The sequence below is a fragment of the Triticum urartu genome, chromosome 6 (genome assembly GCF_003073215.2).
Source record: "Triticum urartu cultivar G1812 chromosome 6, Tu2.1, whole genome shotgun sequence".
In the NCBI taxonomy this organism is placed as follows: Eukaryota; Viridiplantae; Streptophyta; class Magnoliopsida; order Poales; family Poaceae; genus Triticum; species Triticum urartu.
Window position 1 is genome coordinate 369,812,806 of NC_053027.1, and position 72,089 is coordinate 369,884,894.

The window sequence follows — 72,089 nt, forward strand, 5'->3', positions numbered from 1 at the left end:
GGAGGAGTTTTATTCAAGGCGAACTGTCAAGGGGTTCCCATTATAACCCAACCGCGTAAGGAACGCAAAATCCGGGAACATAACACCGATATGACGGAAACTAGGGCGGCAAGAGTGGAACAAAACACCAGGCATAAGGCCGAGCCTTCCACCCTTTACCAAGTGTATAGATGCATTAATTAAATAAGAGATACTGTGATATCCCAACAAAATAACCATGTTCCAAACATGGAACAAGCTCCAATCTTCACCTGCAACTAACAACGCTATAAGAAGGGCTGAGCTAAGCGGTAACAAAGCCAAACAACGGTTTGCTAGGACAAGGTGGGTTAGAGGCTTGGCTTAACAATATGGGAGGCATGATAAGCAAGTGGTAGGTATCGCATTATAGGCATAGAAAAAGAGCGAGCAACTAGCAAGCAAAGATAGAAGTGATTTCAAGGGTATGGTCATCTTGCCTGAGATCCCGCAAGGAAGAAGAACGAGTCCATGAAGAAGACAAACGGGCGTAGCCAATGGATCCTCACAAATGCAACGTTACCGGATTACCGAGAAGAAGTACACCGGAAAGAAAGCAAACAACATAGTAAACAAACATCACATAAGCATGGCACGATGTGCAAACAAGTATGATGCATGTCCGGTTTAATGATACATGGCATGGCAAAGTACACAAACAATCCTACAAATTAAGTGGAGTTCAATATGCAACGAGTTGCATATTTGCGAAACACCACCACGAGTTATTTAGTTCGTTCTCGTTTATGTACCCAACAATACTAAATGTTGATTAACATGGCAAGGGGTGAAGCACAGCAAAACTACCTATCTAGTCAAGTTTAAATGAGGTCGGAAGCAACAAACAACAATTCCGGTAAATCCCCATATGCATATATTAGGTTTGGTACTGTTCTGCCCTAAACATAATTTTAGAGTTGTTAAACATGCTAGATGAGTGCATCATGTTAAACTAGGCATTTTTCCACCCCATTTACATATAAAGTTTGTTAAAATCCGAGCTACGGTTATTTAGTTATGAAATAAATCATTTTAGCATGGCATAGAAGAAAATATAACCAAACATCATTTTAAACATTTCAAACATGCACAAAAGTTGAATATTATGAATCTAGATGCAAATCTAAGCATTTTTCATATTTGGAGTTTATACATATGATGCATAGATCATGAGTTATAAAATGCATGAAGACTAGGGACTAAACTGTAAACTGGCAGTCTCCTGGATAAATGGAAAAAATCGCTAAGCGGAAAAAATACAAGACCCGGGCCGAATCTTAGGCGGCCCAACAGTGCATAGGAGGGGCTGGGGGGGTCTCTCACCATGGGCCCCGGCCCAGCTGGTGGAGAGGTAGGTCGGATCTAGGCCTGGAGGCTGCTGGGCTAGAGGCGATCGAGGCCTGGTCTGTGCGGCACGGTCAACGCAAGGCAAGCGGAGGCGCGGGCTGCGTGCGTCTTCGATTCAGAGGAAAACAGGGCGCGGCGCTGGTCTCGAACGACGGCGGCGGCAACAGGAACTCCAGTGGCCATGGGGGGCCATGAACATGGCAGGAGAGAGAGAGGTTAGAGGGAGGAGGAGAGGGAGATGGCCAGGGAAAAGAGCAGTGCGGCGGGGTACTGGCCTGGTCGGTTTGTCCGACAACGGCGCTCGCCGGCGACGAGCTAAGGAGGAGGAGGAGGTTCGGCCAGCGCGGGGACGCACCAGATCGAGCGGGAGGAGCTCGATACAGCGTACGGGCGATGCGGCGTTGTTCGGTTCCTGCAGGGGAGGCGAGGTGATGGTGACTCCGGCAGTGCAGCTTCTACGGGTTGGAGCTAGGACCTCCACGGCGGCGCTACGAGACAACAGAGAGAGAGAGAGAGTAGCGTGAGAGAGAGAGAGAAAAGAGAGAGCAGGTGGGGAATGAAGGGAGCAGGGCACAACGAGGAACTCATCTCCGGCGAGGTCCGATCTATAGCGGGGATGAGAAGGCGTCGGGGTCCTCTCCCGCTTGGGATCGAGCGAGGAGGCAGAGGAGGCCCTCATGGCTGTTGGATGGATGGATTTGTGGATATGGAGGTGAGCGCTAGTGGTTGGCTTGCTGGTGATCCCGAGGGAAATGGAGAGGGTGCCGGCGGCGTGGGAAATTGGAGGAGAAGGTGGACGAGGGGATCAGGGAGGATCCCGATGTGGGATTTGGTGGAGTGTGGCGGCGGCTGAAAGGGGACAAAAGACCTAGATTTTAGGGTTGCTGCCTAGGGGATAGGTCTATATATAGCGCTGGATTTTTGGGTAGGGGCTAATCCGTCCCTCCGATCATAATCGGACGGTCAGGAAAAATAGGCTAGGGAGCCCAAATAAGAAACGGAGACGTTTTGTAGACGTTTGGGGATGATCCGGACACAACGGTGACGACTGCTCGGGTCGGGTCCGGGACAACTTTTCGGACGCGCGCGCGAGGAGGGCCGTGGGCTGACGAGAGAGGTTAGGTTGGGCCTGGCGGTAGGTAGTGGACTGTGCAGAAGGCCTCAGACTGAGAGAAGAGAAAAGAGAGAGACCCGGCGACTGTTTCCGGAGACCGAAAACGTCCGACGTTAGACCGACTATACTGCCGCTATAGATTATCCGTTGGGGCGTCAAACGAACTCTGAATGCGATGAAACTTTGCAGGCGGCCTACCTACTCTAAAATAAGACCGCACGCCAACTCTCATCCCATTCCGAGAACATTTTCCGGCCACTTATAAAATAATATTTCGGACGAGCCGCGGGCGCGTGCAAGTGTGTCTGGGCTCGGAACGGACAACAGAGAGAACTGGGAGAACCCGGGCGAATGCAATTTACGAAAACATGATGATGCAATGCACATGATGACATGACAATATGCGACACGCAAGCAAATGACATGGCAACGACAGCGAATAACTGGAAGACACCTGGCGCAACGGTCTCGGGGCGTTACAACACTCCACCACTACGAGAGGATATCGTCCCGAGATCTAAAATGGCACCGGAGGGAAAAACGAAAGAGAAAGAGAAGAGGTAAAACTAAGTTGCTCCTTTGACAAATGAGTGAAACCAAAGAACCTTGCAAAGGTTAAGCCATTTCGAGAAAAGAATACAACAGAGATGACGAAGCTGAAAACACTCCGTTAGAAAAGAGGAACAAGGGATAACAACTTCGGGCAGCACTCCGATTGACAAGAAAAGGAATTGAATAAGAGCTTGATAAGATGAGGGAATTGGAATGAAAACACGACACTCCGGTTGAATGAATAAGCAAAGGAAAGAACATGATCTTTGACAAAACGAGATGAAGGTTTGAAGAGAGCAACATCACAATGCCTCCAGAAGAAGTGAGAGAATGGAATGGAATGAATGGAGGGGAAAAAACAAGGTCTTGAGAGCACGCTTACAACAAAAACTAGAACGGAGTTGTTGGGTTATCAACAACGAAAAGAACAGGCTTGTTGAGGGCTTATGGAAAACATCTCAAAAACTTGAGGTGAAAACCTGCCACAAACAAAAACAATTGGTTGCTTGCGAGCGACGGAGAGATGAAAACATCTTTCATCGCGAGAATAGGAGGAAACTTGGATCATCGATAAACACCATAAACAACAACATTCCCAATGGAAGGCTTTCGGTGAAATCTAAACCAAGATAACTCCAATGACGAGATTGATGGATTTAAAATATCTCATTCTTGATAACTTGTGAATCATGAAACATGAAGGAAAATTATCAAGAATGACATAAGACCACCTCCAATGATACAGTAGAAAGAACTGCACTTTGGAATGCAAGATGAAGAATGCTTGAGCTCCTCTGAAAAGAATCTTGATGAACCCTTCGAGAAGGAATTAAATCCTTGAAGAACCATCATGTAGAACCTCCATGAAGAACTCCGTTAAACAAAAGAATGATCAAACGGAAAGAAAGGGTAGTTGAAAACACAAGGTGGAACCTTGTAAGGATTTAGATAGATCTCCGTGATTACATAATTGCGAGAGCTTGGAACTCCGGGAAAGAAAGATGAGCACTTGAAACCAAGAATATGTATGATGAACCACTCCAGAATAAGGAATTGAATCATTTGGATGAAACAAGAATAAGAATTACATTATGCTTATCCTTCACCAATTAAATTGATGACAATCAACGGATTTGGCACACTACTTATTCTCGTAGCAAGGATTAAGATAGACATCGCGCCAACTTGATAAGGTCTTCAACGAAACACCGGTGGAATCGAAACAACGAATGAATTGATATGATAACGAAAGAAGAGGAATCTTGCATGAACCACCGTAAGAATTAAAATGACCGAAGGGAAGATAAATGAACACTGGGAAGAACTATGAAATGAGCGAAGATACTTGAGAGAATTTAGATACAAGAGGACGAATAGATCACGAACTTAATAGAGGATATTTGAATGATGCAGCGATAAGATTGGAGAACGAGACCTGAAAGCTGAGAATGAATAATTTTGAGATGATGGACTCCGGATAATCAAACTGAGAAGGCTCTTGAACTGCTCCGGATAGGTGAAAAGAATTCTCACAATCCAAAAACAACTATGAAAGGATGGCAACAAGCTAGAATGACGAATCTTTGAGAGAACGGATAAGATATGGAGGAAAAACTCTTCTTCGGTCTTCAAAATCTGAGAATGACGACAAGAAACAACACCATGAATTGTTGAGATACTCCGGATGACGAATTTAAAGGTTGAGCCAATGGTGATAAGAATTTGACAGATCTTGGAGAAAAGCATTAGACTGATGATAACTCATTCTTACGTCAAACTTTGAAAAGAATTTAGGATAACTCCAGAAAATTAGAAGAGTCAGGTAAGATCCTGGAAAAAGACCTGTGGGTTAGGGCCCACTCAAAAGAAACACCGTTGAAGGATTGCTTGAAAAGAAGATTGCACCGGTTGAATTAAATGGCTTGAATGAGATAACATCCTCAAAATAACTTGAACGGATTGAGAATGAAAACGAATCTTCTGGGAATCTTCAGCACTCCGGATCAAAAGAATAGTGAGAAGGGAATGATAAAGAGGTGAAATGGCATGGGAAAACATTTGAACGAGGAAAAGATATGATCAACAAAGCTTGAATTGGATCCACCAGAGAAGAAAAAGAATGAATATTGAAGAACTTGAAGCTCCGTTACAATCTTCATGAGAAACACCGGGTAGAATATTGACGGAAAAGAATGGAGAGACTTCACAAGAATAAAAGGATACTTGATTGATATATATGATTCCTCGGAGAAAAGTAAGGGAGGGAGGGAGGGTGGGAAAAACAAAGGCAACTTGGAGATGGATGAAACAAACACCGTTCAGAAGAAAACTGATACTTGATCTTGCGAATGTTGAAGTGATCGGATCCACTTGAAGAGAAAACACGCCGGTTGGAAAGAAATTGAAATGACAAACTCGATGATCAAGAAGGATTGGTATTCACATCGGAGTATGAGAACACCATTTGGGGAAGGTATGGAACCAACACTTGACATTGAAGCAACTCGAATACCACAACTCAAAACAAAACAAAGGATTGGCTTGCCGAATAAACTTGAACAAACATATGATAGAGATTTCGTCCGAAGTTTTCGTGGTGGGGCCTACACGGGCTCGACTCATGTACAAGGCAGTGCACATGACATACGAAGCGTCCCCGAGTCGGCATAGCCAAGGACTCTTTAAGACACAACGAGACCACTATAAAACCAACTGTGGATAGGCGGACCACTAGACGTCGAACCCCAATTTCATATCATACATCTGACGGAAAGATATCCTAGGAGCTACTTGAATTCCCACTTATAAACTCCAGAAACTTTCTGGTTATGCAATTAGGTGTTGGGGATACAGGGGAAGCATAATATCTCACCCAAAACTAGCAAATCCTACATCCACCTGTATCCATCCTTCAACACATAACCAAGTAACCTTCGGAAATCATTTACCTCAACCTTCGAAAAGCATCCGTTATACGAGTTATGGCAATACTCCCAAACTCCCGCCCCAGTACTGGGTGGCGTCGAGGTTATCTCACCAACAACTGCATAAAAGAGATTTTCGATGTCGGCGAAATTAATCTCAGGTATTCCAAAACTGCAACGATAAAATTGTGACAACAACACCTCGGAGCTCAACTCCCTGGGACACTGCCACAACCCCTAAATGTCAGGAGGCACCAAGAACAATGTTCTCGTCAAAAACCATCGGAACGATTCCAAGATACTCGCGTGATCCTAAATTTTTTTAGTGAAATTTGAGAAGAGAAGAGTCAAAACTCTATGTCAGGATGCCTCACCAGAGTGATGAAGGGACTTGGGAGTAAAAAGAATTCCTAACTCTCTGATATATATAATCCTAAATGACTCAAAACATTTTTCTAGACTCAACAACGCCAGCGATACGATCAAGCAGGGGGCTCCTAAGGTTGGGGAAGGCTCTGATACCAACTTTTCTCTTCTCAAATTTCAATAATCTTTTTTAGGATCACGCGGGTATCTTGGAATCGTTCCGATGGTTTTGTGATGAGAACATTGTTCTTGGTGCCTCCTGACATTTAGGGGTTGTGGTAGTGTCTCGGGGAGTTGAGCTCCGAGGTGTTGTCGTCACAATTTTATCGTTGCAGTTCTGGAATACCTGAGTTTCACCGACATTGAAAATCTCTTTTATGCAGTTGTTGGTGAGATAACCTCGATGCCACCTAGTACTGGGGCGGGAGTTCAGGAGTATTGCCATAACTCGTATAATGGATGCTTTTCGAAGGTTGAGGTAAATGATTTCCGAAGGTTTCTTGGTTATGTGTTGAAGGATGGATACAGCTGGATGTAGGATTTGCTAGTTTTGGGTGAGATATTATGCTTCCCCTGTATCCCCAACACCTGATTGCATAACCGGAAAGTTTCGGGAGTTGATAAGTGGGAATTCAAGTAGCTCGTAGGATATCTTTCCAATAGACACATGATACGATATGGTATCTATCATATGTTTGTTTCTGGCTTATTTTCCAAGGCAATCGTTTATTTTTGTTTTGAGTTTGTGGTATTCGAGTTGCTTCAATGTCAAATTTTGATTCCATACCTTTCCTAAGCAGTCTTCTCATATTCCTATGTGAATACAAATCCTTCTTGATCTTCGAGTTTGCCATCTCAATTTATTATGAACCGATGTGTCTCTCTTTAAGTGGATCCGATCTTTTTCAACATCCGCAAGATCAACTCAAGTCTTCTCAACATTGTTTGGTTCATCCGTCCCAAGATGCGTTTGTTTTCCCACCCTCCCACCCTTTTTCTTCAAGGACCCAGATTTCTTAATCAAGTATCCATCTTATGGATGTGAAGTCTCTTCATTCTTTTCTTTCAATGTTCTTATCCGGTGATTCTAACAAAGATACTAACGGAGCTTCAAGTTCATCATTCTCCATTCTCTTTCTTCGCCGGTGGATTCAAGCCAAACTTTGTCGATCATATCCTTCTCTCGTTTCATATGCTTCCTCTTGTAGGTGCACCTCATAATCATCCACTTCTCGCTATTCAATTGTTCCGGAGTAATCAAGATATCTCGAAGATTCGTGTTTCCACTCTGCATTCGTTCAAGCTCTTTCGATATTGTTATCTCATTCTACCCATTTAATTCAACCGGTGCAACCTCTCTTTTCAAGCAATCATTTCAACGGTGTTTCTCTTGTGTGGGCCCTAACCCATAGGTCTTTTCCCAGGATCTTACCTGACTATTCTAATATTCCCAGAGTTATTCTGAAATGCATTTCAAAGTTTGACGTAAGAATGAATTTGCATCAGTCAATTGCTTTCTCCAATATCGCTTTCAAAATCTTTTCATCTTTGGCTCAACCTTTCCTCTTTTAATCATTCTGGAGTGTCTCAACAAATCTTGACGATGTTTCTCGTCATCTTTCTCAACATTTGAAGATCGAAGAAGAGCTTATCTGCAATCATATATGTTCTCTTGAAGATTCAGGGTTCTAGCTTGATGCCATCCTCTCATAATTGTTTTTGATTCTGACAATTCTTGTCACCCATCCGGAGCAATTCAAGAGTCTTTTCAGTTTGATTCTCCAAAGACCATCATTTCGGGTTTATTCATTCTAGCTTTCAGCTATTGTTCTCCAAATCATACCGGTGCATCATTTAAGTATTATATAATCAGCTCGTGATCTCTTCGTTCTCTTGTATCTAAATTCCCTCAAGTATCTTCATTCATTATTAATTCTTCCTGATGAATTGTGCGTTTGCTACTTTCTTGTTCAATTCTTATGGTGGTTCGTTCAAGATTTCTTTTCCTTCGTTATCATATCAATTTATCCGTTGTTTCAATCCTACCAGTGGTTCGTTTAAGATTTTCCCAAGTTGGCGCTATATCTATCTTAATCCTTTTTCAACGAGAATAAGTAGTATGCCAAATCCATTGGTTGCCATCAATTTAATTGGTGAAGGATGAGCATAATGTAATTCTTATTCTTGTTTCATTGAGCAAATTCAATTCCTTATTCCAGAGGTTCATCAAAAATTCTCGTTTTTTGTTTCATCTTCTCTTTTTCCCGGAGTTCCAAGCTCTCATCATCACGAAGATCCATCTAATTATTGCAAGGCTTCAACCTTATTCTCTTCATCCTTCATTCCATTTGATCATCCTTTTATTACCGTAGTTCTTCATGGAGGCTCTACATGATGGTTCATCATGGATCTAATTCCTTCTCGAAGTGTTCATTGAGATTCTTTTCATAGGAGCTCAAGTATTCTTCATCTTGCATTCCGAAGTGCAATTCTTTCTACCTTATCTTTTGAGATGGTGTTATGTCATTCTTGACAATTTCCTTCGTGTTTCATGGTTCGCAAGTTGTCAAATATGAGATATTTTAAATCCATCAATCTCGTCATTGGAGTTATCTTGGGTTATATTTCACCTAAAGCCTTCCCTAAGAAATGTTGCTATTGTGGTGCTTCTCAATGACCCAAGCTTGCTCTTTATCCTCTTGGTGGAACAAGTTTTCATCTCTTCGTTGATCTCTAGCAAGCAATTGTTTTTCGTTAGTGGCAGAAGTTCACCTCAAGTTTTGAGATGTCTCAATAAGTCCACGAGGATCATATCTTTTCGTTGTTGTTTTTCCAACAACTCCGCTCTAACCTTCTTGCAAGGATGATTTCCAAATTAAATTGTGGTACAAGTTGCCATTCCTTCTCCATTCTCTTATTCCGACGATCTAGCTTCTATTCGTTCGTTCCGGAGGCATTGTGATGTTGCTCTCTTCAACCAATCATCTTGTTTTTTTCCAAGATCATGTTCTTTCCTTTGCTTATCCATTTAACCGGAGTGTTGTGCCCTTTGCTCAAGTTCTTTTCGCCTTACCAAGTCTTGCATCTCTTTTCAACCGGAGTGCTGTCCGAATTTGTTCGTCCTTGTTCCTCTTTCCTCATGGAGTGTTTTCAACTTTGTTCATCTTCGTTGTATTCTTTCTTTCATTTTGTTCAACCTCTCAAGGTTCTTTGGTTTCACTCGTTTGTCAAAGAAGCAACTTAGTTTTACCTCTTCTCTTCCTCGTCCTTTTCCCTCCGATGCCATCCTAGATCTCGGGCCAAGATCCTCTTGTAGTGGTGGAGTGTTGTGACGCCCCAAGACCGGAGCTTCAGATGCCTTCCATGATTTTCCGAGTTTCGTCGTGTGATTTGTTTGGTTTGTTGCATTCATTTTTGCATCATGTCATCTTGCAACTTTTTCTCTGAAAACTCAACTAAATAAATGGCATGGATCTTTGATCCATTTAAATCGAGGGAGTTCACATGGTAAAATTCTCTTTATAACATATAAAAGTCTCCTACTATTATTAGGGAGCTATATTATAAATATTCCATTAATTTGAAATCACCAAAACACACTTGCAAGTAATTCCCCAGGCCTTTGTTATCTCACATCTTGACCTCAAATGTTGTCCATAAATTCTTTCATCACTTTTCCAATATCCACCAAAAATTCCCGACATTTTGTACTTCTCAAACACCCCATTCCTATTCAAATCCATTTGAATTAAATTCAAATGAATTTGAATTCAATTCTTGCAATCTTGCCACTTCATTTTTTTCTGGGATCAGACAATTTTTGTGAGTCCGGGAAAATTATCCGCATGTCCAACTTCTTCCCCTAACACCTCCTTCCTTTTTCTTCTCTCTCCTTTCTTTATTTGTTTTTTCCTGTTATTGCAATAGTTTTTAAGAGAGAGAGAGAGAGAGAAGGGAGCCCAGCAGGCCATTTAGGCCCAGCCGCACCTAAACCTAGCCGGCCCAAGGGGCATGCCCGATCCAATCTCATCCTCTCCCTCTCGTCCTCCCACACCGCCGCCACTCACACGCATCGCACTCGAGAGGAGTGCCCGCGCCTGATCCCCTCAACCCCCGCACCTCTCTGTCGCCCCAGCTTCGTCTCTCCGTCGCCATGGCCTGGCGCCCGTGCTTCTGCTGCTTCGTCGCCCGCAACCGCCGACCTCCCGCGCTCGTCTCCTTGCTCGGGCTGCCACCTCGCCGCAAGGAGAGCGTCGTCCTCCGCCGCCGCCTCCGTTCGCCGGTGCCCGTCACCGCGGGAACTTCCATCGCGCCACCGGCCTCTGCTTCCTTGCTCCAGGCCACGCCGCCACCTTCTGCAACCCCGGCCTCCTCCTCATCATCGCCCGAGGACCGGCGTCGCCTCCAGCGCCCACAGGTCTTGCGCCATGCCCCGCTTCCAGCCTTCGACCGCGACGTTTGAACCCCTGCATCACCTCCTGGCCCCTCCTCATTCATATCCACCATGGCCACTTTGGCCTTGCTCACTATTTTGCTCGGTCGCATCAGCCGCAGTCGCCGCCATGTTTTGTTCCTTGCGGGTAGAAGATCCATGCCCTTCGATCGCAACATGCCTTCGCTGGGTTGTCTCCGAAAGTCCCCTTTACGAATCACTGCCAAGGCCAAGACCATCTCCAGGCACGAAGCCTCAAGTCCGAGGACTATCGCATTCGTGGATCCCGTTCGCCAAGTACCACGACCGGTGAAGACCGAGACAGAGACCTCCTTGAGCAGGAGCGTTTTTGGGATCGTCAAGACCATCTCAAGTTCGACTATGTTTTGCCGCCCCGACTGAGACCGACAAGTACCACTACGACCATCCCTCTCCAAGACTGACCCCGAAAGGCTCGGATTCGTCACGTGTGCAACGGCCCATGTACAACTACGCGGAATCGCCAAGTACCACTTCATGTCGGCAAGACCCGCAAGTCGGACCCCGAACGATCGACGACTCGTGGACCATGTTCAACTTCAGGTGCCGAACACCCGGGTAACACAAATGCCAAGTACCCCTAGATACCACTTGGACATCAAGTACCGTCGACCCTCAAAGACTCCGTGGATGTCAAGTTCCTTGCAGTGACCCTGAACATCTACGAAACTTGTGCGCCTAAGAACGTGAATGACTACCGCCGCCAAGATCGCTAAGTACCAGTACCATCGCCGAGGACCGATAGTACCATTACTTCCACTACGACTGTTCCGTGAACATCTACTTCCTCTGCATTGCACCCTCCCGAACCGCATGCTTCAAAGGTATAACCCCGAGACGACCGTCCGAGAACGAATGCTTGTGTTGCATGAGATGCACCATTTCTCTGCACCGTGTCCGATTTGTCACTCGTTTCCATGCCACTAACCCATGGGAACCCGGTAGTCGCGAGCACCCCACCATCTTGCTCAACTCGCTCACGCCCTATCGTTTTCTCCGGCATCTCAATCGAGTTACTGGAACCGTTATGTTGCCGTGGCATCATTTTTCGGATTCGTTGCCGTGGCACCCCTTTCGTTTCCGCCACGATGACAAATGCTTCATATCTTGTTCATGGCAACATTTTCATAAAACTGCATAAAACTTGCACATGTCATTCGCATCAATAACATTTAAATGTTTAAAATTGTTGTTGCACCAAATTGATAAATGCATATGGGGATTTACCAGAATTATTGTTTGTTATTTACGGCCTCATTTAAACTTTCCTAAATGTTTAGTTTACTTATACTCCACCTCTTGCCATGCTTAACAACATTTAATATTGTTGGGTACATAAACGGGAGAGAACTAAATAAGCCATGTGGTGTTTCGTCAATATGCAACTTGTTGCATATTGAGCTCCACTTAACTTGTAGTTTTGCTTGTGCACTTTGCCATGCCATGAATCATTAAACCGGACATGCATCATACTTGGTTGTGCATCATGCCATGTTTATGTGATGGTTGTTTACTATGTTGTTTGCTCCTTTCTGGTGTTGCTTCTTCGGGTTGGTTCCGATAACGTCGCGTTTGTGAGGATTCGTTCGACTACGTCCGTTTGTATTCTTCATGGACTCGTTCTTCTTCCTTGCACGATCTCAGACAAGATGACCATACCCTCGAAATCACTTCTATCTTTGCTTGCTAGTTGCTCGCTCAATTGCTATGTTGCGATACCTACCACTTGCTATTTCATACCTCCCATATTGCCATTTCAAGCCTCTAACCCACCTTACCCAGCAAACCGTTGTTTGGCTATGTTTCCGCTTTGCTCAGCCCCTCTTATAGCGTTGCTAGTTGCAGGTGAAGATGGAGTTTGTTCCATGTTTTGGAACATGGATATGTTGGGATATCACAATATCTCTTATTTTAATTAATGCATCTATATACTTGGTAAAGGGTGGAAGGCTCGGCCTTATGCCTGGTGTTTTGTTCCACTCTTGCCACCCTAGTTTCCGTCATACCGGTGTTATGTTCCTTGATTTTGTGTTCCTTACACGGTTGGGTGTTATGGGGACCCCTTAACAGTTCGCCTTGAATAAAACTCCTCTAGCAAGGCCCAAGCTTGGTTTTACATTTGCCTAACAACCTAAACTTTTCCCTTCGGAGTAATTAACCCGAGGGTCATCTTATTTTAACCCCTCCAGGCCAGTGCTTCTCTAAGTGTTGGTCCGAACCTAGTAGACTGCGGGGCCAGCTCGGGGAAACTTGAGGTTTGGTTTTACTCATAGAATGTCTCCTCCGGTGTGCCCTGAGAACGAGATATGTGCAGCTCCTATCGGGATTTGTCGGCACATTCGGGCGGCTTTGCTGGTCTTGTTTTACCATTGTCGAAATGTCTTGTAACCGGGATTCCAAATCTGATCGGGTCTTCCTGGGAGAAGGAATATCCTTCATTGACCGTGAGAGCTTGTGATGGGCTAAGTTGGGACACCCCTGCAGAGTTTTGAACTTTCGAAAGCCGTGCCCGCGGTTATGGGTAGATGGGAATTTGTTAATATCCGGTTGTAGAAAACTTGACACTTAACTTAATTAAAATGCATCAACCGCGTGTGTAGCAGTGATGGTCTCTTTTCGGCGGAGTCCGGGAAGAGAACACGGTCTCGTGTTATACTTGAACATAAGCAGTTTCAAGATCACTTCTTGATCACTTCTAGTTCACGACCGTTGCATTGCTTCTCTTCTCGCTCTTATTTGCGTAAGTCAGCCACCATATATGCTAGTGCTTGCTGCAGCTCCACCTTACTACCCTTTCCTACCCATAAGCTTAAATAGTCTTGATCTCGCGGGTGTGAGATTGTTGAGTCCCCATGGCTCACAGATACTTCCAAACAGTTGCAGGTGCCGATGATACCAGTGCAAGTGACGCAACCCAGCTCAAGTGGGAGCTCGATGAAGATCGTGTTTGTTGTGTTGTTTCGTTTCCAGTTGATCAGTAGTGGAGCCCAGTTGGGGCGATTGGGGATCTAGCATTTGGGGTTGCCTTTCTTTATTTTGGTTCCGTAGTCGGACCTTGATTGTATTCTGGATGATGTAATGCCATATTTATGTATTGTGTGAAGTGGCGATTGTAAGCCAACTCTTTATCCCTTTCTTATTCAGTACATGGGATGTGTAAAGATTACCCCTCTTGTGACATGCCTACTATTTGGCTATGCCTCTAAGTCGTGCTCTGACACGTGGGAGATATAGCTGCATCGTGGGTGTTACACGCGTCCACTCCAGCAGCAGCAGCCCTTGGGAGTCCAGCAGTTCTCCTGAGCTCTACGAGACTCCGGAGACGAGCAACGACAGCTACGTCCCCCGAGCTCTCGCCATGCTCGAAGCAGGGCTGCGGCGTGTGGCCGCCGCCACCACTGATCTGGATAGGGTTGGTGCAGGCCTCCCGTGGCCCACTATTGATGATGGCGTCCACCACGGGAGCATGTAGATAGGACCCCCTTTAGCATCAGCTTTTGTTTCCTACGAAGAATCATGAATCACCCCGTGGGGGCATGTAAGGATATGCAATGCCTTTGTACTTATCTTCCTTGTTATGAAGATTTGATGAACGCGTGTCCCGTTAAGGCTCGGTTCCCCCATTCTTTCCTCGCGAGAGCTTGTTGCTCTACGCTGACAGGTCCCGGTCCCAAGGCGGCTACAACCATCGCTGGTATGCCAGGTCGTGATGCCGTGGTCAAGGCCAGGAGGTGCATGGCCCGAAGTCCAGTAAGAGCCCCTGAGGCACGATGCCCAGGAGGTCCCCCTTAGCGCCCAAGCGGCCATGATAAGGAAAGAAAGGAAGATGACTTGGCCGCAACTGGGTTGCGGCATGGTGTGAGCGGCTACTAGGCCCAAATATTTAGCCGATCCGAGGGCGAGACTTATCTTGCTGACTTCGCGGTGATTCCTGATGTTGCGCTAGGGCTGCGTGCCAACTTACGCGACATAGCTAGGCCGGTCCGTATGAGTTTTCCTTCTCCCGAGCTCTTCTTAGTGCCCTACGTCCTTAGGTCCCAGCCCTCGAGCGAGCTCAGCCACCACTGGTATGCCAGGTCGCAATGCCGTGGTCAAGGCCAGGGGGGTGAGGGCCGGAGAGCCAGTAAGAGCTCCTGAGTCGCGATGCTCAGGAGCCCCCCTTTTAACGCGCAAGCGAATCGCACGAGAGAAAAGGAGACTCGCGGTGCCGCCTGCTATCCTTCCCGCGGGGTCCCTGTGGTCAGGCACAAGAAGAAGCATGGTCTGCCGTTACTGCCGCCTGCCTGCCACTGGTTGGTCCGGATGAAGTGAAGGCACTGAGGGCCTGGTGAGGTGACGTGCACGGCGCGTGCCGCGAGCCAGAGCTTGACCACTCAGATTTGTCGGTCGTGGCAGGGACGGACCCATGCACCAGCGTCGTGCCTGTGTAGAGGCCCCAAGGAAGGCGATGATCAAGCAGGTGATAGCAGTTGGCAGGTTAAGCATGAAGAGCAGATCGACTTAGGTAAATGCAGGAAGATACATGCCACCGGGTCCGGCCCGAGCGGCGTGGGGATGATGCAGCCCGAGGGGCGCCCCAACAAGGTAAGCTAGAGACATAAGTAAAAGGGATACATGCCACAGGGACGGACCCGTGTGGCCTGGGAATAGTGCAGCCCGAGTGGCGCTCCCAGCTTAAATGAACTTGCAAGATGTCACCTGGTTCTGTAGGCGAAGTAGAGTTGGTGTAGCTGAAGCCACGCATTGAAGGAATGACTCCTCATGAGCCACCGAGACCCTGAGCCTCGGGAGGCTCTGGGGGCTTAGGAGGTTCCCTGAAGGCTGCCCCCATCTCCTCCAGAATAGCGTGGAACCTGGCCTCCTGAGCTGCCAGGACTTGCCGCACGTTGCACTGATAGGCCGATGCCACGCTCGGCGAGCCGAAGGGCATGCGAACGTAGCTGTGTGGTGGACCCTCATAGCGGCCCGCACGTGATGGCCAGAAGAGTTCCTAAGATGCGGCCCTGTTGATCCCTGGGATGTCGATGCAGACGCGCAGCTCAGCACCCTCGCCTGGATGGTGAACCACACTCCGTGAGCGGCTGTCGCGGCGCATGGCTCTTGCATCTTGTAGCTCTTGGGTAGTCTTGGTGATGAACTCCTGGGTGGTGGGCACTCCTTGCCCTGTGCTCTCCTGAGGAAAGCATGGCGTGAAGCACGCTTCCAAGTGGTGCCGAAACACCTCCCTCGTGAGGTTGGCAAGGTCCGAGGCTCTCCAGGAGAGAGCCCCCGAGTCCTGCCTGAGGAGGGTGCCGGGCGCACTTTCCTATGCGGTGGAGGGAGGCGCCCCTAGAGCAGGCGCTGATCCTGACGAGGCTCCTGACGCGATGCCATCTTCTTGGGGTCCTGCGCGGCGCGACAGCTTCTTCATGGGGATGGTCTCCCGAGGGCCTTCACTTCTGCTGTCAGGGTTGTCGATTGCTGCGGCTTGGAAGGCGCGCTCAAGGGAGTACACCGCATCCCTTTCTTCACATGGGACCGCGATGATTCCCCCGCTTCCTGGCATCTTGAGAATGTTGTAGCCGTGGTGAGTGACTGCAATGAACTTGGCCAGGGCTGGATACCCGAGGATGGCATTGTACAACAGGCGGATGTGCGCGACGACGAAGTCGATGAGCTCGGTGCAGTAGTTCTTGCGCTCCCCGAAGGTGACAGGCAGGTGGACTTACCCTATCGGTGTGGTGGAACCGTCAGTCACTCCTGAGAAGGGCTTGGTCGGCTAGAGCTGCTCATAGGGCACTTGGAGGTTGTCGAACGTGTCGACGGATAGGACATTGAGCCCTGCCCGCCGTCGATGAGAGTCTTGGTGACTTGCACATTGTTGATGACTGGGGAGCACACAATAGGGAGTGTGCCAGCGGTGGCTGCGCACTTGAGTTGGTCAGCCGAGTTGAAGTGATGGCGCATTGGGACCACTTGAGTGGGCGCGTGGCCTCGAGCTTGGGGAGCACCGCGTTCACCTCGCGAGCGAACTATTTGAAGATGCGCTGAGAGGCAGGGGCCTGGGCACCGCCCAAGATGCAAGCAACCGCACGCGGCTCCTGGAAGCCCCCAGCCCCCTCGTCCTGGTGATGGTCGTCGTTCCTTCTCGGTGGCGACAACGGGGGAAGACCGGCGTTGCCCTGGGGGCGATCCTCACAAGGCGGGTCCCTCCGGGCGCCCTCGCGAGGTTGGTCCTGCCAGCGGTCCTCACGAGGCCGGTCACGCCACTCCTGGCGTGGGCCACGGTCGTCCCAGCGTCCGCCTCCGCGGCCGTAGCCCCGGTCGTTGCGCTCGGGGCGTCGACCGAAGCGTCCTTCCCGTATGGCTCTGAGCTCTTGACAGTCGCTGGTGTTGTGGGTGTTTAGGTTGTGGAAGGCGCAGAACGGACGGCCGTTCTTGGATGACTCGGGCTGATCTCTGCCTCGCTTGGTGTCGGGCTCCGCTGCGAGCACTACTGCCTCTTTGCGCTTCACGTCCTTGGCCTTGGCCTTCTTCTCCTCCACTCCTGTAGCTGGCAGCTCAAGGAGAGAGTGGCGCCCCTCCTCAGCTCTCGCGCACTTGGTCGCCAGGTTGAACAGCTCTTGAGATGTGCAAAGCTCCTCATGGATAGCCAGCTCTTCCTTCATCTTGACGCCATGGACGCCGTCTGAGAACGCGGAGATGATGGCTTCGTCCGTGACCTTGGGGATCTTGAGGGGGGTGTTGTTGAAGCGCTGGATGTACTTCTGGAGGGTCTCTCCTGGCTGTTGCTTGATGCGGCGTAGATCGCCCGCGGCCGGTGGGCGGTCGCGAGTGCCCTGGAAGTTGGCGACGAAGCGGTCGCGCATCTCGTCCCAGGAGGAGATCGAGCCATGCTGCAGGTTCAGGAGCCAGGAGTGGGCCCCATCCTTGAGAGCCATGGGAAACCAGTTCGCCATGACTTTTTCGTCGCCGTTGTCTGCTTCGATGCTCAACTCATAGAGCTGCAGGAACTCCGCGGGGTCAGCGGTGCCGTCGTATCGAGGAGGTAGATCTGGCTTGAACTTGCCTGGCCAGGCGACGCTAGGCAGTTCAGGGGTGAAGGCACACCAGCTAGCCGTGGTAGCCAGAGCCCGCTTCTGAGGCGGAGCTTGGTCTTGGCAAGGTCCGTGCTGCGCCACTTCAGGCGGCTCACGGTCTTGGAGAGGTGGTGCGGGGAGCGCCGACGCACCTTCTCGCGGCCGCAGGATTTCTTGGCAGCTTCTTTCTTCACGCGCGGGCGCCGGGCGCGGTGGATCATGTCGCGGAGGCACGCGCCTTGGTGCTAAGGCACCGTCTTAGGGTCGAGGCGGTGGAGGCACGCCATTAGCCCCGTCGCCCACGACTGGTTGAGGGGGAGGCAGAGAGTGGGGAGGCGTCAGAGAGCCCCTTGCGGCACGGACGAGCTCGGCGACGCGGTTGAGCCACTCCTCATAGAGGTCGTCGACGGGGCGGTAACGCAGGAGCTCGTTCGTCGCGATGAGCACGACCCGTGCCTCCATGGGAGCGCGGTGCGCGTGGGACGAAGAACCAGCAGGGGTGAGTGATGGAGTAGCGGTGCGGCCATCCCGCCGCACCGAAGGATGCTATGAGGACGCCTGCAGCTCGTTCCCCACCGGGACGGTGGCAGCGTTGGCGGCGGGAGACGGAGAACGACGAGGCGGCCCGCCGACGGGGGCCGTCTGAGCGACGTGGGCGGCGAGGGCAGCCCGACGCTCAGCTCAAGCACGGAGAGCGTCTGCCATGGAGACGACGGAGCGACGGAGCAACGAACCAACGGAAGGGAAACTATGGCGCACCCCTACCTGGCGCGCCAAATGTCGGGCATGGGGCTCTGGCTAACCCTTAAGGTTCGAACACTGGGATGCGCGCGCAGTCCTTCCTTCCTACTGATCTACGCTCTAGCTCGCTAAGATCTTGCGGACGAACTCGACGAACTCACAACACAGAAAGACACAGGGTTTATACTGGTTCGGGCCACCGTTGTGGTGTAATACCCTACTCCAGTGTGGTGGTGGTGGATTGCCTCTTGGGCTGATGATGAACCATACAAGGGGAAGAACAACCTCCTGAGGTTGAGGTGTTCTTGTGCTTTCGGACTTGTGTGTATCTCTTGGGTCTGATGAGCTCTCGATCTGATGATGTCTCTCTCTCTCTACTATGGTGGCTAGTCCTATTTATAGAGGCCCTGGTCCTCTTCCCAAATATCGAGCGGGAAGGGAGCCAACAATGGCAGGCTAATTCGAAGGGGACAGCTAGTACAAGCTATCCTGACAAAAGCGGTCTTCGCCCGCACAAAGCTCTGGTGGTGACACCGTCTTGGGCTCCACGATGACCTCTGTCTTGCAGTCCATGGTCTTGGTCTCGTTGCACCGAAATGGCAACCTTTGCCTGATGCCTCGGTACTCCGCGGCTGCGCTTGCCTCCTTTGCACCAAAGAGGAAACAAGGACGCTGCACGCGCTAGCGCCCGCCTGGTGTCGATCATCATGGCTCACGTCATGAGAGCCTCGTGAGGTTTGCCTCGCCTTGATATCTCCGCCTCTCGCGAGCCTACCTGACTAGGCCGCTCGAGAGGAGGTCTTGCGTCGTTCGCCTCGCGAGGCTTGGACCCTTGCGAGGGTCTTGGATGCTTTGTTGATGAAGATGGGCCGTACGACCTGTTGGCTTGGCCACGCCGTGGCCGCAGGCAGGCAGGTCTGGGGACCCCCATTCCCAGAACGCCGACAGTAACCTAATGCTTTCATGGACATCATCTTATGTGAACATCACTCTATGTCCATGGATATCCTTGTGTGTTCCTTGTGGGACTAACCCGTGTAGGTATTGAAAGTGCAACTCACTCCAATGGATTGCTCCAAATGATCTACATCAACATTGAGCATCCACATCTTCAACACCTACATGAAGTCATCATCGAGAAAACCCAAGGTTAGTTCATCCCTCTTAGGGGGGATATCACATCTAGGGGGAGCTTTACTCTAACATTTGAGCTAAAGCAACTCTCATGGTGTGAACACAACAGTGCTTTATGTAAAAGTGGTAACCCCACTTGTGCTTAAACGATGAGTATGACCTATGATCAAATGTTCTCATTTGACTCCTAAGTCAATATACTCATATATAGATGACCTAGTCATCGCCAATTCCTTGATAGATGCTAGAGTGTTTGTCCATGCTTTGTCACATATTTCATTTGCCATTTTATTGTGTGAGCATGTTGATTGCATATTTTACTAATTCGAGGACATCCACTTGTTGTTTTGTGCTACCTCTTGAGCACTGCGTTGGTTTTCCCTTGAAGAGGAAAGGGTGATGCAGCAAAGTAGTGTAAATATTTCCTTCAGTTTTTGAGAACTAAGGTATCAATCCAGTAGGAGATCACGCTCAAGTCCCACGCACCTACACAAACAAATAAGAACCTCGCAACCAACGCGATAAAGGGGTTGTCAAGCCCTTCACGGTCACTTACGAGAGTGAGATCTGATAGATATGACAAGATAATATTTTTGGTATTTTTATGATAAAGAGAAATAAAGATGCAAAGTAAAATAAACATCAAAGGAAATAACTAAGTGTTGGAAGATTAATATGATGAAAGATAGACCCGGGGGCCATAGGTTTCACTAGTGGCTTCTCTCAAGAGTATAAGTATTACGGTGGGTAAACGAATTACTGTCGAGCAATTGATAGAATTGAGCATAGTTATGAGAATATCTAGGTATGATCATGTATATAGGCATCACGTCCGCGACAAGTAGACCGAAACGATTCTGCAATCTACTACTATTACTCCACACATCGACCGCTATCTAGCATGCATCTAGAGTATTAAGTTCATAAGAACAGAGTAATGCTTTAAGGAAGATGACATGATGTAGAGGGATAAACTCATGAAATATGATATAAACCCCATCTTTTTATCCTCGATGGCAACAATACAATACGTGTCGTTTCCCTTTCTGTCTCTGGGATCGAGCACCGCAAGATTGAACCCAAAGCTAAGCACTTCTCCCATTGCAAGAAAGATCAATCTAGTTGGCCAAACTAAACTGATAATTTGAAGAGACTTGCAAAGATAAACCAATCATACATAAAATAATTCAGAGGAGAATCAAATATTGTTCATAGATAATCTGGATCATAAATCCATAATTCATCGGATCTCGACAAACACATCGCAAAAGAAGATTACATCGAATAGATCTCCAAGAAGATCGAGGCGAACTTTGTATTGAGGTCCAAAGAGAGAGAAGAAGCCAGCTAGCTAATAACTATGGACCCGTAGGTCTGAAGTAAACCACTCACACATCACCGGAGAGGCCATGGAGTTCATGTAGATGCCCTCTGTCGGTGTCAAAACCGGCGGATCTCGGGTAGGGGGCCCCGAACTGTGCGTCTAAGGCGGATGGTAATAGGAGGCAGAGGACACGATGTTTTACCCAGGTTCGGGCCCTCTTGATGGAGGTAAAACCCTACGTCCTGCTTGATTGTTCTTGATAATATGAGTAGTACAAGAGTTGATCTACCACGAGATCGGAGAGGCTAAACCCTAGAAGCTAGCCTATGGTATGATTGTATGTTGTCCTATGGACTAAAACCCTCCAGTTTATATAGACACCGGAGGGGGCTAGGGTTACACAGAGTCGGTTACAAGGAAGGAGATCTACACATCTGTATTACCAAGCTTGCCTTCCACGCCAAGGAGAGTCCCATCCGAACACGGGACGAAGTCTTCAATCTTGTATCTTCATAGTCCAACAGTCTGGCCAAAGGATATAATCCGGATTTCCGGATACCCCCTAATCCAGGACTCCCTCAGTAGCCCCTGAACCAGTCTTCAATGACGATGAGTCCGGCGCGTAGATTTTTTTCGGCATTGCAAGGCGGGTTCCTCCTACGAATACTTCATAGAAGATTTTGAACACGAGGATCGTGTCTGGCTCTGCAAAATAAGTTCCACATACCACGCAGAGGGAATAATATTTACACAAATCTAATCTGCTGACGTACCCCATAGTGTGACATCACACCACAGCCAAGTCTTTATTCGAATCGTTTTTCATGACTTATCTCAGCGTGTTTCGCGAGGCGGTTTCCTTGGCACGTCTTGTCAAAGCAGAGATCGTGTCCCCTTATTACGGGATTCCCATTAATACGGACGTGGGTAACCCAACTGCGCCTATTAGTAGGACTCCTAAATCTTAGGCAAGTCCCAAATGGCCACGATGAGGACGCTTGATATTCGCCCTCTTTATAAAGGGGACAAGGCCTTTTCCTCTCGATCTTAATCGAATTCACCTCTCGCATCGAGTTCCAACACCCAAAGCTCATGTTTAGGCACTTCGGACCTTCAACTATGTCCGGATCCAACCTTCAAGGTCAGTGGATGCCTTCCTCCGTCACAGAGAAGGACATCAAGAAGTTGAGAGAGGCCAGATATCTGACTGCCGAAATTTCGCATCGGCTGCCCGCCCGAGGGTAGGTCGTCCCTACTCCCGAACCCAACGAGAGCGTCGTGTTCGTCTCCCACTTCCTCCGAGGACTAGGCCTCACTCTGGATCCCTTTGTTAGGGGTCTTATGTTCTATTACGGGCTAGATTTTCACGATCTGGCCCCAGATTCCCTTCTTCACATCTCGACATTTATTTTCGTATGTGAGGCCTTCCTCCGCATTACCCCTCACTTCGGCATGTGGCTCAAGACCTTCAATGTGAAGCCAAAGATGATCGAGGGGCAGCACGCAGCGTGCGGAGGCGCTTCAATAAGCATAATTGCTGACGCTCCATGGCCTGAGGGTTACTTCCCATAGGTGTCCGGATTGTGGCAGCGGGAGTGGTTATACATCACAGCTCCCCGAAGTGCTAGGCCCCCACCACAACTGATGTCATGGATCAGCAGGGGGCTAAGCTGGGGTCCAGCCAAGGACGTGCCAATACTGCAAAGCCGCATCCGAGATCTCTTCGAGAGATATCAGTTTGGTTATGGTAGTGCAAGTTATGCTAGTCCGTCAAGTCCAGCCTTGCAAACGCAGGCCCCTTCGCATGTGGGAATTCAACCCGGAAGGACCGCGAGCTATCCAACATTTCCTCAGCATGACGCACGAAGAGATGTACAAATTGTTCTTCGGACCACAAATAATGTGTCCGGACATCACTGAGGATGCAGGTCTGAGCTGCAATCACCCGGATACCCAAGTAAGTAGCCCCGCATCCGAACACACCGTCTGTTTTATTTATAGCAACGTTGCCCTAAAAAAGAAAAACCGCTCTTGGTACAAGATTGGATAGCGAAGGCAAAGTTGATCAGGTGTTCGGCCCCCCTCCCTGAGACCTCACCAAATCCCGTGCTAACCAGGATGCTGGAGATCGCGCCTTATCAAGCACCCTCAGGAGAGGAAAAAGGGGGGAACAAGGAGGCTAGCGCCTCCACGAAGGAGATTAGAGGAGGAACTGACTTCCTCTCCCCAGGGAAGGAAGAGAACCGCCTCTGAGGACCCAGAGACAATGGTCTCCAAACAGGGGAAGAAATCTCCACCGGAGGGTCCTGCCTTGGGGGATACCTTGGCCGTACTATGCCCTCAAGGGGACCAGCCCTCCACCGAGCTGTAAGTAAAAGGGTACTTAATAACGAAAATATCTTGCTCTACTTCTGAGGAAAATAATCGAAGCATTTATCTTGTATTTTGGATCTTAGCCCTTCTCAGCAGAGCTCGTCTTTGGGGGATCTTCTTCCGGAGATGATGGAGAGCGAAATGGCCCCCCCTGCCACACCGCCTCACGAAGCGGGCGACCCCGAGGTGTCGTCGCAGAGGGTTTCTCCTGATCCGGCAAGGCCAGAAGGTAATCCTATGGCCACCCGAAGTCCTCAGTATCCGGCTCTCGAAGAGAGCAATCAAAAGAGTTCGGCACCGTCTGGTATGCGGTCAGACGTACTAAGGGATTTGCTGGAGCAAGCGGCTATTTCAGAAGAGCACCGCACTTTGATGGGTACGGTTATTGAGAGAATTTCGTCCGCCGAAAGTGGGTTGCATGAAGCCTTTATGAGTCTACTGACGGGTTTTGAGGTATGTGAAATGATGTACAGTTTTTATGGTACCGCACATTTTTAGATGTGCCCTGTGTAGATAGTAGCCCCTGAGACTCTGGTTGTCGTCGAAAACGGCAACAAACAGAGGATCATAGTCCCAGGTAATAACCAGACTGCCTTTATGTGCAGGTGGTGGAAGCTCCGATGGCTGGCCGGACTGATGGGTTTGCCGAACTAAAGCGGCAGCTGGATGCGGCAGATGCCGACATCGTGCTTGTCAACAAGCGGCTTGACGAGGCACAAGGTCAGTGATTTTTCTGGTGATTGTCACATAGTAAGAGCAGCATGATGCCAGTATCTTTAATATGGTGTGACCGCAGATGGAGCTGCCACCATGGAGACCCTTTGGGCGGAACTTGCCCGAGCCAAGGAGCACGCAAGGAGCAGCGATGCGGCCGCTTTAAAGGCGGCCGAGGGTTTAAGGGCCGAACATGCCGCACATTGCGAGAGCAAAGAGAAAATTGCTAAGATGGCCGTGGAGTTAAAAGATGCTGATGACCGATACCGGCTTCTTGAAGAAGAAAACCGGGCGAAGGCGACGGACCTAGAGAAGGCCCGGGTGGCTGCCATGGAAGCCCGCTCCAAAATTAGAGCGACGAAGGAGGAGCTGAATCAAGCTGCGGATATCGTTTCTGGGAAGCCCTTCTTGTTACGGACTAAGTTCGGAGATCCAAAATATGATCCTCTAGACCGGCTATGGAGTTCTGCGGATGAGTACATGGATTTGGCTGCAAGTGCTGCTGATGCGGCCGAGTACTTCAAGGATCAGAAAGGTCCTGAAGTGGAGAACTATTCTGGTCACAGTTTCACGCTCCAGTCTATCCGCTGTTGCTGAATGAGCGATTGACCGGTTGGGCCGAGCTCGATAGATTATCCGGACTTGCCATGAAGTCCATTGTGGATCATCTGTGGCTAGGAGGGCCAAGGACGAATAGCTACTTTAGCTTAGTGCAACAATTCCTTGGTGCTGTGCCACGCATCGATGCTGTAAAGAGGTCGGCGTGCATAGAGGGCTCGCAGATGGCCCTTGCCCGTGTCAAAACATACTGGGCGGAGATGGATGCCACCACTATTGCGGCACAGGGTTCGGCCATAGGCCGAGTGGCCGCCGAGCACTACTTTGAAGAAGTTCTTGAAGGCACTCATTTGATAGAGGCTCAGTGCTCGAAGAATATTATGTTTAAGTGACATGTATTCCCATTGTAAGAACAATGTTTTATTTAATTTATCAAGGCTGTATTTATACTTTTGCCCAAAAGTACTATGATGCCTCCTGTGCGGCCGTTTATGTATATATGTATATAACCTGAAATATGGCAGTCGTCGGCTTCAGCCCCCACGCATATAATGCGGGGGTGTTCGCAGAAGACGCATGTTCACACTTGATCCAACGTCTTGGTCCATTAAGGAGGTGATAGCGCAGCGAACTAGGCAATGGGACTATAATGCTTTAACACTTTCACTTAGCCAGAGGAGTTTGAAAATGGGGCAACTATATAGCCCCTAGTGGCTCCGCGCTCATCCGGATTCGGGGCGCGTACATGCCTGGCCGGGAAACGACCCTTTGTTAAGGCGGAGGAATCCCAAAGATTCCGCTAGGTCATCGAGTGGTTGACTAGTCTCACGCTATATCATGACAGTCAGTTTTCGGCTTTCTCTACTGAGGTGCTCGTCCGGATGAACTAGGGCACAATCGCAGTAGTTCTCCTGGTGCCGCCTTAGCCGATAGAGCGGAACATAAGGCAGCAAAACACAGGAGCCGGGCAAACCCAACATTTGACCAAAGACATGATTCGGAGCTGATGCATATAAGGCCAAACTCGTGACGCTGAACACTCCCTAAGGTATTCAGTCTTTATGATGTAAACCGGGCCTAAACAGTGCCCTTTGTAATAAGCCCCTGGTGTCCAGGTACGTGCAATATTCTGACGTGGCCACATGCCAATACGTCAGCATCCTTCTCAATTGTACTAAGAATCCGAGGGATGCATATCAACAAGAGACAATAGAAAAGGTTTACGCAGGGTCTTAATCTAAAAAGAATCCTTGGAATGGGTCCCTGCTGCACATGTGCGCCTGTGTCTCCGTTGTGCCGTATTCTTGACGGGTGTAGCACGATGGTCATCTGAAAAAGAGAGGAGCTTAGTTGAAAAGTTGTCGTGCAAAAGGTAGGTTATACTAAATAAACCATGTACAGTTCGAAATGAGTAAAGTTGAGCCTAATTGACACTTTTTTGCGCGTGTTGAGCCCCTTGTATTGTAATAGGGGTATAGCCATCAAACCCGTATCAATTACATATAGCTGCATCGGACTCGTCCAATCGCGTCCGTGGTCTTAACGACCTGTCAGATGCTTTAGTTGGTGAGGCCGTTTAGTGTGCGGCTGCCAAGGCAGCCGCATGGTCTTCCGCGCGCAAGGAGCGCTCAATATTTCCATTTATTGTAATGATGCCACGTGGACTGGGCATCTTAAGCATGAGAGAAGCATAATGCGGTATTGCGTTAAAGCGAGCGAAAGCTTCGCGTCCGAGTAGTGCTTGATAGCCACTTTGGAACGGAGCGATGTGGAAGGTTAAATTTTCGCTGCGGAAGTTATCGGGAAAGCCGAATATAATCTCTAGTAGCAGGGAGCCCGTGCAGTGGGCTTCTGGGCCTGGCGTTACTCCTTTAAAGGTAGTATTGCAATGGCTAATTTTTGTTGGGTCTATCCCCATTTTGCGGACTGTGTCCTGATATATCAGGTTTAAACTACTGCCGCCGTCCATCAGGACTCGTGTGAAGTGTTATCCGTCAATTATCGGGTCTAACACCAAGGCAGCCCATCCTGCATGCCGGATACTTGCCGAGTAATCCTGATCGTCAAAGGTGATCGGTTGGGACAACCAGTGGTAGAACTCCGCGGTGATAGGCCCTGGGGCATGTGTCTCTAGGAGTGCCGCTTTGTTTCTCCCCTTTGTCACGTGTAACAAGTTTACTATTTTGACTTCTGTTGGGAATTTCTTTTGTTCCCCAGTGCTTTGCTTGCGAGGCTCGTCCTCGTCTTCGCTTGGTGTATCCTACCGCTTATGTTCGGCGTTGAGCTTGCCGGACTGCTTGAAGACCCAACATTCTATATGGGTATGGTTTGCAGGTTTATCGGGGGTGCTGTGGATCTGATATATTTTATCCAGAATCTTGTTTAGGCTGGACAGTTCGTCTCTGTTGCTTTTGGAGGGCAGCTTTTGCTGACTTGGCCGAGAGCTTCTGAATCCGGCGTTTACCACTGTGCTCTTCGGGCTGTCTTCTTTATTCAGGCGCTTGTTTTTGCTGCGTCGTGGTTTCCCGTTTCCGTCCCTGACTTCTGATGTACTTGGGTCGCTGGTGCTGCATCGGGCTAACCAGCTGTCCTCGCCCGCGCAAAAGCGGGTCATGAGGCTTGTTAATGCTACCATTGTTCTCGGCTTTTCTTGGCCGAGGTGTCTGGCAAGCCATTCATCTCAAACGCTGTGCTTGAAAGCTGCTAAGGCTTCGGCGTCTGGACAGTCGACTATTTGGTTCTTTTTAGTGAGAAACCTATTCCAAAGCTTTCGGGCTGACTCTCCGGGCTGTTGAGTTATATGACTTAAATCGTCTGCATCCAGAGGTCGGACATAGGTCCCTTGAAAACTTGCCCGAAAAGCGTCTTCGAGCTCTTCCCAGCTTCCAATGGAGTTTTCGGGGAGGCTTTTAAGCCAGTGCTGAGCTGGCCCTTTGAGCTTGAGGGGTAAGTACTTGATGGCATGGAGATCGTCTCCTCGAGCCATATGGATATGGAGGATGTAGTCCTCAATCCAGACCCCAGGGTCTACCGTTCCGTCATACGCCTCTATGTTTATGGGTTTGAATCCCTCTGGAAATTCATGGTCCAGCACCTCATCGGTGAAACATAGGGGGTGTGCGGCACCCCTGTATCTGGGTGTACCATGGTGTTGGGATGTTTGTTGTGTTGCATTGCGAGCTAGAGCGCGCTTGCGTGGCCCGTAGATGGACCTGGTTGCGCCGTACTTTTGATGCAAGCCCTCACGTGGATCGCGTACTGACTTATGTGCAGCGTCGTTTGCCGCTCTATGTTGGCCACGAGGTCATCTATCCGACTGGATGGCCGTTTTGTTTTTTGATTGCGGGGAATCTAAGGCCTCCTCATTGAATTCAGGTAGCAGCTTTCGGTTCAGGTAGCTCTTGGTGTGGCGATTACCGCCGTACTTCGTTGCAGTGTTGAGTACTTCACTCCATCTGATTCTGAGTGTGTTTTGTGCAGCCCTGAGCCTTCGCTTCTGCTTTTTCAGACTCCTCGCAGTGGCAACAAGCCTTTGATGGGTATTCTGTTGCTCCGGGTGCCTGTCCGGTGTGATGTCATCCGGACTGTTATCTTCGACAGAGTTGTGTAGTTCGGTTTGATTCTCCGTGTTGCCATGGTCGGACGATGGTTCAATGACATTTTTGTCGTCCACTGGCTCACCTTGCTCTATCGCTGGGTCTATATGATCGCTGTTTTGTCTCAAACTCTATTCATGCTACATCACAAAGTTTGATCAAGTCAGATTCGAACCACTTTGTGTGAGGAGCACTCGGAGTCCCTGATTCGTCATAGACTTAAACTTCCAAAACCTCTCTGTGCATTTCGGTCTGACCGATTCATTCACTTCGGTCACACCGAGTTTACTGAGTTGATCTAGGTTTTCAATCCTGGTGCAACTGATTTGAACTCTTCGGTCACACCGAGTTGCAGTAGCCGCTCGCGATTCTGCATCATGGTGCCACCGAGTTGTTCCAGTCGGTCACACCGACAGGGTCAGGATATATATACCCACGGGTGAGATTTTGGAAATTTCTTCAAAACCTCTCAGCCCGCGCGTGTCCTGCTTTGCCGCCTTGGGTCTATGGATCGTCTTCTCGCCGGCAGCAACCTCCCGCTGCTGGTTTCTATCGCCATCAATGCGATTCAACCCCTCCTTTGCCGCCGTAGCGAACTCACCGCCGAACTAGGGTATGAGTTCGATCTTTTGTGCTAATTCCTTACTCCGATTCTTAGCACAATGCAATGCCATGTTCTCTACCACGTATGAAATCAATCTATCCAGAGAGAACTTCCTTTAGGTTAGGTTTGATTCAAAAATTTAGGGTTAGGTTTCCGCCGAACTCATCTCGGACCGACCGAGTTGTTGAAATCGGTCTCACCGATTTGGCTTAGGCCATTGAACTTGCACTTTTTGGTCTGACCAAAAGATGCAAATCGGTGCGACCGAGTTCGACTCTCTGTGAAACCCTAGCAATCTCGGAGCCACTGAACCGTGACTCGGGCTGACCGAGTTCACTAGTTTAGACTCCAAAAGTTGCTTCGGTGTCACCGAGTTTAACAAATCAGTAGCTCCGAAATGATTTATGTGGAAAACTAAAACTAAGTTTTTTACTCATATATTTTGCAAAAAAACTCTGCACTTTGTGATGCTCATCCAATCTACTCATCTATATCCATTCACAGGGTTTGCTGTCAGTTTGCTTGCGAGAATGTCTGACCAGAGTGATGGCCAGAAAAAATCAGAAGAGCAAGTGCACATGAGTGAGGGCACTAGTCCCTCAAGCAGCTATGATGATGGCAGCAGGAGCACTCCAAGCAATTTTCCCAAGGCAGCCACTAGATCAAGGAAGAAGAAAATCTCAGATTCTGAGGATGAGGACTATGTGGCTACAGAGGAGGAAGTTAGCTCCAAGAAGAAAGTCCTAAAGAAGGAATATGGTACCGCTACTACAATAAAGCCTGGATTACATAAGAAGGCCCCTGCCAAGAGGGTGCTAACCTTAAAGGCCATGGTCTCAACTATTGAAATTTCTAAGCCAACCGAAGAGGCTGCTGAAGAGAGTAAGAAAAGGAAAGAGAGGGTCAAGAAGATCACTGCCAGAGTCATTGGTATATCCTCTATAATGAGAGATCCATCTGAAGAGGAAGAGGATGCTGCACCAGCACCCAAGTCCCAGAAGCTGATGGGGGATGCAATTAAGTCAGGGGCTGCTACTTGAAAGCCCAAGACTGCCCCCAAGGCTGCTGCTCAAGATCAAAAGACTTCAAAGCCCAAGAGGAGCACTAGGAACATTCCAGCTACAGAAAAGAACAAGGCCCCAGTGCCTGAGATAGAAGAAGAAGATGCTGAAGCCCAAGTGCTAAGGAAACTTAAACCAAAGATTCCAGATCACAATGACACCCATCCAGTGGCAGAGGATATGAGCATTAGCAAGGATGCAGGTCTGAGACTTTGGAGACAGAGTGATCCCTATGCTGTGAGAAGGAAGACTGCTGTGGACTACAGGATCCACACCAAAGAGCAACAAGATTTCTATGAAACCATTCTGCTGGACAAGAAGACTATACTTTGTGACATGAAGTGGGCTGACTGGGAGTACATTGATCAGAATGAAGATCATTTTCCAGGTGTACATGAGAGCTTTAGAGCATGTGGTGTTGACCGGTTTGTGGGTCAAGAGCTGACAAAATGGAATGATGAACTCATCATGCAATTCTAGTCCACTTCTCATTTTTATCCAGATGGTAGAATTGTATGGATGTGTGAGGGTACAAGGTACCATTCAACTGTTGAGGAGTGGGAAAAGTTAATAAATGCCCTTGAAGAGCATGAAGATGACTTGGATATCTATGCCAAGAAGAATAAAGACCACAACTCTACGGCCAACATGTACAAAGAGATCCCAGACAAAGCTTTGGAAATACATAATCTTGGATCTGTACATTACTTGTTGTCTGGTCTAGCTACAATCAACACTATATTGAGGCATACATTGTTGCCCAAATCTAGAGATCACAAGATGATCAGAGGCCATTCAATCAACTTGCTGCAGATATTTGATGTGCCTCAAAAATTCAAGGTCATGAGCCTGATTGTTGAAACAATCAAAAGGACAGCTGCATATCAGAAGAGATCTTGTGGGTATGCTCCACATATTCAGGTGCTCATCAACTCCAAGATGGGCACAAGCACTTATTTGTTGTACAAGGAGCATTTACCTTTGAGACCAGAATTTGAGGATAATACTGTTGTGATGAATGAGGATGCTCCTACATCAGTGCAAGCACAAGAGAAGAGAGAGAAGGCAAGGGCCAAGAAAGCTGCAAAGATGCCAATTGTTGAGGAGGCATCCCAAGTATTCCTAAAGTCAAAACAAGATCAGCTTGCATATCTAATTCAAGCAACTTTGAGGATTGAGAAGGGCTTGGCCACCCTAAACAAGAATCGGGAGAGCTTGGAGAGGATCATAGAGACCAAATTTTATGATCTTGATATGAAAGTGACTGAGATGCAGACAACTGTTGAGCAGCTCCAGGAGGAAGCAGATGAGAAGAAAGGAAAGGCTACCACAGATGCTTTTCAAAGAGTTCCTAGAGGATAGAGATCAGCTGCAGTGTCCATGGCTGACACTAGAGCAACTACTTTAGCACCAGCAGCAACAGCTTCAGTGCCACCTCCAGTTGCCACTCCACCAGCTCCAACAACATCCATTGATGCCTTCGTCCTTGGAGTTATCTCAACACCACCTCCCAAAGACCAAGCCTAGAGAGACGCATAGCACTATGCATTTTCAAACTTTTTTTAACTTGTTGCCGAAGGGGGAGAAATGTATAGATCATAGGCTTCGAGAGAGAGTGTTTTGCTTCTTTGTCTCTCTTGCTACTTGCTTGATACTTTTGTGTGTGCTCGTTTAATACTCTTTATGTCTTTGTGAGATACTTTTGTATGATCATGTGTTTGATCATATTCTACTTTAATGTTTGCTTGGATGATATTATCTGTTATATCCCATATATGATCATTCACTTTGCTTGGTGATGAGTGCATGTTTTTAATTCATATCATTTTGAGCGCTCCACCAAGATGTATGTGACGTGGAAGAGTAACCCATGATCCTAATCGATTTTGCATTTGCATCCAAACGCAAATTTCAAATAATGCACAAATTTAGGGTGAGCTCTTTCTTATCACATACTTCTCAAAGCGACGATGTACTTTAAATCTTATTATCATTTGTTGAAGCTTTGATCTATATGTTGTCATCAATTACCAAAAAGGGGGAGATTGAAAGTGCAACTATCCCTGGGTGGTTTTGGTAATTACTAACAACATATAGCTCATTGAACTAATGCTATTTCAAGATGATCATTTTAGAAAGTTCAATGATTGGCATGGCATGGATTAGAAATGTGACCCCTCAAAATGCTAAGGACACAAACTGGCTCAAGCTCAAGACTCTACATTTTCATTTTAGTGATCCAAGATCACATTGAGTCCATAGGAAAAGCCAATACTATTAAAAGGGGATGAGGTGTTGCTTAATGGCTTGCTTGCTCAAAATGCTTAGTGATATACTCCAAAGCCCTCAATCACTTTCTCATATCCACAAATGTCCCAAACGAAAAATTCAAACTCGGCCCTACCGATTTGATCTATCCGGGGCCATCGAGTTCATTTGACATAGCCACTGCCAGAAACCCTAGTTACTTTGGTCTCACCGATAGGGATCTCGGTCTCACCAAGATGGGATTGCAAACTCTCTGTTTCCCTTCGTAACATTTCGGTCCAACTGAGATGAGCGATCGGTCCAACCGAGTTCACAATGCAAACTCTCTGTTTCCTTTTCGTAACGTTTCGGTCTCACCGAAATGAGCGATTCGGTCCCACCGAGTTTGCCTGACCAACTCTCTGTTTGCCTATTACAGAAATTGGTTCTACCGAGTTTATGTGATCGGTCTCACCGAGATTACATTATGCCATAACCATAATGAAATCGGTCCTACCGAGTTGACATGTCGGTCTCTGAAAATCCAACGTTCACATTTTGAACTAAATCGGTCTGACCGAGTTTTCTGATGCGGTCCCACCGAGTTTGGTAAATTGTGTGTAATGGTTAGATTTTGTGTGGAGGCTATAAATACCCCTCCACCCACTCTTCATTCGTGGAGAGAGCCATCGGAACGTGCCTACACTTCCAGCATACATTTTCTGAGAGAGAACCACCAACTCATGTGTTGAGACCAAGATATTCCATTCCAACCACAAGAATCTTGATCTCCAGCCTTCCCCAAGTTGCTTTCCACTCAAATCTTCTTTCTATAAAATGCAAATCCATGAGAGAGAGTTGAGTGCTGGGGAGACTATCATTTGAAGCACAAGAGCAAGGAGTTCATCATCAACAGACCATCTATTACCTTTTGGAGAGTGGTGTCTCCTGGATTGGTTAGGTGTCACTTGGGAGCCTCCGTCAAGATTGTGGAGTTGAACCAAGGAGTTTGTACGGGCAATGATATCACCTACTTCGTGAAGATCTACAATAGTGAGGCAAGTCCTTCGTTGGCAATGGCCATGGTGGGATAGACAAGGTTGCTTCTTCGTGGACCCTTCGTGGGTGGAGCCCTCCATGGACTCGCGCAGCCGTTACCCTTCGTGGGTTGAAGTCTCCATCAATGTGGATGTATGATAGCACCACCTATCGGAACCACGCCAAAAATCTCTGTGTCTACATTGCGTTTTCTCCCTCCAAACTCCTCCCTTTAGCTTCATATGCAAATGTTTTACATTCCGCTGCTATACTCTTAGATTTGCATGTGTAGGTTGATTGCTTGACTTGTTCTAAGTTGCTAAAATCTGCCAAGACTTAAAGTTGGGAAAAGGCTAGATTTTTATTTGGTCAAGTAGTCTAATCACCCCCCCTCTAGACATAATTTCGATCCTACATCAACCCTCTCCCGTGGGGGAAGAGGGTTATATATAGTGTGGGTGCAAATATGGCTGTTGTAGTGTAAGTGACAGGGTAAGCCGGACATTGGGACAGGGGCCGGACATCCAGCCTAATGTAGAACTTGTGAAGTGAAGCAAAAAGCGGAGGACAAAATAGAGGGGCCGGACATCCGGGGTAAATCCCAGACATCCGGTGAGACTAGAAGACCCGGACAACCAGCAAGATGGTCGGACAACTGGTGAGTTCACAAACCCTATATGCTCACTGGATAGCTCAATCCGAATATCCGGCTTGGACAGAGAGCCCGGACATCCGACATAGAGGCCCGGCCATCCGGAATAAAACCCAGCAAATGCTGCTCTCTGGACAACAAGGTGCTAGATATCCGGTGTGCGGGCTGGATATCCGGCGAGCGACTCGGACATCCGGCTTGGGCAGAGGCAGAACTTTTAGCACATGGATTTTGGGAGACCCTAAGACTTTAAGGTTAGGAATTTTGTGGCATGAGCAAGTCCTCCACTAACCTTATCGATCCCCTCTTAATAGTGCATGATCCTATACTCAAGAAAAACAAACATGGAATCATTTTGATACTTCTTCCTTGAGTAAAAACAACTGCGTACACTGGTGCGCGTCGGTCCTAAACAAATAGTTTTTAACCCCTTTCCGCGATGACATATGGAACCGTCTCGGTATTCTGTGGTGCTACATTTACGATGCGCGGCCCATCACAAACGGTTCACTATTATAGAACGTGTATGATGCGCGGCCCATCACAAATGGTTCACCGTTAAGAAGATTAGCTAATCGTCGTACGAGTGTCGGACATGATTACGAAACATCGGACCGCCGTAACATCGTCATACACGACAACTATCGCACACTCTATTCTGTGGTGCAATGTTTATGATGCATACTTCATCAGAAACAGTTCATGGTTGCGAATCGTGTACGATAAGGCAACTAACACAAACGTTTAGTTTGCCTGCACCATTTGTGATATTGCCTGACATCGCACACGCTTTGCAAATGGCAACTGTGTGCATGCTTGCACACATTTCCTCTCTGTGAACCGTCTCGGATTATGGTGCATATCGCAAACGTTTGTGTTTTATCAACCGTGTGTGCCATAAAAACCTGGAGAGCGTAATTTCACGATAATTTAATTGCTGCTTTTCCAAATTGTACCGGATTTGGATTTGAATTTGAATGTATGCTACAGCTTTATTCATATCCATCAGGTTCAAACAACCAATGCATTATTCGATTCATAGGTACATATGTTCAAGAATTACATAAGAACCAAATAAAGAATGATGAACCACAATTGTATACTTGTACGATTATAGATAGTAAAGAAAGAGGCGAAATATATTCTAGTTGCTGAACAAGGTGAAACGGAATACCCATATTGTGCCCTCCTCCATGCAGAAGGCACGCACGACTCTAGTCCAACCCCTTGTGATGGCCGACTGCCCATCCTTCATGGTCTTCATGAGAACATCTAGATAATCATCGTGTTCTGGTAGAAATACTTTAACCTTTGCATGCCCACCAATCATGTAGTTTGAGAGATAATCTTGAGTAAACTGCTTTGGCAACCACTGCAAAGGAATAAGATTTCAGACATTGTCATCTAACACAACTCATTATGGGCAGTAAAAAGAAGGCTACAGGGTTCTTACTTACCATCCTGTAGTTCGCTGTTGTCTTGGATAAAGTGTAAACAAATAGTTTAATTGCCATCTTTGGACCCATTTTACTAACAATCTTTACCAGCTTCCTCACTTGATGCTGGTTCATTGATATCTCATTGCCCCATACGTAGAAAGGGTCGAAACGCGGATCTTTACCAATAACATATGTACCTAAAAGCACCAAGTTAATATTAGAAGCTAAACAGCAATGGCGCAATGATGTAGTACAACACTCTTTTATAATATGTCTATATACATCCGTATGTGGTAGTCCATTTGAAATCTCTAAAAAGACAAATATTTAGGAACGGAGGGAGTATCTTATAACATCCAATATACTCACATAACAGATGAATTAACATCTTATATTATGGGCCGGAAGGAGTTTAGTTCGTTCTTAAAAATTATCTGCTGCTGTATCCACGGTTTACAGTTAGTTTGAGCTAGTTCAGGCTCAAATAGCCCTAAAGTATATCTAAACATGAGGGTGTCAGTGTTCTGGGAACGGGGGTCCCCAGACTTGCCTGCCTGCGGCCTGCGGCATGGCTCAAAGGGGGGCCCAGCGCGGCCCATCTTCACCAACACAAACCCAAGACCCTCGCGAGGGGCCAAGCCTCGCGGGGCGGATGACACGGAGCTTCCTCAGGCACGGCCTCGTCAGGCTGGCTCACGAGGAGGCGGAGAGATCAAGGCGGGGTACCTCACGAGGTGCCCATGATGCAAGCCATGACGACCGAGGGTGCCAGGTGGGTGCCAGCCCGCGCAGTGTCCTCCTTTCCTATTTGGTGCAAAGGGGCAAGCGCAGCCGCGAAGTACCGAGGCATCAGGCAAAGGTTGCCATTTCGGTGCAACGAGACCAAGACCAGGAGTACTACGAGATGGAGGTCACCGTGGAGCCCAAGACGGCGTCATCACCAGAGCTTTGCGCAGGAGAAGACTACTTTTGTCAGGGTAGCTAGTACTAGCTGTCCCCCTTCAAATTAGCCCGCCATTGTTGGCTCCCTTCCCGCTCAATTTTTGGGAAGAGGACCAGGGCCTCTATAAATAGGATCAGCCACCCGCAAGACACAAGGGAAGGACGACGACGACCACACGGACACACACAGGGGACAGAGAGCTGAAGGGTTCGGAGAAGGAGGCTCTTGAGAGAGGACGGACGGAGAAAGAGAGAGAGAGAGAGAAAGGTGACTGAGCTCCTCCCAGCAGTTCATCGCCCCAGCCAAGAACAGACCCTCGCGAGGCTGTTCTTCCTTGTATAGTTCGTCATCATCAGCCCAAGAGGCAATCCACCACACCACACACTGGAGTAGGGTATTACACCACAACGGTGGCCCGAGCCAGTATAAACCCTGCGTCTCTTATGTTGTTCTTGCCATAGTTTAGACCCTAGCAAGGCGGAGGGGTGCAGGTAGGTAGGAGGCAAAATCTCCACGCACACCCCAGTGTTCGAACCTCAAGGGTCTGCCGGAACCCAAAATCCGACATTTGGCGCGCCAGGTATTGGTGCGCCGGGATTCGTCTTCCACCACCCCGTTCTGCTCCGACCATCACGCCCATGTCTAACGCTCGTCGGGCCCGCGCCGAGCGCCGGGCCGCGCTCGCTTCCCGCGTCGCCCAGACGGCCCCTGTCGGTGGGCGTCCTCGCCGTTCCCCGTCACTTTCCGTCAACGCCGCCACCCGCCCAGCGGGGGACGAGCAGCAAGCATCGTCCCAGCATTTGTCCGTGCGGCAAGACGGCCGCACCGCAACTCCCTCGCTCACCCCAGTTGGTTCTTCGTCCTGCGCGCTTCGCGCGCCCATGGAGGCTCGGGCTGCACTCATCGCGGCGAACGAGCTCCTGCGCTACCGTCCCGTCGATGACGTCTACGAAGAATGGCTCGACCGCGTCGCCAAGCTCGTTCGCGCCGCAGGGGGCTCTCCTGCGCCGTCTGTTCCACTGCACCGCACCCCGCCCCGCGCGGGCGATGAAGCTCCGGCGGCGCCCCGGCCGCCTCCTCCTCAGGTAGGTGCCATGGATCCAAGGCGCGCGGCCCCTGGGCGGAACCCGCTCCGTCAGGTGCCAGCGCGGCAAGAGCAGAGCTGTCAAGAAGTCCCTCGCCCGCAAGAAGCTGCCAGGGCGCTCCCTGCTCCAGCACGTCGTGACCATGCTCCTGCTCCCGTGCGTCAAGACCCCGCGCTGCTCCCAGCTGCAGCACGTGGGGACATGCAAGACCAAGCTCCCTGGCATCCAAGACCTCACGTGGCCACAGCAGGCTGCCGCGCCTTCACCGCTGAGCTACGCAGCGTCGCGTGGCCCGGCAAGTTCAAGCCGGACTTGCCTCCTCGCTACAACGGCACGGCTGACCCTGCGGAGTTCCTCCAGCTCTACGAGCTGGGCATCGAAGCTGCCAACGGAGACAAGAAGGTCATGGCGAACTGGTTCCCCATGGCACTCAAGGACGAGGCCCGCACCTGGCTCCTGAACCTGGCTCCAGGCACAATCTCCTCCTGGGACGAGATGCGCACCCGCTTCATCGCCAACTTGCAAGGCACTCTCGACCGGCCACCCGCCGTAAGCGACATGCGCCGCATCAAGCAACAGCCCGGGGAGACCCTGCAGAAGTACATCCAATGCTTCAACAACGCGCGCCTCAAGATTCCCAAGGTGACCGAGGAGGCCATCATCTCGGCCTTCTCTGACGGCGTGCGCGACGTCAAGATGAAGGAGGAGCTGGCGATGCATGAAGACCTGTGCACTTCCTTGGAGCTGTTCAACCTAGCAACCATGTGCGCCAGGGCCGAGGAAGGGCGTCTCTCCCTCCTCGAGCTGCCTGCCACGGACCCAGAAGAGAAGAAGCCCAAGGCCAAGGATGTGAAGCGCAAGGGGGCTGCCGTTCTCGCGGCAGAACCAGACACCAAGCGAGGCAGAGATCAGCCCGAACCTTCCAAGGGCAGCCGGTACTGTGTGTACCACGACCTCCACACCCACAACACCAACGAATGTCAAGAGCTCCGAGCCATGCGAGAAGGAAGGATCGGCGGTCACCCTGACCGCAGTGATCGGGGCTACGGCCGAGGAGGAGGAAGGAACGCAGGACGCTGGTAAGACCGTGGCCCACGCCAAGGGTGGCGCGACCAACCTCGCGAGGATCGCTAGCAAGATCAGCCTCGCGAGGGGGACTGGAGGGATCAACCTCGCGAGGATCGCCCGCAAGGCAACGCAGGCCTCCCACCGCTGCCGCCGCAGCCAAGGAGAAACGAGGACCTCCACCAGAACAAGGGGGCTGGGGGCTTCCAGGAGCCGCGCGCGATCGCCTGCATCCTGGGCGGGGTACAAGCCCCAGCCTCTCAGCGCATCTTCAAGCAGTTCGCCCGCGAAGTGAACGCAGTCCTCCCCAGGCTCGAAGCCACGCGCCCTCTCAGGTGGTCGGCGTGCGCCATCACGTTCAGCTCAGCAGATCAACTCAAGTGTGCGGCTACAGCCGGAGTCCTCCCGATGCTTTGTTCCCCAATCATCAGCAACGTGGTGGTTACCAAGACCCTCATCGATGGTGGGGCAGGGCTCAACGTCCTGTCCGTGGAAACATTCAACAACCTCCAGGTGCCCTACAGCCAGCTTCAGCCAACCAAGCCTTTCTCCGGTATCACCGATGGCTCCACGGTCCCGATTGGGCAGGTCCGCCTCCCTGTCACCTTCGGGGCACGCGACAACTACTGCACCGAGCTCATCGACTTCGACGTCGCCCACATTCACCTGCCGTACAACGCCATCCTTGGGTACCCAGCGCTGGCCAAGTTCATGGCCGTAACTCACCACGGCTACAACATCCTCAAGATGCCAGGAAGTGGCGGACTCATCACGGTGCCCTGTGAAGAGAAGGACGCGGTGTGTTCCCTGGAACGAGCCTTTCAGGCCGCGTCACTGGAAGACCCAGATCATGGAAGCAGGAGGCCTCCCGAGACAACTCCTAAGAAGAAGAAGACATCGTCCGGCCCGACCACTCAAGAGACAGGCCCCTCTGGGCCCGCGCCTGCCCAGGGGGAGCCTCCTTCCATCGCATAGGAAAGCGCGCCCGGCGCCCTCCTAAGGCAGGGCTCGGGGGCTCTCCCCTGGAGGGCCACCGACCTAGCTAGGGTCACGAGGGAGGCGCTTGGGCACCACATGGAGGCGTGTTTCGAAGCACGTTTCCCTCAGGAAGGAGCAAGTCAAGGAGATCCAGACCCTCAGGAGTTCGTCAGCAAGGCCATTCAGGAGCTACAGGAGTCAAGGGTCATGAAAGGCGGCCGCCGCCTACCAGCAGTGGCCCCCCATCCAGGTGAGGATGGTGGGCTGCGCGTCTGCGTCGACATACCAGGGCTCAACCGAGTCGCCTCTCTGGAGCGCCTCTGGCCCTTGCGAGTGGGGCACTGCGGAGGCCCACCCCATAGCTACGTTCGCATGCCTTACGGCTTGCCGAGCGCGGCTGACGCGTACCAACGCCTCATGAGGGGCATCACGGAGGCACGAGAGGCCAGGCGTTCCGCTGCCCTAGCAGAGATGGAGATGGCCCGCGAGGAGCCGCCAGCGCCTCCGGAGCCTCCCGAGGCCCCTGGGCCTGGGGGCTCGTGAGGATCGGCTCCCACAGCCCACCGAGCCTGCTACATCAACGCTCTTTCGTCCTCAACATCATCAGGTGACACCTTTCTAGTTTTACTTCCAGCTGGGAGCGCCCCCAGGGCTGCATCATTCCCAGGTCGCGTGGGTCCGTCCCTGCGGCGTGTATCCCTTTTTTATTCCATGTTGTTAGCTTACCTTGTTGGGGGCGCCCCTTAGGCTCCATGATCCCCGAGCCGCTCGGGCCAGGCCCAGTGGCATGTATCCCATTTGCGTTTATTTCCGATTATGCGTTAGACCCACCATGCTTGATTATTTGATGCCAGTCCACGACACCTCTTCTTCTCCATGCCGACCACTTGCATGTTAAAGGGGGGGGGGTACCTGAGCATCGCGACTCAGGGCTCTTACTAGCTCTCCAGCCCTCACCCTCTGGCCTTGTCCATGGCATCGCGACCTGGCATACCAGCGACGGCTGAGACCAGCTCGAGGGCCGGGACCCGAGGACGTAGAGTTCCAACATCTAACCAAATTTGCAGGAACGCATCACAAGATAAGGCCCAGTGCCAGGCGCAACCCGCCTAGAGGTAGGGCCCCGTGAGTCCCGCGCTGGCTCACGGGTGCCCAGATACACCTCGTCAGGCCCTACCGTGCCAGCCACGTGTCAGGGCAGGGCTATACACGCCTCGGGGGCTCCTCCCGGAGGGGGCCCCCCTCCCACGTACCAGTGGAAGCACCATGCTCCGCGCTGGCTGATGACACTGCCAAGGAGCGGCTATGCCCGTACACATACGGTAGCGCTATGCTCCGCGCTGGTGATAAACAACTGAGGGTGGCCCCCGGGCCGCATCAACCTCAGGGAGCCCAGAGATCAGTGTCTAGCCTCATCGTAACGCCTCCCCTCGGGAGTGCCACGCGAGGGGGCTGGGCACGGGGGCTGCGCCTGGGTCACACCCAGACGCACGCCGCCCAGCCAGGTCCCCCCGGGCCTGGTTCGTCGCGCGTCTCTCCCCGAGCGGAGCCAAGGTGCGAAGGCCGTTTGAGCGTCAAGGGGGACTCCTGAGCATCGCGACTCAGGAGCCTAACTGGTCACGTAGCCCCTCACTCCGTGGCCCCGTCCTGGTTTCTGGTCGGGACCAGCGCTGGGTGAGGCACGCGCGCGGCCGGGCTCTGCAGACGTAGAACGGTAGATCCACCCGCATCACACCTCCCTACTTGCTGTTCGTGCGCCAAGGGGGACTCCTGAGCATCGCGACTCAGGAGCCTAACTTGTCACGTGGCCCCTCACTCCTTGGCCCCGTCCTGGTTTCTGGTCGGTACCAACGCTGGGTGAGGCATGCGCGGGGCCGGGCTCTGCCGGCGTAGAACATAACCAAGTAGGAAGGAAAGGCGCAAATTTCAAGGAATTCAAAAGCAAATATTACAGTCCACACTGTTATCTCAATGCCAAACGCCTCCCCAAGGCATGATACATGTGCAGGAATTAAAAGCAGGACAGGAGCCGCGACGGAGTCACTTGTCGGCGGTGGAGCAGCGCGGATCGGGCACGCCTCACGGGGCGGTGGAGTCGGCAGCGCCTTGCTTCGGCTTGGTGCTGAAGGCCCGGAACTTCCCCAGTAGGGCCTCTGCGCGACCCTTCACGGCCTCGGCAGTGGCAGCGGCACGCTCGTCGCTCACTGGCTCCAGCAGGCTGTCGAGGTCGACACCGGGATCACGAAGGTAGATGTGGGTGAGGACCCGCGTCAGTGCTGCAGAAGATAGGACACGCGCCTCGGCCTCGGCCGTGGGGCCAAGGCCAAGGGCGACATCTTCAAGAGCGTGAACTAGGAAGGGAAGCAGCTTGGCGGGGCCATCCTCGGCGCCAGCGAGTGGGCTCTCTAGGCCGCTGTCGTAAAGCGTCCTCAGTGAGGAGCGAGCCCTCGCCTCCATGTCCGTGAAGGCCACGCGGTCCTCGGCAAGAACCAGGGCCTCGTCGTCCAGCTTGGCCTTCCTCGCCCCCAACTCCTGCTCCAGCGCGCCTAGGCGGTCGCGGCGTTTCTTGAGCTTGACCTCCCTCTCCTCGAGAGCCGCCTCGCAAGCTTTCACGCCTTCTTCCTGCTCTTGGCGAAGGCGGACCTCGTTCGCGAGCTGGTCCCACAAATCTTGCAGCTCACCCTCCAGCGCCTTGCAACGCCCACGGACGTCGACCACCTCCCCCAGGGCTGCGTCACGGGCAGCCTTCGCCTCAAGGACGGCCTGCTTCTCCTCGTGGCATGCCGTTGAGGCCTGGACCAGCACCGCCCGAATCGAAGCGTTGGAGCGAACCCATCCTGAAGCCAGCTCCAGGCGCCCGGCCACCAAGCGAGGGTCGGCGCCAAGAAGATCCTGCCGCAGTCGGTCCAGCTCAGCAACAGCACTATCCAGAACGGCAGAAGGAGTCGGAGAGACAGCAGCCGATGGAGTAGGAGGAGAAGGCGGCAGCGCGGCCGCAGCATCCTGAGGCGGAGTCTGCCGCGCCCCGACAGCTGTGGTGGCGGCGGTAGGCGAGAGCACCTCGGGAGCCACCTGGGCCGTGGGGGCTGAGCTCGCCCCAGCCGGCTCAGCCAGGCCTCGCGAGGACGACCGGGCAGGAGAAGCCTGTGCGTCGCGGTCACCCTCCTTCGCAGGCAGAGGCGCTGCCACGGGTGGAACCTCGGGAGGCCCCTTCGGCTTCTTTGCTGCGGGCGCCAGCCTATCCAAGAGATGCGGACGTCAAGCCTCAGAAGCAGAGCAAGAGATAAAGACAGGAATCGAATGCTTACGGGTCATCGCCAGCGAGCTCAAGCGGCCTCCGGCCAAATTTGAAGCCTGAAAGCCGACTGGAAGGGTCAACCTCGGGAAGCTTGGAGGCGGAAGGTGCATCTGCGGTCCGCCCTGGGGCCGGGGCTGACCCTCGGGAAATCAGCCCGGTCCTGTCCTTCTTCAGGATCGGGGGTGAGCTCCCGCCATCCTGCTCGTCATCGTCTTCATCGTCATCCTTGTCGTCATCGCTCGGAGAGAGGCGGAGAACGCGGGACCTGCGCCGGGGGAGGGGAGCCCTCGACTCTCCTTCAGTCGCCTCGGAGTCAGGCCCTTTTCCCCGCTCCCCTCCTTCCTCCTCTTCGCTGGAGTCGTCGGAGGGCACGTCCACCGGTTCCTCGGGAGTTTCCATGGGCACGGGCCCATCCCCGTTGCAGACGGGCATGGACTCCACTACCTGCTCCCAGTCGTCGCGGAGGAACAAGGGCGTAGGAGCGCCCGCCGACCTCGCCACATCGCCCCTGACCAGAGATCGGAGGACAGCAGCCAGATCTCCGTCGGCTAAGGCCGCGGGGCTCGGACGGGGCCTCCACATCGGAAGTGAGGACTGCCGAAGCGGAGCCAGCTGGTGCTCCAGGAATTCCCTCAGCAGCGACGCGCCGGTCAGCTTCGCCGCCGCCATGTTGGCCGGCCTCAGATCCGCGTCCATCTTCTCCAACATCAGCTTCGTGCGGGGGTCCGTGAGCTCCGCTCGACCCCAATTGCTGGAGCTCGTGGGCTGCTTTGTTGGCAAGATCAGCCGAGGGTGGATGCGCCCAGCATCCACCAAGACCCACTTGCTCCTGAAGCCCTCAATCCTTTTCCCGGGGTTCGAAATGGCAATGGCGCCACCGTACGCGACGAAGCTCGTGCACGCGGAAGCAGTACCGCGAGAGGTCCGGAGGTAGAAGTAGTGGCACAACAAGGCCACTGAGGGCTGCACCCCTACGTGAGCCTCACAGTAATAGGCGAAGATTTCCAAGAGAAGGACAGAGTTGGGGTGGAGATGCAGGGCTTGCAGCTTATAGTGGCGGAGGACAGAGAAGAAGAACTCGGAGAAGGGAGGCACCAGGCCAGCAGCAATGGCACTTATGAAGAGCGGATAGAAGGTGCTCCCTTGACCCTCAGGGGTGGCAGAGCCAGCTTTAAACACCTTCGCCCCGTTGACGCCCCGCGCCGTCGCCATCCGGCGCAACCGGGCAAGGCTCGCCTCCGACACGTTCGGCGGGTCCAGGGCGGACGAGTACCAAGCTACAGCCGGGGGCTGGCGAGGCGCCATGGCTTCCTAGGTCACACGGTCGGAGCGGATCTGGAAATTTTGGAGGAAGGAAGGAGAGGCGCAAGAAAGGGGATCTGAGCAGCAATCGGGGAAAGCAAGGAGCAAAGCCTAGGTGGGTGCCGCTCCTTAATCAACTCGCGCGGTTGCTAAGGCGCACACGTCCAATCAACCTCCACGCGGCGCCCAAGGCCGCAGACTGTTAGGGCCCGCGGCGCTTCGCTCTTGCCCTTCCACCTCCCTGCAGGGCCAAGTCCAGGCGCGTCTTGGGCCCGGGGGCTACTGTCGGCGTTCTGGGAACGGGGCTCCCCAGACTTGCCTGCCTGCGGCCTGCGGCGTGGCTCAAAGGGGGGCCCAGCGCGGCCCATCTTCACCAACACAAACCCAAGACCCTCGCGAGGGGCCAAGCCTCGCGGGGTGGCGACGCGGAGCTTCCTCAGGCACGGCCTCGTCAGGCTGGCTCACGAGGAGGCGGAGAGATCAAGGCGGGGTACCTCACGAGGTGCCCGTGACGCAAGCCATGACGACCGAGGGCGCCAGGCGGGTGCCAGCCCGCGCAGTGTCCTCCTTTCCTCTTTGGTGCAAAGGGGGCAAGCGCAGCCGCGGAGTACCGAGGCATCAGGCAAAGGTTGCCATTTCGGTGCAACGAGACCAAGACCAGGAGGACTACGAGACGGAGGTCACCGTGGAGCCCAAGACGGTGTCATCACCAGAGCTTTGCATAGGCGAAGACTACTTTTGTCAGGGTAGCTAGTACTAGCTGTCCCCCTTCAAATTAGCCCGCCATTGTTGGCTCCCTTCCCGCTCGATTTTTGGGAAGAGGACCAGGGCCTCTATAAATAGGATCAGCCACCCGCAAGACACAAGGGAAGGACGACGACGACGACCACACGGACACACACAGGGGACAGAGAGCTGAAGGGTTCGGAGAAGGAGGCTCTTGAGAGAGGATGGATGGAGAAAGAGAGAGAGAGAGAAAGGTGACTGAGCTCCTCCCAGCAGTTCATCGCCCCAGCCAATAGCAGACCCTCGCGAGGCTGTTCTTCCTTGTATTGTTCGTCATCATCAGCCCAAGAGGCAATCCACCACACCACACACCGGAATAGGGTATTACACCACAACGGTGGCCCGAACCAGTATAAACCCTGCGTCTCTTGTGTTGTTCTTGCCATAGTTTAGATCCTAGCAAGGCTGAGGGGTGCAGGTAGGTAGGAGGCGAAATCTCCGCGCGCACCCCAGTGTTCGAACCTCAAGGGTCTGCTAGAACCCGAAATCCGATAGAGGGCTAGTTTGAGCTAGTTCGGGCTCAAATGGCCCTAAAGTATACCTAAACATGAGGGCTAGTTTGAGCTAGTTGCATCTATAACCCACCCAAAAAAACTAGTATCCAACCCAAGAGGTGCTAATTGGAGCTAATTCTCCTAGTGCATTTATTGTCAATCTAACCCTGCCATGAAACAACTCTTTGGATGAAGTTAGTTCATGGTTAGTAATGAGCTAGAAACTAACTCTAACATCTAGCTAAGTTGAGTATCCAAATAGGGTTGTGTTGTTGCTGTTGCTGCTGCTGCTCTTCTACGTATATCTAGACATCATTAGAACATTAATGTAACACTCTTCCTTATTGCTATGTAGCCTAGGATTGCATATTTAGACAATAAGTACAGTGCATGTTGCTATGTAGCCTCAGATATATTACATATGGCCCTAGTTAACCTAAGGAAAAATGGGTTGCACATATATTCAGTTAAAAGTCCGATTCACCGATTAGTCCCTTATCAGCCGCCGGCCTATATGGTACCAACTACGGATATCCGGAACAGTGAGCAGATATAAGCCATGGGATGAAACTAACCTCGATGGAAAATAGCAATCGTTCCCAAAATTGTCCTGTGTAGGTACATCAGGAAGCATGTTAAGCACAACAGGCTAAACATCAACCAAAATTACACATGGCAGAAAAAATAATCTCCAAAAGATAGCTTTAGTGTGCAGGTTTAAGCACGCTAGTAAAGCAAAACAAGTGGAACGGTGTGCTAACTGCAATAGGCCTAACATTTAACAACAAGCAAACATGGCCATTCAAACTAGTATTGTGCCGGTCTAAGTACATTGGTTATGGTTAAATAAAAATGGAAAGGCGTGTTAACTACAAGATGCAGCAACCAAATGTAGTCATTCATAGTGGTATTGTGTAGCGACCAAACCTCAAACAGTCCGATCTCTGTGCTTCATTGTCATACCTACATCAGTAATGCTGACCCGCACAATACTTGAAGGATTTATAACAGAGTAGAAATCACACACTTATTACATCGAGTGTCTCAAAAGAGAACTTATTACAAATAATATGGCTTAAGGCCATCTAATAACGATAACAGCGGAAGGCTTTGGAAGATAAGTGAGTCCATCAACTCCAACGACATCACTGAGTATAGAACCACGACCTAAGGCTCCTTACTCGTTGTCTGAAATGTCTGCAACATGAACGTTGGAGCCCGAAACGGGTCAGCACATGGAATATGCTGGCAATGTAACACATAGAGAGTAGTGAACAGAAATAGGCTATACTACATGCATATATGGCTGGTGGAAAGCTCTATTGTTGCAGTTTGCGTAAAGCCAATTTTCCCCTACTTTAAAGGAATAAATTTTATTTGACTATCATGGTGGTTGTTAAACATTGAGAGTGTAGACACCCTCTCAATCCCAATTAAACATCATCATTAAAACCCAACAAAATTAATTAAAGTCACATGATGAGATTCACATGATAATCCAAGTACTAGATAGTCAAGACGTCCATAACCGGGGACATGGCTAACCATGATTAGTTTATACACTCTGCAGAGGTTTGTGCACTTTCCCCCACAAGACTCGATCTCCTCCATTGGGATTCTCGCACTACATGGTGTTTGAGAAACGGATGACCGAGACATAGTCTTTCAGAAGTGCTAGCACATTACGAACGGGTAGACCGTTACACCTACTTTCCCCTACATCTGCTAGTCTACCACTATAAGAGTTCGCACGACTTAATCAACTATGGTAGAGCCCATAGTAGCTTGTGGCTGCACACGGAAGTTTCTAGCATGAATAATCTCATGATCCCTTTGAGCCTGGGTGGCGGTCCAAAAAAACAGGCAATCGCTGGAATACCCAGGTGCCTCAATCCACCCAGATGTGTATTTAAGTTGCCACCTTAAGTTTAACCATTAATTAAACAATCTCTCATCTGTCATGAATACTCTCAAACCCAATCCACGTCTACAAGCATAGTATGGCATAAGCAAACGTAAAAGTAACTCCCAGGGTTTGATAATAAAACAGGTAATAGGTACTACCTCAACTACTTCCCAAAACCCACATATTAATCAGATCCTATTCATGCAATTGTTTGAGGATTGATCTAATGCAATAAAACTGGGTAGTAAGAGGTATCATCAAAGTGTTACTTGCCTTGCTGATGATCCGCGAAACCTAGAGATTCGAAGTAGCAAGCGCCGCACTCCAGGTACTCTAACGCAAACAAACAAACAAACAAGCACACAATAAGCACTCATCTAATGCACAGGTAAAACTCAAATAAGAGATCTAACCATAAAGTTCAACTTAAGAACTCCGGTTTGCAAAAAGAAACAAATCGAAGGAAACAACGAAAGTCAAACGGCGAAAGAAATAAGCTTCATTTACTAATCTGGACCTAAGTCAAATTTTACAGAAGCAAAAACTTGTTTGAGTTGGTTAAACGGAAAGAGGGTTTCGATACGAAACTCTAGGCGCTTGAATCGCCTGATTCCGATAAACAAGCGAAAAGTTAAACTAAAAAGAAAATTGGATCAGAAATCATGACCAGAAATAATCGCGGAAATCCGAGAAAAAGAAAAAACTGACAAACAGATTAACGAATGAACATTCGTTAACTGACACTAAACGGTGAACTCGTCCGTTAAAACGAACGAACGAGCGAACGCTCGCTAAATAAGTGAACCGATAAAACCGATCTAATAATAAAAAAACCTAGGGTTTTCAAAGAAAAACCAGATCGGTTTTCTTCAAAAAACCGGCGTCGGACGGCGCGGCTACCTCCTCGGACTCCGGCGGTACTCGGGGCTCCGGCGGGGTGGGGTGGCATCGGCGGCGGGCGGCGCGGCAAGCGGCGGCGGCGGGTGTGGCAAACGGCGATGGCTGCGGGAGGCGGGGCGGGGCGAGGTGGCGTGGTAAGGCGACAACGGGAGTATTTATGAGAGGGGAGGCGCGGCTTGGCTTGGGGAAGGGGGCGCTGGTTCGGGGTCGGCCTCGGGAGGCGTGCACTGGCCGGACTCAACGGCGGTGGCGGGTCGGTCTCCCGCGGGGGAAGGCGGCGGCGGCTTGGGCCTGGCCTGGCTCGGCCGGGCCTTCGGCCCAGTCGGGCGCGCGGTACTTTTTTCGAAAACAAATTCCGCCGAAACTAAGAAAAATTCTAGAAAATAAAATAAAATTCTAAAAATGCCAAAATAAATTGTCACCGCCTAAATAAAATATTTAGAACGAGGTGAACATTTTCTTGGCCCTAAAATGCAGTTTTGAAAAAACGTGCAATTTTTCCTAAATTCAAATAAACTGGCCAAAAACTCCGAAATAAAATCTTTTTTGATTTTTTAATTAAATCCTCAATATTTCTTTATTTTGGGAAAGTCATTTTATTCCCTCTCTAATATTTTTATAATATAAATAATTGAAGATAAAATAAATAAAATCAAATGATCTTATTTTCAAAATTTGAGAAAACTCAAATATGAAATAACGAAATCCCCAACTCTCTCCGTGGGTCTTTGAGTTGCGTAGAATTTCTGGATCAGGCCAAAAGCAAATAAAATATGATATGCAATGATGATCTAATGTATAACATTCCAAATTGAAAATTTTGGATGTTACATATTGTTGAAACTGGTATTGATGAAATTAAACCGCACATTTCATACTTGCACATATAGAACATCATGTTGTGAATAACTGGAATAAATAAGGCATACTATGAACCAAAGATAGCATTTGAAACTGAACATATGCTAACTACAAACTACCGAACAATCAGAAAACTTTAAAATAGGCATATGCTAGCTATAACAGGCTTAACAGTAAGCAAATATATGCATTCCTATCGGTATGTTTAAAACTGGATTGATGAAATGTACTGCACAGTAAATAATTGCACATATAGAGCATCACATTGTGAACAACTGAAATAAACAAATCATGGGTTTCCTCACTTGTCACATATGGGCTCATTCCCGTGGGAAGAGCACATACCCTGGATGCGCTCCATGTTGTCGCAGATGGGCTCCTTCCCCTTGGAAGAGCACGGCTGTAGGGTGCCCTCCTTGATGTCGCAGATGGGCGCTTTCCCCTTGGAAGAGTAGATGGGCTCTTTCCCCTTGGAAGAGTCGGAGAGGGTGCCGTCCTCGTGGTCGCCGTCGATGAGGTCTGACTTGGAAGCTGTGGATCCCAAGCCAGCGTCGCAGAATGTGTCCTTCAGAAATGATGAAAGGGGCTCGATGGAGATGTAGAATGGCAAATTGTTGACAACGAGCTAGAGGAGATCAGCGTCGGGGCCATGGATGAGATCGACGGTGGTTGAACCCGAGGGGTTGGGTATGGGCCACTTAACCTGTGACATAGCCCGCCTCAGGGCGTCGCTGTCGATGACCTCGATGTCGTAGCCGGCGAACGAGACATGCCCGCATACTCTAGCCCGCTGCTTGAGTGCATGCCGCCAGTAATGGTCGTCAGCTTCCTCGGTGACGTCGGGCGAAGAGACCTCTATACACCTCTTTTGGTCCAGTCGCTCCTCGAGCTCCATGGAAAGCATAGCCGGGCTTAGGCTGCGACGCTCAGAAGTGGGGGATGGGGATCTGTGAGAAAGGGGGCGTTTGGCAGGCATCATCTAAGAAACTCAGGGTGGTGATACATCTCCAACGTATCTACTTTTCCAAACACTTTTGCCCTTGTTTTGGACTCTAAGTTGCCTGATTTGAATGGAACTAACCCGGACTAACGTTGTTTTCAGAAGAATTGCCATGGTGTTATTTTTGTGCAGAAATAAAAGTTCTCGGAATGACCTGAAAATCAACGGAGATTATTTTTGGAATATATAAAAAATACTGGTGAAAATATCCACGTCACGGGGCCCACACCCTGTCCACGAGGGTGGGGGGCGCGCCCCCCTACCTCGTGGGCCCCCTGACGCTCCACCGACCTCAACTCCAACTCCATATATTCGTGTTCGAGGAGAAAAAAATCAGAGAGAAGGATTCATCGCGTTTTACGATACGAAGCTGCCGCCAAGCCCTACACTCTCTCGGGAGGGCTAATCTGGAGTCCGTTCGGGGCTCCGGAGAGGGGAATCCATCACCATCGTCATCATCAACCTTCGTCCATCACCAATTTCATGATGCTCACTGCCGTGCGTGAGTAATTCCATCGTAGGCTTGCTGGACGGTGATGGGTTGGATGATATTTATCATGTAATCGAGTTAGTTTTGTTAGGGTTTGATCCCTAGTATCCACTATGTTCTGAGATTGATGTTGCTATAACTTTGCTATGCTTAATGCTTGTCACTAGGCCCCGAGTGCCATGATTTCAGATCTGAACCTATTATGTTTTCATGAATATATGTGAGTTCTTGATCCTATCTTGCAAGTCTATAGTCACCTATTATGTGTTATGATCCGTTAACCCCGAAGTGACAATAATCGGGATACTTACCGGTGATGACCGTAGTTTGAGGAGTTCATGTATTCACTATGTGTTAATGCTTTGGTCTAGTACTCTATTAAAAGGAGGCCTTAATATCCCTTAGTTTCCAATAGGATCCTGCTGCCATGGGAGGGCAGGACAAAAGATGTCATGCAAGTTCTTTTCCATAAGCACGTATGACTATATTCGGAATACATGCCTACATTACATTGATGAATTGGAGCTAGTTCTGTGTCACCCTATGTTATAACTGTTGCATGAATAATCGCATCTGGCATAATTCTCCGTCACCAATCCATTGCCTACGAGCTTTTCATATATTGTTCTTTGCTTATTTACTTTTCCATTGCTACTGTTACAATCACTACAGAACCCAAAAATATTACTTTTGCTATCGTTGTCATTACTATCATATTACTTTGCTACTAAATACCTTGCTGTAGATATTAAGTTTCCAGGCATGGTTGAATTGACAACTCAGCTACTAATACTTGAGAATATTCTTTGGCTCCCCTTGTGTCGAATCAATAAATTTGGGTTGAATACTCTACCCTCGAAAACTGTTGCGATCCCCTATACTCGTGGGTTATCAAGACCATTTTCTGGCGCCGTTGCCGGGGATCATATATCTATTCTTTAAGTCACTTGGGATTTATATCTGCTGGTCACTATGAAGAACTTGAAAGATCAAAGAACCAAGATTTTTCCCTCAACTACGAGGGGAAGTAAGGAACTGCCATCTGGCTCTGCACTTGATTCACCTTCTATTTTGAGTAACTTGCGACACCTACACATGCTATTGATTCCGATAGGTCGCATGTTATTGATGATGCCACTTCTGCTATGCATGATACTTATGATGAAACTACTTCTATGCTTGATACTACTATGCCACTAGGTGAATTTCTTGATGAACAACTTGCTAGGGCTAGAGAAAATGAAATTATTGAAACTGATAATATTGATGAAAGTGATGATGAAGATTCTCCCCCTAGATATGAATTGCCTGTTGTGCCTGAGGGCTATGTTATGGATGAAGAAACTGCTAGAGACTTTCTTGCCTGCAATGATAGAAGTGATCTTAAGAAACTATTAGCTAAGCTCAAAGAAAAATCTCTGAATGCTAGAATGAAATACGATCCTGCTTATGCTACTTCACCTATCTTTATTACTGATAAGGATTATGATTTCTCTGTTGATCCTGATATAATTACTTTGGTTGAATCTGATCCTTTCTATGGCTATGAATACGAAACTGTTGTGGCACATCTTACTAAATTAAATGATATAGCTACCCTGTTCACTAACGATGAGAAAACTTGCTACTATTATATCCTTAAATTATTTCCATTCTAATTAAAGGGTGATGCTAAGATATGGTTTAAGTCTCTTGATCCTGGTTGTGTGCATAGTCCCCAGGATATGATTTACTACTTCTCTGCTAAATATTTCCCTGCTCATAAGAAACAAGATGCTTTAAGGGAAATATATAATTTTGTGCAAATTGAAGAAGAGAGTCTCCCACAAGCTTGGGGGAGGCTTCTCCAATTACTTAATGCTTTGCCTGATCATCCTCTCATGAAAAATGAAATACTTGATATCTTTTATAATGGACTAACCGATGCTTCCAGAGACCACCTGGATAGTTGTGCTGGTTGTGTTTTCAGGGAAAGAACAGTTGGTCAAGTTGAATTGCTATTGAATAATATGTTGACCAATGAAAATAATTGGACACTTCCTAAATGAACTCCTAAGCCAACTCCGAAGAAAAGGGATATTCTATTTCTCATTCCTGAAGATATGCAAGAGGCAAAGAAATCTATGAAAGAAAAAGGTATAAAAGCTGAAGATGTTAAGAATTTACCTCCTATTGAAGAAATACATGGTCTTCATTCATCACCTATTGAAGAAACACACGGTCTCGATAACCTGACACAGGTAGTAAATGTAAATTCTCTCTATAGATATGATAAAGCTGAAATCTCTCCTGCTAAGTTTGCTATCCAATGCTAAGATGAGTTTGATAATTTTATGGTTAAGCAAGAAGATTTTAATGCTTATTTTGGTAGACAACCGAAACATAATGCTTATATGATTGAATACTTGGGTGATTATATGTCTAGAGTTAAAGGTGAACTTAAACTCATTAGTAAACATGCTTCTATGGTTAACACTCAAGTAGAACAAGTACTTAAAGCTCAGAATGATTTGCTCAATGAATTAAACAATAAGAATGATAATGTTGTTAGAGTTATGACTAGAGGAGGCAAAATAAATCAGGAACCTTTGTATCCTGAAGGCCATCCTAAGAGAATTGAGCAAGATTCTCAGAGAACTCATGTAGATGCACCTAGTCCTTCTAAGAGGAAGAAAAAGAAAAATGATAGGACTTTGCATGCTTCTAGTGAACCTGTTGTAGACAGACCTAAGAATCCTAATGATATTTCTATCTCTGATGCTGAAACACAATGTGGTAATGAAAATGAACCTAGTGATGATGTTAATGATGATGTTCATGTTGATGCTCAACCTAGCAATAATAATGATATAGAAATTGAACCTGCTGTTGATCTTGATAACCCACAATCAAAGAATCAACGTTATGAGAAGAGAGACTTCGTTGCTAGGAAGCGCGGTAAATAAACAGAACCATAGGTTCAGAAACCCATGCCTTTTCCTCCTAAACCATCCAAGAAAAAGGATGATGAGGATTTTGAGCGCTTTGCTAAAATGATTAGACCTATCTTTTTGCGTATGCGTTTGACTGATATGCTTAAAATGAATCCTTATGCTAAGTACATGAAAGATATTGTTATGAATAAAAGAAAGATACCGGAAGCTGACATTTCCACCATGCTTGCTAATTATACTTTTAAGGGTGGAAGACCAAAGAAACTTGGAGATCCAGGAGTACCGACTATACCATGCTCTATTAAAAGAAACTATGTTAAAACTGCTTTATGTGATCTTGGAGCCGGTGTTAGTGTTATGCCTCTCTCTTTATATTGTAGACTTGATTTGAATAAGTTGACACCTACTAAAATATCTTTGCAAATGGCTGATAAATCAACTGCTATACCTGTCGGTATTTGTGAGGATGTGCGTGTTGTGGTTGCAAACGTTACTATTTTAACGGACTTTGTTATTCTTGATATTCCCGAGGATGATAGTATGTCCATTATTCTTGGAAGACCCTTTGTGAATACTGCAGGGGGGCTGTTATTGATTTCAACAAAGGCAATGTCACTTTTCATGTTAATGGTAATGAGCATACGGTACACTTCCCGAGGAAACAACCTCAAGTCCACAGTATCAATTCTATTGGAAAAATTTCAACAATTACTATTGGAGGTTTTGAATTTCCTCTTCCTACTGTCAAGAAGAAATATGATATTCTTATTGTTGGGGACGTGCATATCCCCGTTGAGGTAACATAGTGTTATTCGAAATTTCTCTGGTTTCATGCAATTCGAAATGAGTTTGTTAACAAGACTTGATCAAACTTGTTAGTGGATTCCTTTTGATGAGCATGAGATGGATGAAGTTAGAAAACACAACTCTCTGTACTCTCTTTTTACTTTCTGTTATTTATATTAAATAAAGAAAGCATAGTATTTTCTATCTGTTTTCTGAATTATCCGTGCAATAAAAAATACCTCAAAAATAAAAGTTCTCCAAATGCCCCGAAAATGAAATATGATTTTTTCTAGAATATTTGAGAATATATGGCACTGAGAACACATCAGGGGGAGCCAGCACCTGGCCACGAGGGTCCAGGGTGCGCCCTACACCCTGGGTGCACCCCCTGCCTTGTGGGCCCCTGGTGGCCCCCATCCACTTATTCCAGCCACCACACACTCCTTCTTCCTCCCAAAAAAATCACCAACCAGCTCAAGCACGAGTTCTAGCGCATCTTGCTGCCATTTTCAATCTCCTTGCTCAAAGCTCCATTCACAAAACTGATTTGGGGGATTGTTCTTTGGTATGTGACTCCTCCAATGGTCCAATTAGTTTTTGTTCTAGTTCTTTATTCATTGCAAATTTTTGCTGCCTAGGTGACCCTGTTCTTGAGCTTCCATGTCAAATTTATATGGTCCCAAGTAGTTCTAATGCATGATATAGTCTCTATGCACTTGTAGGAGTAGTTGCTATCAATTTTGTTGAGTTTGGCTCCCTTTTATTTTAAGTTACTAAAAATTTTAGAAATTTTTCAGAGGAAGAAATATGTTTAGGAAAATATACCAAGGTGGTTCTTCAAGGAAGCAAGGACCCATACCCGCAATGCGTGAGCCGGACGATGAACCACCGAGGGACGCTCAAGTGCGGCCTTGAGAATGGCCGTCAGAAGATTTCATGATCCAAGCAGGAATCAAGGAGGAATTTGACGCATATGTGCGTAACGCCGATCTTGAGAGCTTCGTGGCAGATAAGTGCCGTCAGTACCACTACCTCACTGATTCCTTTGTGAGAAGGTTTGAATTTTCATCATCACACAATTCTCAAACTGTCCTATTTGATCTTTATGATAAATCTTATACCATGGACTTAGCAGATTTTAACACTGCTTGTAAACTCCCACAGTGGGGTAATGTTAGTGAACCTCGCAAATCTGAATATAGAGACTTTCTTGTTAGTATAACTGTGTGCGAATCTAGGGAAATCACGCAAGCTACCATAGGGAGCATTCATTTTTCTGCTATACATTATTTTGCTCTCTTTATAGGTAGATGCATAAATGGTAAGGATGAGGCATGTCACACGTGTGTGCCAGATCTTAGTGTTCTCAAGAGTGCTGTATTAGGAGATAGACAATATAACTTGGGGGCCATTGTTGCACGCAGGTTTCATAATAACAAAATTAATGGAGATTTCTTTGGTGGAATTTACGCAACCCGTTTAGCTGATTTTCTTGAGATACCTATATGTGGAGATGATATTGAGTTGCCTCCTACTTATTTAGATTATAATGCCATGGTTCATCATCAGTTTGTTGAGAGGAACAATCAGTTCTTCCAGTACCAACTAATCTTTGACAGACGACACATCTATCACGTCGCTCTCCCTGCTCCTGCCTTCTTTGACTTTCGAGTAAAAGGGAGACATGTTATAACTAGGGAGGAGGCAACCGAGTACGAGAGGAGGACGGAGGTAGCTCGCCTTCAAGCTGCAGCTCGTCAGGCAATAGCTGATGCATCTCAGTATGACCCTAGCTTCAACTTTGGATATCCACCAGGCCATCCATGGGCATAGTCTAACTTATGCCAAAAGCCTAAGCTTGGGGGAGTACGTATTTCTCACCGACATTACATTCATGTTCACACACTCATGCCAGTTGTCGGTGCTCATACTTTTTCATTGTATCATCCATGCTAGTTTATTTTCTTTTTAAGCTTTCTTCTTGTGTGTTTGAAAAACCTTAAGAAAAACAAAAAAAATGTAGATTTTAGGTAGTTTACTTTCTATGCCTGTAGTAGTAGTAATTAAAAAGAAAACCCAAAAAGATTTCTCATTCTTCTTTTGCTTGTTGGGAGCTTTCTGTGTAAATAGTTTTGTTTCTTTTCTTTGGGGGTCGAGAGGAGAAGACTATAATGAAAATTTTGAGTGGATCTCATATGCATTATTGTTGATCTAACAAAGAGCCCATATTACCTTGTCTTCTCTCTTGAATTGAATGCTTGCAGATTCCAGCTTAGTCCAATGCACGTGCACTATTATTATTATCCACACTATTTGGCCATGCAACTGAAAGGCAATAATGATGATTATATGATGAACTTATTGAGATGAGAAAAGCTGGTATGAACTCGACCTCTCTTATTTTTGTAAATATGATTAGTTCATTGTTCCTGATTCAGCCTATTATGAAAGAAACATATTTGCAATGACAATTAGAGATTGTAGTTGCTTATGCCATGCTTAATTAGCTAGGAGTTTATAATGGTTTACCTTGCATGACAACATGCTATTAAAATGGTTGTGATGTGGTATGATAGGGTGGTATCCTCCTTTGAATGATTCGAGTCGCTTGACTTGGAACATGTTCACGCATGTAGTTGAAACAAAATCAACATAGCCTCTACGATATTTATGTGCATGGTGAATTATATCCTACTCATGCTTGCATTCGGTGTTGATTGATTTTAATGCATGTTCATGGCTGTTGTCGCTCTCTAGCTAGCCGCTTCCCAGTCTTTTTCTAGCCTTCACTTGTACTAAGCGGGAATACTGCTTGTGCATCCAATTGCATAAACCCCAAAGTTGTTCCATATTAGTCCACCATACCTTCCTATATACGGTATCTACCTGCCGTTCCAAGTAAATTTGTATGTGCCAAACTCCAAACCTTCAAATAAACATTATGTTTCGTATGCTCGAATAGCTCATGTATCAACTAGGGATGTCTGTATCCTCCATGCTAGGCGGGTTTTTCTCAACAGGAGTGGACTCCGCTCCTCACCCACGAGAAAATGGCTGGTCACCGGGATGCCCAGTCCCATGCTTTAAGCAAATAAAATCAAAATAATTGCAAACAAAACTCCCCCAGGATTGTTGTTAGTTGGAGGCACCCGTTGTTTCAGGCAAGCCATGGATTGATGCTTGTTGGTGGTGGGGGAGTATAAACTTTACCATTCTGCTTGGGAACCGCCTATAATGTGTGTAGCATGGAGGATATCGAGATCTCTCGGTTGTTATGTTGACAATGAAAGTATACCGCTCAAAATATTATTCATATCTATTTCAAAACCGAGCTCTGGCATCTACAAATCCCTGCTTCCCTCTGTGAAGGGCCTATCCATTTACTTTTATGTTGAGTAATCATCCTCTTATTAAAAAGCACCAGTTGGAGAGCACCACTGTCATTTGCATCCATTACTGTTAGTTTACATTGAGTATGACTTGATTGGATCTCTTTTACCATGAATTACAATGTCTAATCGGTCCTTGATCTTTAAAGGTGCTTTGCATTTATGTTTTGTGGTCTCAGAAAGGGCTAGCGAGATACCATCTTGTTATATCATATTATGATTGTTTTGAGAAAGTGTTGTCATCCGGGATTTATTATTATTGCCCGCTAGTTGATTATGCCATTGATATGAGTAAACATGAGACCTAAATGTTACTGTGAATATGGTTAGTTCATAATCTTTGCTGAAAACCTAAATGTTGGCTTTACATATTTACAACAACAAGAGCAAACAGAGTTTGTAAAATTTTTTCTTTATCACTTTCAGTTTATCAACTAAATTGCTTGAGGACAAGCAAAGGTTTAAGCTTGGTCGAGTTGATACGTCTCCAACGTATCTACTTTTCCAAACACTTTTGCCATTGTTTTGGACTCTAACATGCATGATTTGAATGGAACTAACCCAGACTAATGCTATTTTTAGCAGAATTGCCATGGTGTTATTTTTGTGCAGAAATAAAAGTTCCCGGAATGACCTGAAAATCAATAGAGATTATTTTTGGAATATATAAAAATACTGGTGAAAAGATCCACGTCAGGGGGCCCACACCCTGTCCACGAGGGTGGGGGCGCACCTAGCCCCTGGGCGCGGCCCCTGCCTCATGGGCCCCCTGACGCTCCACCGACCTCAACTCCAACTCCATATATTCGTGTTCGAGGAGAAAAAAATCAGAGAGAAGGATTCATCACGTTTTACGATACAGAGCCGCCGCCAAGCCCTAAACTCTCTCGGGAGGGCTGATCTGGAGTCCGTTCGGGGCTCCGGAGAGGGCAATCTGTCGCCATCGTCATCATCAACCTTCCTCCATCACCAATTTCATGATGCTCACCACCGTGCGTGAGTAATTCCATCGTCGGCTTGCTGGACGGTGATGGGTTGGATGAGATTTATCATGTAATCGAGTTAGTTTTGTTAGGGTTTGATCCCTAGTATCCACTATGTTCTGAGATTGATGTTGCTATGACTTTGTTATGCTTAATGCTTGTCACTAGGGCCCGAGTGCCATGATTTAAGATCTGAACCTATTATGTTTTCATGAATATATGTGAGTTCTTGATCCTATCTTGCAAGTCTATAGTCACCTATTATGTGTTATGATCCGTTAACCCTGAAGTGGCAATAATCCGGATACTTACCGGTGATGACCGTAGTTTGAGGAGTTCATGCATTCACTATGTGTTAATGCTTTGGTACGGTACTCTATTGAAAGGAGGCCTTAATATCCCTTAGTCTCCAATAGGACCCCGCAGCCACGGGAGGGTAGGACAAAAGATGTCATGCAAGTTCTTTTCCATAAGCACGTATGACTATATTCGGAATACATGCCTACATTACATTGATGAATTGGAGCTAGTTCTATGTCACCCTATGTTATAACTGTTGCATGAATAATCGCATCTGGCATAATTCTCCGTCACCAATCCATTGCCTACGAGCTTTTCATATATTGTTCTTCTCTTATTTACTTTTCCGTTGCTACTGTTACAATCACTATAAAACCCAAAATATTACTTTTTCTATCGTTTCCATTACTATCATATTACTTTGCTACTAAATACCTTGCTGCAGATATTAAGTTTTCAAGTGTGGTTGAATTGACAACTCAGCTGCTAATACTTGAGAATATTCTTTTGCTCCCCTTGTGTCGAATCAATAAATTTGGGTTGACTACTCTACCCTCGAGAACTGTTGCGATCCCCTATACTTGTGGGTTATCAGGCGGCCTGGGTATGAAGATTGGTGGGTAAGCTGCATGGGCAAACCAGCAGATGTTGACAATGGAGGCCTTGCGGCGGTGGCCGCAGCGGCGACGGGGACTTTTCTAGGGTTTTGAGCGAGGGAGGGGGTGTGTGTGCGCGCATGCCCGAGGAGGTTTTGGTGTGTGTGTGTGTGTGGAGGGGGGCAGGGTGTTTGAGGAAATGACACGGGTACTGAAAATTTTTACTACGCGGGAGTCAAACGCGGGAGTGAAATGCCGGGCTATTGAATTTTTTTGATGATAGTGCATCGCACACGGTCCGAAGATAACAACCGTGTGTTATGAAAAAGAAAAACCCTCGAGGCGGGCAGATATTTTTGATGCAGGCAGGATTGGGAACTAGAAACATCGCACACGGTCCGGAGATAACAACCGTGTGTTATGAAGCAGAAAAACCCTCGAATTGGGCAGATATTTTTGAGTGGGGTAGCCTCGTGGATCCCAATGTACTGTGCGGATGTGTGCGTGAGAGGTGCACCGGCGTGGCACAAGGTTAGTTTGAGTGAATTGTGTCTGTTGCGTCATCCGACTTGTCTAATGTTCATAAATTTGGCAAAAAATGACGCAGGAGAGGGTCAGAACACGAACACACTTGCATGTGGAACAAATTTATGTATCAAAAGGGTGATTTGATTTTTCAAATACCAAATGCAACTTAGATGTGGCACCTCTCTTGCAAAACGCATGGTATTGCTTGCTCCCACCCTCTTGTGCCGGCACGAAGGGAATCCTAAGCTATGAATGCATGCCCCTTCCCCCTCAACCGAGGTTCACCTAACAAAGTGCGAAGTAGCTAGCAGCCCCCCTCATCCCTCATGCCGGCACGAAGGGAATCCTAAGCTATATATTATGAATTCATGCTCCCTCCCCCTCAACCCGGGTTCATCTAGCAAAGTGCGAAGTAGCTAGCAGCCCCCTCCTCCCTCGTGTCGGCACGAAGGGAATCCTAAGCTATATATGAATGCGTGCCTCCCCAACCGAGGTTCACCGTAGCAAAGTGAGAAGTAGCTAGCAGCCCCCTCCCTCATGTTGGCACGAAGGGAATCCTATGAATGCATGCCCCCCAAACCGAGGTTCACCTAGCAAAGTGTGAAGTAGAGCTAGCAGCCCCCCTCCCTTGTGTCAGCACGAAGGGATTCCTAAGCTATGAATGCATGCCCCCCCAGCCAAGGTTCACCTAGCAAAGTGCGAAGTAGCTAGCAGCCCCCCTCCCTCGTGTCGGCATAAAGGGAAACCTAGCTAAGCTATGAATGCATGCCCCCCCAACCAAGGTTCACCTAGAAAAAGTGCGAAGTAGCTAGCAACCACCCCTCCCTCATGTCGGCATGACGGGAATCCTAAGCTATGAATGCACATGCCCCCCAACCGAGGTTCACCTAGCAAAGTGCGAAGTAGCTAGCAGCCCCCCTTTTGTCGGCACGAAGGGAATCCTAAGCTATGAGCATGCCCCCTCCCCCCAACCGAGTGTGACGCCCAGATAATTAAGCTACAATAATTCCCTCCTAATGATGCCACATCATCATGATTAATGTTGTTAAACTCACGTTGGTTCGAAACCGGTTCAAATTTCAAATTCAAATCAAAGTCAAAAATTCAAATTGCCAAACATGAAAACTAAAATGTTCAAAGTGTGGCAAATAATCCCTGGATATATGTCATGTTGGAACCAACCTCATTTGAGTTCCCAAAATGCCCCTAGTATTTTATATTGTGGTCCACAAATAATTAAATTGGCCTTTCCAATTTCTAAAAATGGTTAGCCAACTCCTTTTAACCCCAAACTTTTTATGCAACTTCACTTTGTTCCTATCTATTTTTGTGCAAAGTGCCACATTTAATAAAAATTAATTCAGTAGCTCTTTTAAATAGGAAATAGAGGCAAGTAAAAAAAATATAAAATAAAAATAAGAAAAGGCAATGCAGAGTAAATAAAAAGGAGAGAGGCCCCCGCCCCTCACTGTGCCTCGACCCACCAAAGCCAGCACGAGCCGCTGGTGGGATAAGACCAAGCCCCCCCTTTTGAGCCTTGTCAGCACCCAGATATTTCCTCCCCCCCTTGCTCCTTCCCCTCTCCCTCGTGCGCTCGCTCCTCCCCGGACCCTGTCATCGCCCCGCACTCCGAGATCCCGCGGCCACCGGTGTTTCCCCGCCGCCCCGACGTGCCCATGAGCTCTGCCCGCGTCCGCTACCCCGACTCCGACCACGTATGCGGGCTGGGAGCCATCGGAGCGCTCGTTGCCTCCCGTTCTTCAACCCCCAGCCGCCGTGATCATCGCCGCCGTCTCGCTCCTCCAGGCCTCCCCCGAGCCCGCTTTAGCACACCTGCAGGAGCCCAGTGAGAAACTCTCGCCTCGCCTTCCGTTTCCTTCGTCGTAGACGCTGTAGCCGCCGTCTCCGAGTTTGTCCGAGCCTCCCGTGTACGCATAGGCGTATGTGCATGCATGATGTGTTGCTCCTGTGCCCTGCTTGCTGCTGCGCCGTCGCTGCTGCTGCTAGTGCTGCTGCCGCCTGCACAGCGTCACACCCGCGGCCGTGGTGCTCCACCTGCTCGCCCCCGAGGCCTCCCGCTCGTCGCCCTGCGCCCAGACACGCACCCGCGCCCCCTGCATCGCAACGCCCGCTGCCCCGCACGGCGCTGCCGCAACCCGCGTCACCTGCAGCCTCGCCTTTCCCCGCACCGTCGCGCTCCCGCCGCGGCCTAGCTCTGCTGCTCCTCTGCGCCGCGGTTCCACTACCCCGCCGTGCCATCCGTCGTCGCCGCCCCCACAGCTCCACCCGCGACGCCCAGGCCGCGCCTGTTCGCCCCCCTCCCGTCGCGCTTGCCTGGCCATGGCCACGCGCGCGACCCCTTCCCTGTCGCATTGCCAGCCCGGTCCCACCACCCTCCGGTGCTGGCCGCCCCCCGACCTCGCCGGCAGCCAGCGCCCCACCGCGCCCCGGCGACCTTCATCTGCCGCGCCACACGCCCGTGCGGTCGGGCGGGCGCCCATGCCCGATAGCGTCGCGCTCGCTAAGCCCCCAGGCCACTGGCATATGGGCCCCACTGCCCTATTAAAAAGATTAAAAAAATATTATATTGAACTAATAATAATTAATAAGTAATTAGATTAATATTGTTGGCTAATTACCTAGTTTAACTAATTGAAACTATTGGTTAGTCAGAAGTCTCAATGACAGGGTGGCCCCACGCCCTATTGACCAGTCAAATGTTGACTGGTCAACTGGGACCCCCTGGCCCACCTATCAGCCTCTAGTACAGTTCTGTGTACGCAGAGCTAGGTGCACCTAGCATTTAGTCTTTAATTTCGAATTAATAATAAATCTAGAAATTGTTTTAAACTTTGAAAAATCCTAGAAAATAATCCGTAACTCGGATGAAAATGTTTTCTACATGAAAGTTGCTCAGAACGACGGGACGAATCTAAATACGCTATCCGTTCGTCTGCCACATGCCCCTAAATACCTGAACATGCAACTTTTCCCCTCCGTTTCCTATGTCCAGAAATGCTAAACCTGGGGAAACATTCCCGGATGTTATCCCCCTTCGCCGGTAATGTGTAGCACCGCGTTAGAACACGTCTAGCTCTACCTGTTGTGATGTTATGCTCTTGCTTGCTATCTATTTACTGTTTCTCCCCCTCTTCTCTCTGGTAGACCCCGAGACTGCCGCTGATGCCGTTGTGTTCAACTACGTCGACGATGACCCCTCCTTCTTGTCTGAGCAACCAGGCAAGCCCCCCCTTTTGATCATCCCGATATCGCCCATTCCATTCTCTCATGGTTGCATTAGATTTTGCTATTGTTATTGTTTGCTCCTATTCTGATGCATAGCCTGCTTTTGTATCTGCTGTTGTACCTTACCTGCTTATCCTAAACTGCCTAGTATAGGTTGGTTAGTGATCCATCAGTGATCCCCACCTTGTCCTTGTTGCCCCTGCTTCATCATTGAAGACCCGATCAACGGGATCGAAGACCAGGCCCCGGCACCGCACATCACTTTCCCCTTAGTTGCTCGACACTACTGGGTTACTATCGAGTGCCGAGGGTGAGACCTCTAGAACACTTCTGATGTTAACCCTGTAGTGTAGCTATTCGGTCGTGGTCATCGAGGGTGATTCCGCCTTAACCACTTCTTATACGACTCTGTCGTGCAACCCCTCAAGTGTGAACCTCGAGGGCGGTCCCTCTTACGTTCACCTTGATGATTACATCGAGTGGAATTCACCAAGGGTGATTCCTCAGGTTTTCCCCTTGATGTTTAGACACACAGTTACTATGGTTTCTATGACTTTGCACTAAGCCATGTTACTAAAGATGGGTCGGCCCTGAGGGGTACCCGCGCGAGCATAATTGCGAGTGATGTGGAGTCGAGTTGACCTGGAAGGTGCCCGCGAGATACTTACGGGGCGTGGCCGGGCATTCTTAGCCCTTGCCGTAAGTACTCGAGACGGGGCGACGGGGTCACATCGATCGTGAGTCTCTGCTCGTTACCGCGTGCTCCAAATCCACTACGATCTGGATATTTGATCCGAGGGGCCTCTGGCCTGATAGCACTAACCATCACGTGGGCATAGTATGGCCGTTCTGCGTCGTATGCATTAGCTGAAGCTTAATAGACGTCAGCGACTGAGCGGCGCGCACCGGGATGGACTGGTAAGCACCTGCCTTTTTGAAGGGGGTAGCTAGGTCTGCTCACCGGCCGCCCACGCAATGTGCAGGAGTTCCCGGGGCGATGGACCATGACCCCTGGGGGCATAGGTTTAGCCCGGCGTGCTGGCCTCTCTATTAATCCTAGGTCGGGTTGCGGCGTATTGTTTGGCCGAGGCCGGGCATGACCCAGGAAAGTGTGTCCGGCCGGAGTTAATCGAGCGTCGTGGGTAAGTTGCTGCACCCCTGCAGGGAAGAAAACATCTATCAATAGCCTGTCCTACGGTAACGAACACTTGGAGTTGTATCCCGATAGATACAACTAGAGCTGGATACTGATGATGAGAACTGGATGGTGGTGATAACTGGATAGAATGGCTCTGGGATTGCTTTCTCGTAGGAAGTCGAGAAAGGATCTCTGGCCGAGGTTTATAACACTTCTACTACTTTACTTTATGCTACTCTACTCCCTCCTGTTGCTGCAAGATGGTGGTTTCCAGAAGATGCTAGTCTTTGATAGGACTAGGTTCTCCTCTCTATTCTGACATTTCTGCAGCCCAGTCCACATATACAGCCTCCCTTTGATAATGTTGCATATGTAGTATAGATCCTTTCTTGCGAGTACTTTGGATGAGTACTCATGGTTGCTTTGCTCCCCCTTTCCCCCTTTCTTCTTCTTTCCGGTTGATGCAACCAGATGTTAGAGCCCAGGAGCCAGATGCCACCGTCGATGCCTACTACTACGTGGAGACCGCCGACGAGCAGGAGTAGTTAGGAGGCTCCCAGGCAGGAGGCCTTGCCTTTTCGATCGATGTTGTTTTTCTGCTAGCCTTCTTGAGGCAAACTTGTCTAACTCATGTCTGTACTCAGATATTGATGCTTCCGCTGACTCTTGTGTATTAGAGCTTATGTATTCGAGCCCTCGAGGCCCCTGACTTGTAATATAAGGCTTGTATTATTTTAATTTGTGTCCAGAGTTGTGTTGTGATATCTTCCCGTGAGTCCTTGATCTTGATCGTACACATTTGCGTGTATGATTAGTGTACGATTGAATCGAGGGCGTCACAAGTTGGCATCACAGCACACTACCTATAGGTAGCCCCCTTTCCTACTCCTTGGCCGAAGTTGAGTCTAGACATTTCAAAACTTTTACTAACATGGCTGTGTTTCTTACGGGCCCACGTCGCCATTGGGTGGTGTTAGGATCTTTTATTTCTCGTCTATGCTCTGGGACTCTAATCTCTCTTCTATTCGGGTTAAATGGTTTTACGAACTCTGACTCTAGATTCTCCTAATTACTTCCTCCCGGAGAGCCCCTCACTCCAGATGATTGCATAGTGCGCCGAAGGATTCCGAAGATACTCTCCAATGTTATCTCGAGAACTTTTGCTGATTGCATTTGCAATTCCCTTCCACCGTCACCCCCTATAGATAACTACATGCACTTGCCATTTTTACCTTAGTCCCCAGTTGCTCTTGTTATTACAAGATACCCCGAAATACTCGTTGTTGTTCCGAGAATCCTTGTTCCTACTGCCTTGCAGTTCCTTGTCACCTAAATACACCTACAAATTAATCCTCACACACACCGATGATTTGTTTCTCCCCAGTTGTTCATGTGTTTCGCCAAAGTCTTTGAAATACTATTTGATCTTCCAAAAATCCTCAGCAGCTTATTGCTCTTGAAATTCTTGCTTGCTTGCATTATAATTAATCCCATAAGTATAGGAATCTTTTTGGCATCCTTTGCCACTATCATTTTGAGCCCATTGATTCAATAAGTGCGAATGCTCGCAATACTCAACCAGATGCTAGAATTCATCCTTCCGACTCAGACACCATTGTGAACATGAGCTGGATCTCGACCAACTAAATTGCCATTGATTGTACCTCTAAGGCTATTCAACTTATCCATCCCTAATCAGAGCATTGCTTCTGATCCTTCGTCTTGGAATTCCTAATTCCTTTGCCTTTGAACTTTGAGTTAGTTAGTTGTTTCTATAATCTGATCTCCTTGCATTCTTTCTTCCTCTGGTTGAGTACCTATGCTCACATCAGATCCCTTATGGACCACCAGATCCTTTGTTGGATTTTGTCCGACACCGTCCTTCATATTCATTAAAATTGTGAGCCTATCCTTGGATATATAATGCCTTTGCTAAATTGTATCCTCTCCTTTGTGAACCATGCTCTACTTTCGAACTCGTACTATCTACTCCGAAATTTTGTAGTATATGTTCCTAAGATGCCCTGATGGGTTGAACCTATGCCTTCCCTGATCCGTGTGAACCCGAAAAAGATTTCATGGGTCATACTTATCTGGTATTGCACCAGGTAAAAACTTTCAACAACTAATGTCATTTTTGAAATACGAGAGGTGGATGGAAGGTTATACATTGAAGAAGTGGGAGTCGACCTTGAACTTTGTGTTCATGCCCATGGACCTGATGTGGAACTTATCATGGAAGCTCCTTGTGATAATAATAATCCCCTTGTGTTAAGTTCATTTTGTATCTATATTCAGTCCTTTGCCACCGTGGTTCCGACCATAGTTCCTCCTGGATTCCATTTCTCGGATAAGTTAAAATACTTTCCTTCTGCAGATCAATGCATCTCCGCAACCTCTATTTTGATCTTCCTTTGAGTATTACCCTCCGGTACCTCGAGAATATAAAAGAACTGCATTGCTTCCTATGAGTCTTCATCTAGTATTGTTTCTCACCGATTTCAGATTTCCCCCGGGTCTGAGTTATTAATCACTCGAGGACACCGATAAGTGGATCGGTTGAATCGATTCCGCACTCCGATTCTATAACTCTAAGTAATTTTCATTGCTTACGAGTTTAATAATCCTTCAAGTTATTCCTAGCCTAATCAGCTATACCACTATCGTGCTAAATTTTAACTGTGCTCCTTGGTCCTTTCTTTCCGAAGCACAATCTTCGACGATGAGCTAAGCTTACGTCGATCTTCCTCATCATATCGTTTCGCCTTGAACAACAAGCTTGATTTCGAGTTTGTGTCTTACTCATGGTTCCAATAACCTTTCTCTTTATCATTCCTTTGACTTGATGTCATCGCCGATTGATTACATCTTCATGAAATCTCTCGACAAATGTGTCGTGATCATCATCAACATTCTGAGCTCTTCCAGGATATCTATTGAATTCATGATGAGAACTACCATTCATTCCCCTCGATGATTTGTGTTATCATCGACAACATTCTTGCCTCCCCAACACGAATTTGTTCGTATAAATTTTGGAAATACATCCTTTTTGACATGTCGATAGATTTTTGCTGAAACCATCAGCCACCTCCTCATCTTCCTTGATAAAATAGCTTGAGGTGTTCATGTAATTCCCGACGGATCCAAAAGTATGACTGCGTTACTTCGAACATCATTAAGAGCATTGGAGGCGCAATGCTAAATGTTTCTTGATCAATTATCCAAACACCGTTGTATGGGTAAACCTCATAAATTCCTTGCCCCTTTGTCTAAATGGTTTAATACTTGGAGCCCTATCATGCTCTGCCTTTCCTTGGGAAAGTTATACCCTAATACATGGGTATAAGCACCTTTCCTTTCCATTGGTCTGATTATCATAATAATCAAATTTTCCTTTCCATTGTTTTGTTTCACCTTTCTTGTAATCTAACTTGTCTGAGCAGTGATAATTCCATCCTTATGTAAACACCTCGGTGTACAAACTCTGTCAGTAAGACCCTATTATTATTGTTGATGACATTCTGGTAACCACCGATGGACGAGAACTTTGCCTATTGGTCTGCCTCGTCTTGCGAGTAGGAGAGTGGTTCTCTTCGTCCCTCGCCCTTGGTACCAACGTTGTTGCCAACATAATTGACAGTCTATGCTCTGACCTACCTTGCTATCATGACCGTGCAAAATGCTAGCACCCTTCCTGCTTTTAACCCACATGGTGGGCCCATAACCGACAGTTCCATAGGGTCGAAACCTGACTCTCCTGTTTATCCTTTATTCCGAAGTGTCATTTGCTCTTGGCTTTGTGTGTTGTCACGAGCCACCGTCCGAGAGATGATCTTTTCCCGATGCTCTGAACCCCTTTCTCACACTCTGTCCAGGTATCGATCATTTGTCCATTCACTTGAAACTTCCTATTGTACCTTCATACTTTGCTCTCGATGTTTTATTAAACTTTCAACTCGAGAGATACTTCCACCTCATTCCCTGAGTTATTCACCAGATAATTAACCCTATAAGGGTCAGTTCTCCCGAAGTTACTCTTTACTTCGCACTTAAATCTCGGGATGAGATTTCTTGTAGTGGAGGAGAATTGTGACGCCAGGATAATTAAGCTACAGTAATTCCCTCCTAATGATGCCACATCATCATGATTACTGTTGTAAAACTCAGGTTGGTTCGAAACCGGTTCAAATTTCAAATTCAAATCAAAGTCCAAAATTCAAATTGCCAAACATGAAAACTAAAATGTTCAATGTGTGGCAAATAATCCCTGGATATTTGTCACCTTGGAACCGACCTCATTTGAGTTCACAAAATGCCCCTAGGATTTTATCTTGTGGTCCAACAATAATTAAATTGGCCTTCCCAATTTCTAAAAATGGTTAGCCAACTCCTTTTGACCCCAAACTTTTTATGCAACTTCACATTGTTTCTATCTATTTTTGTGCAAAGTGCCACATTTAATAAAAATTAATTCAGTAGCTCTTTTAAATAGGAAATAGAGGCTAATAAAAATAATAATAAAAGGCAATGCAGAGTAAATAAAAAGGAGAGAGGCCCCCGCCCCTCACTGTGCCTCGACCCACCAAAGCCAGCCCGAGCCGCTGGTGGGATAAGACCAAGCCCCCCCTTTTGAGCCTCGTCAGCACCCAAATATTTCCTCCCCCCCCCTCGCTCGTTCGCCTCTCCCTCGTGCGCTCGCTCCTCCCCGGACCCTAACATCGCCCTGCACTTCGAGATCCCGCGGCCACCGGTGTTTCCCCGCCGCCCCGACGTGCCCATGAGCTCCGCCCGCGTCCTCTACCCCGACTCCGACCACGTACGTGGGCTGGCAGCCACCGGAGCGCTCGTTGCCTCCCGTTCTTCAACCTCCAGCCGCCGTGCCCATCGCCGCCGTCTCGCTCCTCCAGGCCTCCCCCGAGCCCGCTTTAGCACACCTGCAGGAGCCCAGTGAGCAACTCTCGCCTTGCCTTCCGTTTCCCTCGTCGTAGACGCTGTAGCCGCCATCCCCGAGTTCGTCTGAGCCTCCCATGTACGCATACGCGTATGTGCGTGCGTGATGTGCTGCTCCTGCGCCCTGCTTGCTATTGCGTCGTTGCTGCTGCTAGTGCTGCTGCCGCCTGCACCGCGTCACACCTGCGGCCGTGGTGCTCCACCTGCTCGCCCTCGAGGCGTTCCTCTCGTCGCCCTGTGCCCAGCCGTGCACCCGCGCCTCCTGCATCGCCACGCCCGCCGCCCCGCACGGCACTGCCGCAACCCGTGTCGCCTGCTGCCTCGCCTTGCCCCGCGCCGTCGCGCTCCCGCCATGGCCTGGCTCCGCTGCTCCTCTGCGCCGCGGTTCCACTGCCCCACCGTGACATCCGCTGTCGCCGTCCCCCACAGCTCCGCCCACGACGCCCAGGCCGCGCCTGTTCGCCCCCCTCCCACCGCGCTTGCCTGGCCATGGCCGCGCCCGGGGCCCCTTCCCTGTCGTGTGGCCGGCCCGGCCCCACCACCCGCCGGTGCTGGCCGCCCCCGACCTCGCCGGCTGCCAGCGCCCCGCCGCGCCCTGGCGACCTTTGTCCGCCGCGCCACACGCCCGTGCGGTTGGGCGGGCGCCCATGCCCGATAGAGCCGCGCCTGCTAAGCCCCCGGTCCACTGGCATATGGGCCCACTGCCCTGTTAAAAAGATTAAAAATATATTATATTAAACTAATAATAATTACTAACTAATTAGATTAATACTGTTTAATTGGGCTAATTACCTAGTTTAACTAATTGAAACTGTTAGTTAGTCAGAAGTCTCAATGACAGGGTGGCCCCACGCCCTGTTGACCAGTCAAACGTTGACTGGTCAACTAGGACCCCCTGGCCCACCTATCAGCCTCTGGTACACTTCTGTGTACGCAGAGCTGGGTGCACCTAGCATTTAGTCTTTAATTTCGAATTAATAATAAATCCAGAAATTGTTTTAAACTTCGGAAAATCATAGAAAATAATCCATTCCTCGGATGAAAATGTTCTCTACATGAAAGTTGGTCAGAACGACGTGACAAATCCGAATACGCGATCCGTTCGTCTGCCACATGCCCCTAACTATCTGAACATGCAGCTTTTCCCCTCCGTTTCATGTGTCCAGAAATGCTAAACCTGGGGAAACATTCCCGGATGTTATCCCCCTTCGCCGGTAACGTGTAGCACCGCGTTAGAACACGTCCAGCTCTGCCTGTTGTCATGTTATGCTTTTGCTTGCTATGTATTTACTGTTTCTCCCCCCTCTTCTCTCCGGTTGACCCCGAGACTGTCGCTGATGCCATTGTGTTCAACTACGTCGACGACGACCCCTCCTTGTCTGAGCAACCAGGCAAGCCCCCCTATTGATCATCCCGATATCGCCCATTCCATTCTCTCATGGTTGCATTAGATTTTGCTACTGTTATTGTTTGCTCCTATTATGATGCATAGCCTACTTTTATATCTGCTGTTGTACCTTACCTGCTTATCCTAAACTACCTAATATAGGTTGGTTAGTGATCCATCAGTGACCCCCACCTTGTCCTTGTTGCCCTTGCTTCATCATTGAAGACCCGATCAACGAGATCGAAGACCAGGCCCCGGCACCGCATATCACTTTCCCCTTAGTTGCTCGACAATACTGGGTTACTATCGAGTGCCGAGCGTGAGACCTCTACAACACTTCTGATGTTAACCCTGTAGTGTAGCTATTCGGTCATGGTCATCGAGGGTGATTCCGCCTTAACCACTTCCGATACGACTCTGTCGTGCAACCCCTCAAGTGTGAACCTCGAGGGTGGTCCCTCTTACATTCACCTTGATGATTACATCGAGTGGAATTCACCGGGGGTGATTCCTCGGGTTTTCCCCTTGATGTTTAGACACACAGTTACTATGGTTACTATGACTTTGCACTGAGCCATGTTACTAAAGACGGGTCGGCCCTGAGGGGTACCCGCCCGAGCTTAATTGCGAGTGATGTGGATTTGGGTTGACCTAGAAGGTGCCCGCGAGATACTTACGAGGCGTGGCCGGGCATTCTTAGCCCTTGCCGCAAGTACTCGAGACGGGGCGACGGAGTCATATCGATCGTGAGTCTCTGCTCATTACTGCGTGCTCCTAATCCACTACGATTTGGATATTTGATCCGAGGGGCCTCTGGCTTGATAGCACTAACCATCACGTGGGCATAGTCTGGGTGTTCTGCGTCCTATGCATTTGCCAAAGCTTAATAGACGTCAGCGAGTGAGCGGCGCGCGCCGGGTTGGACTAGTAAGCACCTGCCTTTTTGAAGGGGGTAGCTAGGTCTGCTCACCGGCCGCCCACGCAATGTGCAGGAGTTCCCGAGGTGATGACCCATGACCCCTGGGGGCATAGGTTTAGTCCGGCGTGCTGGCCTCTCCATTAAGCCTAGGTTGGGTTGCGGCGTATTGTTTGGCCGAGGCCGGGCATGACCCAGGAAAGTGTGTCCGGCCAGAGTTAATCGAGTGTGGTGGGTAAGTTGGTGCACCCCTGCAGGGAAGAAAACATCTATCGATAGCCTGTCCTACGGTAACGGACACTTGGAGTTGTATCCCAATAGATACAACTAGAATTGGATACTGATGATGAGAACTGGATGGTGATGAGAATTGGATGGTGGTGATAACTGGATAGTATGGCTCTGGGATTGCTTTCTCGCAGGGAGTCGAGAAAGGATCTCTGGCCGAGGTTGATAACACTTCTACTACTTTACTTTAAGCTACTCTACTCCATC